Source organism: Pelmatolapia mariae, linkage group LG3_W, assembly GCF_036321145.2.
Source record: "Pelmatolapia mariae isolate MD_Pm_ZW linkage group LG3_W, Pm_UMD_F_2, whole genome shotgun sequence".
Lineage (NCBI taxonomy): Eukaryota > Metazoa > Chordata > Actinopteri > Cichliformes > Cichlidae > Pelmatolapia > Pelmatolapia mariae.
Genome location: NC_086229.1, coordinates 46,799,164 through 46,871,252, shown reverse-complemented (window position 1 = coordinate 46,871,252; position 72,089 = coordinate 46,799,164). Strand labels below are relative to the sequence as shown.

Here is a 72,089-nt window from a genome sequence, read left to right as displayed (position 1 = left end):
GTCGTCCCCATCAGTGATGAGGCCGACTATAGCAGAGTCATCAGAGAACTTCTGCAGGAAGCACTGGGTGGAGTTGTGGGAGAAGTCTGCAGTGTAGATGGTGAAGAGGAACGGAGCCAGAACCGTTCCCTGTGGGGCCCCCGTACTGCAGACGACCCTGTCCGACACACAGCCCTGAGTCCTCACATACTGTGGCCGGTCGGTGAGGTAGTCCAAAATCCAGGTAGTGAGGTGATGGTCCACTCCAGAGTTCTCCAGCTTGTCCTTCAGAACCGAGGGAAGAATAGTGTTGAAGGCACTGGAGAAATCAAAGAACATGATTCTCACAGTGCTCCCAGCGGTCTCCAGGTGAGCGAGGGAGCGATGTAGGAGGTGAATGACGGCATCATCCGCTCCAATGCCAGGCTGGTAGGCAAACTGAAGTGGGTCCAGTGATGAGCTCACAAGGCGCCGAAGCTGAGCCAGGACCAGCCGCTCCAGGGTCTTCATCAGGTGGGATGTCAGAGCCACCGGCCTGTAGCTGTTGAGGTCCTTGGGGTGTGAAGTCTTTGGCACTGGTACAACACAGGAGGTTTTCCAGAGCTGTGGGACTCTTCCCAGCCTCAGGCTCAGGTTGAAGAGGTGCTCCATCACACCACACAGTTGGTCCGCGCAGGACCTGACGACCCTCGAGCTGATGCCATCTGGACCCGCTGCCTTCTTGCCATTAATCCTCCTCAGTTCCCTCCTAACCTGGGTGGTTGAGAGAGACACTCTGGAGCCTTGTGTTGATTGTGTATTGGATGCTGTTGTTGGGGGTGGGGAGGAGTGAGCAGGGTGAATAGAGGAGGTGTGAAATGTCTGAGGTGTCAGAGGTGGAACAGCAGCAGTGGGGGTGGTTGAGTCTGCAGCCGATGTTGGAGACTGCCTCATGGCTGAATCAAATCTGTTGAAGAAATGATTCAGTTCATTTGCCCACCTCACATCCCTCCCAGGCAGAGAGTTCTGATGTTTGTGGCCCGAGATGGTTCTGAGGCCTCTCCAGACTTCACCAACGTTATTTTGCTGAAGCTGGTTCTCCATCTTCTGCCTGTAGCTATCCTTCCCATTCCTTATCAGTCCCCTCAACTCTCTCTGCACCCTTTTCAACTCCTCTTTGTCTTTGGATTTGAAGGCCCTCCTCTTCTGCTTGAGGACAGCTTTAATTTCCGGGGTAATCCAAGGTTTGTTGTTGGAGAAACACCGTACAGTCCTGGTAGGTACGGTGTTATCCACACAGAAATTAATATAGTCCGTAATGCATGTAGTAAGGCTGTCGATGTCCTCTCCGTGGTCGTCACAGATCACCTCCCACACAGTCAACTTAAAACAGTCCTTAAGAGCCTCCTCGCTCTCCTGCGACCATCTCTGTACTGTGCGGGTGGCTGGTGGCTCCCTGCGCACTAAGGGCTCATACACAGGGACAAGGTGCACCAGGTTGTGATCAGATCTGCCCAGGGGAGGGAGAGGTGATGAACTGTATGCCTCTTCAGCATTGGCATACAGTAAGTCCAGTGTTTTATTGTCTCTGGTTGGGCAGGTCACATACTGGGTGAAGGTGGGCAGTGTGGAGTCCAGTGAGGCATGATTAAAGTCCCCTGATATTATGAGGAGGGCTCTCGGAGATTGTGTTTGCAGTCTGCTGACCACTGAGTGGAGAGTGTCACAGGCTGCATCCGCGTTGGCCGAGGGGGGGACATACGCTGTTATCGCGATAACATGCGAGAATTCCCGGGGCAGGTAGTACGGACGCATGCTAACGGCTAACAGCTCAATGTCTCTGCTGCAGAGTTGTTCTTTTACAGTGATGTGCCCAGGGTTACACCATCTGTCATTCACAAACACTGCCAGTCCCCCTCCTTTCCTCTTACCGCTGTCTCTTGTCCTGTCCGCTCGAAGCAGCTGGAATCCCGGTAGTGTCACACTCGTGTCCGGAGTTAGCGGTGTTAGCCACGACTCCGTTAGCATCATGATGCTACATTGCCGGTACTCCCTCTGTGACCAGGTTAGCGACGTGAGCTCATCCAATTTATTGTGCAAAGACCGTACATTTCCAATAATTACAGAAGGAAGAGATAGTCGAACACGTCTCCTTCTCGGGCGACGGCGCTCCTTCCCAGCACGACACCCCCGTCTTTTCCTCCTCAGCTCGCTGGGAATGTCGGGTCTGTCCGCCGGCAGTAATATATATATATATATATATATATATATATATATATTAGGGGTGCAACGATACTCGTATCGATATTGAACCGTTCGATACAGTGCTTTCGGTTCGGTACGCATGTGTATCGAACAATACAAAATTTTTTATTTATTTTATCAACTTTTCTTCTGACGATGCTGTCTGTGTTGAGAGCTCAGTGGATCTGCGTTCGACTACTCCGCCTAGGCTGCACTGTCGAGCGCAGATCCACTGAGCGCAGCGCAAGCTAGCAAGACAGAAGCTTAGCTCGTTGCAACATGGCAAATTGAACCTCCCCCACCCTCATTCAGATCTGGCCTTTGGAACTGTTTTGGTCTTCATGTGAAGTATGACCCTGAAGGTAAGCGCATCATGGACAAAAGTAAAACAGTATGTCGGATGTGCCACGCAATGCTCAATTACATGGGTGGGAACTAGTGCTTAGCGCAGTTTGCTCGTTAACGTGTTGACGCTGTCCAGCCCCACGCACGGGGCGATCCGCGGTAGCTCGTTAACGGAGATTTGCCGTGTTGTGGCATTAATGTCATTTCAGATTAACGCTGGCAGCACTAGTGGGAACACAACGAATATGACTGCACATTTACTCCGACATCATCCTAGTGCAAAGACAAGTGGAAGCAGACAAAAACAACAAGCACGCATGCTACAAACTTTACCCGAGTCATTTAGACAGCCGTTAGCACATGATTCTCCTTATGGGGACCTGATATGTTTAATATGCTGCTGAGAATATAGCCCAGAAGAAGCGTATAGTATAGCTTTTATTTTGGAAAGAGCCATTTCTCTGTAATAAACTCTCTTTTCCAAAGATGAGGGATTTCTCCATGAGATATTTATGTTTTTATTACTTTGTCGTTTCAGCAACATTAAATTTAAAAACTGTACTTTTGAGTTAAAATATATATTTATAATTTTAATAAATGACAAATTAAAAAAGCATGAACATTTTTTGTATCGAAAAAATATCGAACCGTGACACCAAAGTATCGAACCGAACCGAACCGTGAATTTTGTGTATCGTTGCACCCCTAATATATATATATATATATATATATATATATATATATATATATATATATACATACAATGAATAGTCCAATGAATAGCTTGAAATTGTACAAAGGTAAGTGGGTAGGCAACTCCAGGCCTCGAGTGCCGGTGTCCTGGAGGTTTTAGATGTGTCAATGATCCATCACAGCTGATTTAAAGGGCTAAATGACTCCTCAGCATTTCTTGAAGTTCTCCAGAAGCCTGGTAATGAACTAATCATTTGAGTCAGGTGTGTTAACCCAGGGTGGGATCTAAAACCTGCAGGACACCGGCACTTGAGGCCTGGAGTTGCCTACCCCTGTGCTAGAGGTTTAAATTAACAATAGGGCTGGGTATCGTCACTGATTTCTATAACTGATTCAATTTTGATTTACAAGGTCCCTATTCAGCTTGTATTTATTTTCTCAATATCTATTATACTTTTTGTTCAACCCCAGTTTAAGTTTCATGTTTTTTTTCTCCCGTTTCAGAGTTTATAATGGGTGTGTATGGGACGGAATGTTGGAGGTTAGAATGAGACAGCTCAACTGCTAGAGTGGGAGGAGGGAAAAATTTATGTTAAAATCTTCTCTTTAAACTATTGCTGTGTCCACAGTGTCTGTAGAATAGTGGTGGTGATTTTATTTTTGTCACCTTTTATGAAGAACCGATGTTTCTCACTGCAGTGGCTGAGCTGCTCCTCCATCAGACTCTTCTCCCAGTCACCTGTGACAGCAAACAGATCTTTATTTTTCTATTCAGTGAGATTTATTATAGGGCCCTGCTGCAGAGCGTTGTATTGTATGGCATTATTGTGCCTCGTATGGTCAGTAACAACATTACTGGTTGGTGATTCTGTTATTAGTTGTGGATTATGTTGTATTCTATCCACCTCATAAAATCAAAATACTCAGTACAGCATCTTCATATGAAGGAAAACAAATAGCTGAACACAAATGATTAAAAAAACATAAGGTCCTGAACTGCTGGAAGGTCCAGGCAGACAACATGAACAGAACGTACAGACGAAAACAAAAATAGGTAAGAGAGAGAGAGAAACCCTGTAGACAGTTATAGAGTTAGGCAACCAATATAATTATAATTTACTCACCCTCGATCCCCTCTCAGAGTGATTCAAACTAAAGATCCACGAACGGAGAAGGAGGCAAGCAGGCCGGCTTTGTAGTTGGACTAGGATTAGTAGAGACAGTGGGCTCACTGACCTCCACTCCCCAGCATGTTACTCTCGTCAATCACCACCAGGGCAAGTTCTTTGTTTACAGATGATTTATTCCAAGCTGACCGACAGGATCACCCAGCGTTGTCACCGAGAGGCCAAGTAGAGATACCAAGCTGAGAGACCAAGCTGCGTGAGCTACGAGAGCGTATATCTTTCCAATCAAGCATCAGAAACAGAAACTTGATCTGCCGGAGACCAGAGGGCGAGCAGTAAGGAGGCTCAGCACAGCCACACGATCTTTGCTTTAGCCGACTTGAAAAAATATGAAGGTCCCGTGGAAGATAAAAGCACAATCCACTGTGTTCTAAGCCTACTTTCTGCTCTGTGGACGCGCATTACTTCTTCTTCTTGTTTGATGGCGGTTGGCGACCAACGTTTCTGGTGCATTACCGCCACCAACTGGAACAGAACAATAAAACATGTTCTACCGTCTCTTATTGAAAACAAAAGTCTCATTTCCCTGCACCATGTTTCCCCAATTTAAATAATGTATTGTTAACCCTTTTGACCAAAGCGTAATCCGGATGGTTATTTCATCCTCTCTTTCTTTGAATGTTATAAAGCCACCGGTCAATTCTTGTAACTTGTAACTCAAAAGGTAAATCAGGTTGTTAGACTTGTGTTCTCATAAGTAAGTATATTAATTTGACTGTAAGGTTTTGATCCCTGGCTCCACCTAGCCTGCATCCCAAATGTGTACTTCTCTTTTAAAGTCAGAGTGCTTTTACAACAATTCTTTTTATAATTCAAGTATTTATTAGATTTTGCATTTTATAACAACAAATATTCAATTCAATTTTATTTATATAGCGCCAAATCACAACAACAGTCACCTCAAGGCACTTTATATTGTGCAGTAGATCATACAATAATAGATACAGATAAAAACCCAACAATCATATGACCCCCTATGAGCAAGCACTTTGGCGAGGGGGGAAGGCAAAACTCCCTTTTAACTGGAAGAAACCTCTGGCAGAACCAGGCTCAGGGAGGGGCGGCCATCTGCTGCGACCGGTTGGGGTGAGAGAAGGATAACAGGATGAAAGACATGCTGTGGAAGAGAGAATGAGATTAATAACAGATATGATTAAATGCAGAGAGGTCTCTTAACACATAGTGAGTGAGAAAGGTGACTGGAAAGGAAAAATTCAATGCATCATGGGAATACCCGGCAGCCTACGTCTATTGCAGCATAACTAAGGGAGGATTCAGGGTCACCTGGTCCAGCCCTAACTATATGCTTGAGCAAAAATGAAAGTTTTAAGCTTAATCTTAAAAGTAGAGATAGTGTCTGTCTCCCGAATCCAAACTGGAAGCTGGTTCCACAGAAGAGGGGCCTGAAACCTGAAGGCTCTCCCTCCCAGTCTACTTTTAAATACTCTAGGAACAACAAGTAAGCCAGCAGTGCGAGAGCGAAGTGCTCTAATAGGGTGATATTGTACTACAAGGTCATTAAGATAAGATGAGGCCTGATTATTTAAGATCTTGTATGTGAGGAGCAGGATTTTGAATTCAAATCTGGATTTAACAGGAAGCCAATGAAGGGAAGCCAAAACAGGAGAAATATGCTCTCTCTTTCTAGTCCCTGTCAGTACTCTTGCTTCAGCATTTTGGATTAACTGAAGGCTTTTCAGGGAGTTTTTAGGACTTCCTGATAATACTGAATTACAGTAGTCCAACCTGGAAGTAATAAATGCGTGAACTAGTTTTTCAGCATTACTCTGAGACAAGATATTTCTAATTTTAGAGAGGTTGTGCAAATGGAAGAAAGCGGTCTTACATATTTGTTTAATATGTGCGTTGAAGGACATGTCCTGGTCAAAAATGACTCCAAGGTTCCTCACAGCATTACTGGAGGCCAAGGTAATGCCATCCAGAGTAAGAATTTGGTAAGATATCATATTTCTAAGATTTTCAGGGCCGAGTACAATAACCTCAGTTTTATCTGAATTAAGAAGCAGAAAGTTAGCGGCCATCCAGGTCTTTATGTCTTTAAGACATTCCTGCAGTTTAACTAAATGGTGTGTGTTATCTGGCTTCATGATAGATAGAGCTGGGTGTCATCTGCATAGCAGTGAAAATGTATGCTATGTCTTCTAATGATACTGCCTAGGGGAAGCATGTATAATGTAAACAGCATTGGTCCTAGCACTGAACCCTGTGGAACACCATAACTGACCTTAGTGTGTGAAGAGGACTCTCCATTTACATGCATAAATTGGAGTCTATTAGATAGATATGATACAAACCACTGCAGCGCAGTACCTGTAATACCTACAGCATGTTCTAATCGCTCTAATAGGATATTATGGTCGACAGTATCGAACGCTGCACTAAGGTCTAGCAGGACAAGCACAGAGATGAGTCCACTGTCAGAGGCCATAAGAAGATCATTTGTAACCTTCACTAAAGCTGTTTCTGTGCTGTGATGAGCTCTGAAACCTGACTGAAACTCTTCAAATAAGCCATCCCTCTGCAGATGATCTGTTAGCTGTTTGACAACTACTCTTTCAAGGATTTCTGATATGAAAGGAAGGTTGGAGATTGGCCTGTAATTAGCTAAGACAGCTGGGTCTAGAGATGGTTTTTTAAGTAAAGGTTTAACTACAGCCAGCTTGAAGGCCTGTGGTACATAGCCGATTATTAGAGATAGGTTGATCATATTTAAGATTGAAGCATTAATTAATGGCAGGACTTCTCTGAGCAGTTTTGTAGGAATGGGGTCTAAAAGACACGTTGATGGTTTGGAGGAAGTAATTATTGAAGTTAACTCAGAAAGATCAACTGGAGAAAAAGAGTCTAACTTAACATCAATGGTACTAAGAGTAGCTGTAGACGATATTACATCTGTGGGATGATTACTGGTAATTTTTTTCTCTAATGATAAACATTTTATTTGTGAAGAAGTTCATGAAGTCATTACCAGTTAACATTAAAGGGATGGTTGGCTCAACAGAGCTCTGACTTTTTGTCAGCCTGGCTACAGTGCTGAAGAGAAACCTGGGGTTGTTCTTATTTTCTTCAATAAGTGACGAATAGTAAGATGTTCTGGCTTTACGGAGGGCTTTCTTATAAATCAGCAAACTATTTCTCCAGGCTAAATGATGATCTTCTAAATTTATGACAAGCCATTTCCTCTCCAGCTTACGAGTTATCTGCTTTAGGTTACGTGTTTGAGAATTATACCATGGAGTCAGGTGCTTCTGATTTGAGGCCTTAGTTTTCACTGGAGCTACAGTATCCAGAGTCGTACGTAGTGAGGAGGTAAAATTATTAACAAGATAATCGACCTCTGATGGGGTAGCGTTCAGGTAGCTGCTCTGCTCTATGTTGGTACAGGGCATTGAAGATGATAAAAATGGGTGGATTATATTCTTAAACTTAGTTACAGCGCTTTCAGAAAGACATCTACTGTGAGGAAGTCTACTCTCCACTGCTGTGTAATCAATTATTGTAAACGTAAACTTTATCAGAAAATGATCAGACAGGAGAGGGTTTTCAGGAAACATTGTTAAATGTTCAGTTTCTACAGGGTGGGCCATTTATATGGATTCACCGTAATAACATGGGAATGGTTGGTGATATTGAAGTCCTGTTTGTGGCACATTAGTATATGTGAGGGGGCAAACTCCTCAAGATTGGTGGTGACCATGGTGGCCATCTTGGATACAACTTTTGTTTTTTCAATAGGAAGAGGGCCATGTGACACATCAAACTTATTGGTAATGTCACAAGAAAAACAATGGTGTGCTTGGTTTCAACGTAACTTTATTCCATATGTTAAAACAACATCTAGAGTGTGATTAAAGTGGTGGGTGGGTTCTTTTACATTTTGAGAGAAGCCAATTGAGTCTAATAACAGATTAAATGCCATGTTGAGGCTGTCATTTTTAGCATCTACATGGATGTTAAAATCACCCACAATAATTATTTTATCTGAGTTGAGCACTAAATCAGATAAAAAGTCTTAGAAATCAGACAGAACCCTTTGGTTCACTTAAACTAACATAATCATCCTGCTGCAACCAGGTTTCTTTGGGGGGGGGGGGGGGGGGGGGGGGGGGGGGGTAGCAGGAGGAGAGAAGCTGCAGAGAGGCGTGTAAGACTGCAACTCTGCTTCCTGGTCCCAACTCTGGATAGTCATATTTTGGGGGGTTTAATAACCTTGGAGAACCCATGGGGTCAGATCCGACCCCATTGGTTTTCTAAGGAAACCATGGGGTCAAATTTGACCCCATGGGTTCTCCAGGGATAAATTTGTCCATGTTTCTTGAAATGAGACCTGCTCCATCCAAAGTGGGATGGATGCCATCTCTCCTAACAAGACCAGGTTTCCTCCAGAAGGTCTACCAATTATCTATGAAGCCCACATTGTTTTATTTTACAAAAATGCAACTACCAAAAGCAAGAAGCAAATAAACAAAAAACAAAACAAAACAAAACACAAAATAAAAACAGTGAGGTTTTAACATCTGTTGCATTAGGTTCTTTTTTTTTTTTTTTTTTGCCTGTCCCGTTTGGTTCTTTTGCCATCAGAATTATTGTCTAAAGGCAAAGAAAGATGCCCAACGAATTTACTTTTCCAAATGGACCATCCCGGCCTTGCCGTATTGGTCCATTTGATTCACCTTTGTTTTTATTGTTTATTTTATTTTGTTTTCACTTACTACACATGGGACTGACATGACTGGGGGAAAGAAAAGGGAGAAAGAAAGAGAGGTAGGGAAAGAAAAAGAGCAGGGAAGAGGAACGGTGATAAAGGGCAAAAAACAAAAACCAATGAAACAAACAGACAAAAAATACATATATCAATCACCTGGATCACCTGTTGAGAAATAAAAAAGAGAAAACAAGCAAAAAAAGAGAGCAATATAATAAACAACATCATCGCTATAATCTATGTGAATATAACAGTAAATACTAAATACTGAATATTATTGTGCAGCACGTAGGATCGACAGCTCACAGTGTGCTTTGAGGTAGGAGCCAAAAAGGGTGTAGTTTGTGTCTGTGAGCACCCGTGTGTACACCTGTGAGCATGAGCGCGCTTGTATTTAAAAGGTTCCTTCATGTAATGATCTGCTAGAGGGTGTGGGGAGCCATAGCCCCGTCCTCCAGGGCATGAAGCAGGTATGGAGGAGATCCAGGCTCCAGACATCCAGAGGCCCTCAGAACACAAGAGACCAAGGAAGACCAACGGAGGGACAACCATGCCACTCTCCCGGAAAGAGCTGAGGAGAGCCCCAGATGAGGGATCATTCAGAAGCCGCGGAGCAGAAGCCAGGGGAGGGTTGCAGTGACGTGCCCGTGAGCTCCACCGGCAGCCAGCTGTGCCAGAGTGACCGAGCCCCAGGCCTCTGGGCCTGGGGCTCGGCCCAAGCAGCCACCAGGAGTGAGCCGGTGTGTACCCGGATGCCCATCCCCAGACACCAAGATCCACCAATGCACCGATGTCTGAGGGCGTCTGCAACTGGCAGGGGGAGTAGTGGGGGAAATAGACCTCCATAACTTGGAGGGCCTGAGATGACCCTAGAGAGCTGGCGTCTGATACCCGACCTGACATATAGACACAGACAAACAGGCACACACAGACACAAACATCCATTCCCACCCTCATGCTCTCATATGCAAATACTCAGCACTCACCCAACGTGGAGACAGACATAAACAGAGAACGGGGGTGTGTGAAGACTCCAAACCTCCCTCCACCCGCTCATATGTAGTGTTGATGCATGTGTGTTCTACGGTGCATTTAAAACCCAGGAGGGCATGGAGCTACCTGCCAGAGAGCAGCAGGTAAGCGCATAGCCCCTCCTGATAGCCGTCAATGTCTACATGTATTTAAAATTGAGAGGTGGGCAATGGCACCAGGGGTGAAGTTGTACACCCTGATGGACTTCTGGATGCCGTGTAGTGTGCCCACCCCCAAGGTCCTATACAGTGGCTTGCAAAAGTATTCAGCCCCCTTGAACTTTCCCACATTTTGTCACATTACAGCCACAAACATGAATCAATTTTATTGGAATTCCACTTTAAAGACCAATACAAAGTGGTGTACACGTGAGAAGTGGAACGAAAATCATACATGATTCCAAACACGTTTTACAAATAAATAACTGAAAAGTGGGGTGTGCGTAATTATTCAGCCTCCTTTGGTCTGAGTGCAGTCAGTTGCCCATAGACATTGCCTGATGAGTGCTAATGACTAAATAGAGTGCACCTGTGTGTAATCTAATGTCAGTACAAATACAGCTACTCTGTGACCGCCTCAGAGGTTGTCTAAGAGAATATTGGGAGCAACAACACCATGAAGTCCAAAGAACACACCAGACAGGTCAGGGATAAAGTTATTGAGAAATTTAAAGCAGGCTTAGGCTACAAAAAGATTTCCCAAGCCTTGAACATCCCACGGAGCACTGTTCAAGTGATCATTCAGAAATGGAAGGAGTATGGCACAACTATAAACCTACCAAGACCACCCAAACTCACAGGCCGAACAAGGAGAGCGCTGATCAGAAATGCAGCCAAGAGGCCCATGGTGACTCTGGACGAGCTGCAGAGATCTACAGCTCAGGTGGGGGAATCTGTCCATAGGACAACTATTAGTCGTGCACTGCACAAAGTTGGCCTTTATGGAAGAGTGGCAAGAAGAAAGCCATTGTTAACAGAAAACCATAAGAAGTCCTGTTTGCAGTTTGCCACAAGCCATGTGGGGGACACAGCAAACATGTGGAAGAAGGTGCTCTGGTCAGATGAGACCAAAATGGAACTTTTTGGCCAAAATGCAAAACGCTATGTGTGGCGGAAAACTAACACTGCACATCAGCTGCTGTTTCGTCCACACGTAAACGGCATTTCGAATCACCGAAAACGGAGATTTTTTAATACTCCTTTTTTGCGTTTACACGTGGACGAGGAATACGGAGTTCATCACGCAACGTCAAAGGTATGTGCCTTTTTTCACGTCACGCTGTGCGCCACGTTATTGTTTACATGAGATGAATTGCAGAATGGCAGATAGAGACAAAATACTGTTAATCTGACTATCTGCAGGTTTTACATGCTTACATACACACACGCAGTTACTGTCCCTCCATTTAGAAAGGCAGAGGCATCATGGTGTAATTATTTTACGTGTAGTTGTTTTTTTCCCTGTGTATTCAACATTGCTATCAATACATTTTTCAAAAAATGTCTCTCTGTGCAAAATGGGTTCAAAAACATAAACAGCTGTGGGATACTGTTTGTCCGTGAGATGGAGAGCCCAGCGCTGCTCCCGACACAGGGAAAACCAATTCTGCAGGGGAGACCTACCTCCGCACTTGTGCAGGTGAAACCAAAGGGCAGATCTGCTTCACCATATTTTCTAGTCTTTGGCTTAGAATGAAGTTGGTTTGGAAACATATTCAGCGATGCTTCATCTCCTGCTTTGCGTTTCTGTGGCCACCCCGTGCTAGCAGTGTCCAAGCGTTTTGTTTCCCCCCCTCTTTCATGCCGCGCCCCCCCCGCAATGGCTCTGAACCAGCAAGAGGTGGTTCTGCAAAGTATTGACTCAGGGGGCTGGATAATTACGCACACCCCACTTTTCAGTTATTTATTTGTAAAAAATGTTTGGAATCATGTATGATTTTCGTTCCACTTCTCACGTGTACACCACTTTGTATTGATCTTTCACGTGGAATTCCAATGAAATTGATTAATGTTTGGCTGTAATGTGACAAAATGTGGAAAAGTTCAAGGGGGCCGACTACTTTTGCAAGTCACTTTACATCACGTTTGTTTCATTCAGTAGTTTACTGGCCGAAATCACTATTCACAGTGTATCATCAGAATCCAGCATGTTAAATCAACCCCTTCACTTACATATGTTGATTACACAGGATTACTCCGACTGCTTGTGTTACTCCAGCTAATCAACTCAGTCACTTTTAACCATAACAGTAAGAGTTCACATCTCAACAGCAATACATTTTAATTAGGGCGATACAAATGTAACCCAGGGTTTCCATGGAAACAGACTCTCCTTTACGAACGCTTAACTTAATGCCGTGTGATGCGGTCACGTAGCATATTCCTCCCGTTTCTAACTTACTTACCCATAACTAACTCGGCCGAACCGTCTTAAATTCTCTCATCACATCAACATGCCTAACAGTGATAACATCAAACACATTTTTGGGTCAAACACTGTTTACCAACCTGTAAAAGCAGGTGAAAAGCGGAATAATGAAGACTGAAGATGAAACGTCTTTGTTTTCCTCCAGAATGTGCCTGAGGAAGCAGCAGCAGGTGCGCTCTGTTACCATTTCCCGAATCCCTGGAGCAGCCACAAACATTCTGTCCCACTGATTTTCACAGAATAACCCCCCGCCCTTCATGGATTTTCAATTCTCTTAAATACTGAAAATAACATCATATCTTTATGAAATAGTGTTCCATAACCCATATGTTTAACACAAAATAATATTATTGTGGCCATTCCCTCTCTGAGCTGTCACACCAGCCGCCGTGACACTGGGGACCCTTACTGGATATACACCCTGGTCAGGAGTCGAAGTCCCAACCTGAAATTCTAAAGGAATTGTTATGATCTGTGTGCAAGCAGGCAGGAAAGGACACAATTCCTTCCAAGTTCAAAGCTCAAAACAGAAAAAAAAAAGAAAGAAGCAAAGCAGAGAAGCACATAAAATAGTCCAAAACAGAATGTTCACAAAGGCACTGAAGCTCCAAAAACAGTTTACATATAGTTCAGGGGGTCAGCCCGGAAGTTGACAGCACAGGAGCTCAGGGTGAAACAGTTCGGGGGCCTTACTAGGAGGCTGAGAGCACAACAGTTCATGACGGAGCAGACCCAGGGGCTGACCTGGAAGCCCACAGCAACCGAACAGGTCCGGAGGTCAGCCACATGGAAGACAGCAGAACTGAGCAGGTCCGGAGGCCAGCCACATGGAAGGCAGTAATACAGTTCAGGAGGCCGAAGATGTCTAGCCAATGACCAGGAAGGTAGGAGGTGATGGTGCGAGCAGGTCACCCACATCATGGATAAATAGGCCCAGATGAGGCAGGACCAGATACAGATGCTGGAGTTTGCTCAGATGGCAGGGTGGTAGCTGCAGGACTGACCAGACGGCACTACGATGACCTGGATGACTGAGAACCTTCACAGACATATTGCCGTACATTTTGGGAGGAACACCCTTATGAAAGGGAATCAAGAAAACTAGCGGATTATAGGAACCATCTCCGTTTCAACCTGAGATGCAGACAAAGCAGAGTTGTTCCTAAGAGCCTGCGCCTTGGATCCACTGTCAGGGGACACAGAGCAGACTTGATTCTACAGAGAGCACAAAATCACCTTCTAAGTGAAAGGATAAGACAGGTCCATTTCACTATAGATGCCCTCCAGATCAAGATCAGCCAGACTCTGCAGGAACTGGAACCCCTTTTACCCTCTCCAATCCTAGAAGAGGTTTACAAGTTTGTGGACAAGGCTCAGCGGGCCCAACACTCTAAAGGAAAAGAAAGACAATGCAGGAAATTCCACACCTTGCTTTCAAAAACCCACACTCCTCAGTCTGAATCTACACAACTCAGAGAAGAACATACACCTGAGGACAGTCAGGAAAAATGGGTGAAGAACTTTTCAGACCGGAAGCTCACTGAACCTGAAAAGAACGTATTAGCCAAAGGACTCAATTTTGCCATTGTTCCGCAACAGTTGCCCATAGTGGACCTCATCACAGCCACAGAAACTGCCATACGGATCAACAAATTATCACAGACAGAAGCAGAGCAAATCAGGATGAAAGTCTCAGCCACCCTCTCCAGTGCGAAAGTCCCTCCGTCTAACCTCACATTACAAGAAAAGAAGGCCGTCGCTTCCCTGAGCAAAGACCACAACATCACTATATTACCAGCGGATAAGGGAAGGTGCACCGTGGTCCTAAACACAACGGATTATCACACAAAGATCACTACTCTCCTCAGTGACAACAACACCTACGAAGCCTTAAAGCGAGACCCCACAAGCAGCTACAAAAAGAAAGTTATAGCTTGCCTTCAAGACCTTGAAAGGGACAAAATCATCGACCGCCTCACATATCACCGCCTTTATCCAGGGGATGCCATACCCTGCATTTATGGACTTCCTCAGATCCACAAGGAAGGTGTCCCTCTCAGACCCATAGTCAGTAGCATAAACTCAGCCACTTATAACATTGCGAAACACCTTGCTACCATCCTTGCACCTCTTGTGGGGAACACCCCACACCACATCAAGAACTCCACCGACTTCACCAACAAGGTCCAGAAACTTACCCTGGATCCAGATGAAACCATGGTGTCCTTTGATGTAGTCTCCCTCTTCACTTGCATACCCACCACGGAAGCAGTGGAGACTGTCAGAAAACGACTACAAGAAGACAGCTCCTTGGAAGACAGGACCAACTTCACACCCGATCAGATCTGCACACTGTTAGACCTCTGCCTCACCACTACATATTTCAAGTACAACGAGGGTTTCTACAGACAAAAACATGGCTGTGCCATGGGCTCCCCCGTGTCACCTATTGTAGCCAACCTTTACATGGAGGAAGTGGAAAGAAAGGCTCTTGGCTCTTTTAAAGGGAGAGTACCCAGCCACTGGTACAGATATGTAGACGACACCTGGGTCAAAATCAAAACACAAGAAGTGGAATCCTTCACTGCGCACATTAACGCCGTGGATAAAAACATCAAGTTCACCAGGGAAGGCACAAAGGACAACTGCTTGCCCTTCCTGGACTGCGCTGTGCACATTGAAGAAAACGGCAACCTCAACATTGAAGTTTACCGGAAGCCCACACACACGGACCAGTACCTCCTCTTTGACTCCCATCACCCTCTGGAACACAAACTTGGAGTAATCAGGACCCTACACCACCGAGCAGAACATGTTCCCTCTAAGCCTGAGGGAAAAAAGAAGGAACACACACACATAAAGGAAGCACTCAAAACATGCGGTTATCCTAACTGGGCGTTCATGAAGTCAGCAAAGATGCACAGAAAAGAAGATCAGACACCAGCGAGGGAGGATAAGAAAGACAGACGCAACAACGTTGTCATCCCCTATGTAGCTGGTGTATCAGAGAAACTCAGGAGAGTTTTCTCCAAGCACGACATCCCAGTGTACTTCAGACCCAGCAACACACTCAGACAGAAACTGGTTCACTCGAAAGACAAAACTCCAAAACACAGACTTAACAACGTGGTGTATGCTGTACAGTGCAGCGAGGAATGCCCAGACCTCTACATTGGAGAGAGCCACTTCACAAGCGCATGGCACAACATAGAAGAGCCACCTCCACAGGACAAGACTCAGCAGTCCATCTGCATCTTAAGGATAAAGGTCACTCTTTCGAGGATGCCAATGTTCACATTTTGGACAGAGAGGACAGATGGTTTGAAAGAGGAGTGAAAGAGGCCATCTATGTCCACTGTGAGCGACCATCTTTGAACAGAGGCGGTGGTTTACGACACCAATTGTCTGCCATCTATAATCCAGTTTTGAGATCCCTTCCCAGACGCCTTAACGCCCACTCACATTCTGGGCCATCTGACCTCAGGAATTCACATGATAGGGTGGGGCCAGGTTTAACAATGAGCTCACCCGAAACCCTGGCTGATTAGGTCCCACACCCGCTTTCACACCTTGGCTCATGTGATTAGAGGATCACCAGGGGGTCCTTTGTCCCTCTTTGGGGGGATACTCCCACTGGGTTTAAATCTGGGACTCTCGGCCATTTGACCTTAGAACTGAAGAAGCTTCTCGGATGAGAGGTGAAACGTCTTCAAGCAACTTAAAGAAGTCCAGACGCTTTTCTTTCCAAGCTCCTTAGACTAAGACAGTTAGTGGCGCTGCAGGCAACGTAGTAGAAGCTGCTGATGGTGGCACTGCAGGCGACAGTGTGGAAGCTGCAGGTGGTGGCTCTGCAGTCGAGGGTGTGGAAGCCCCTGGTCATGGTGCTGCAGGCAATGGCTTGGAAACCGCAGATGGTGGCTAAAAGGACTCACCAGAGCCATCAGTGGACACGAGGAGGTGCTGGTTGGACTCACCAGAGTGATTCTCCAGAACCCCCAGTTGATATGACATGATGCTTGAGCAGTTCTCCTGAAACCCCAGATGTTGTGACATGAGGCTGGAGCTGTTCTCCTGAACCCCCAGCGGGAACAGACTGCTGGTGCAGTTCTGCAGAACCCCCAGTGGGAACAGACACTGGGCCAGCAGGTGTGGACATCACTGGCTGAGGCGACGCTAACTGTAGCTGCACAGGGCACAACTCGGGATACAGCGTCTGGAGCTGTGCAGTGCAAACAGACTGTCTGGGCTTTGTCAGCAAGATGCAGTCCTCAGCTGGCTAAATAAGCTCACCAGAGCTTCCTGCAGATGATGGAAGCTGCTGAACAGGTGGCTGAGCTACCGACTGAGCTGGTGACAGAACTAATAAGGGAACTGGAAACAGAGCTTAAGATGGAGCTGAAAACTTAACTGAAGACTCAGCAGGTAACAGAACCAGAGACTGAGCTGGTGACAGAACGGATGACTGAGCAGGTAATAGAAACAGGAACGGGTGCAGGCACCTGCTGGACACTAGTTCCTCCCACCTGAGGAGTAGGTACGGGTGCGAAGACAGGCTGGCAGGCCTCACCTCAGTGACTTGCGCGGGTACTGGAGCAGACCAGACACCAGCCACCCCATCCGCTATCTGGATACTATCCCCATTCGAGGAGCTGGTGCGGTCGCAGGGACTGGCAGATCCTCAGCTGGCCTGGAAACCAGAGCAACTGGGCCCGTAACTGGGCCCGCAACTGCCTCCAGCCAGGCCCCCACCTGAACCAACGTCGTCTTAGCCTCCTGCTCCTGTTTCAGCTGCTGCGTGGTCAACGGGAGCCATCCCCCTCCGCTGGCTGTGGCCTGAGCAGTAGCCATGCCCAGTGTCCCCTGGGCCCGCTCCTCCTGCTGTTTCGAGAGGGGCAGCCGGTGTGGGCGCAGGCGGGTGGGTTGAGCAGAGCCGGTGTCGATGGTGTGCTGAACCAGCCGCGTCTGCCTGCAGTCTTTGTCACTAGCAGCAAAGATGTCCACGATCTCGTCCAGGAGGCACCTCGACCGCTGGTGCTGGTCAACGGTGAGAACTACGCTGCTGCGCTGCCACAGATCATCAACAGCTTGGGCTGTCTCGGTCGAGGGAGGTTTGTCGGGTCTAGAGGCTGGGGCTGAGGTGAGTAGAGATGGTCTAGAGCCACCAGCGTCCGAAGTCTGTTGAGCGGCAGCTGCCTGAATCCCAGCTTGTCTGTCTCTGGTCCCCTCCGTTCCCTGCTTTTGACCTCACTGGAGGGCCAGAGTCTCTGTACCAAGAGTAATAGCCAGCTTCGCGGTGTCAACGCAGGCCCCCCAGTGGGTCAGCAGATCAAGGCCGATGATGCACTGGTCTTGGATTTCAGCAAGCCAGAAGTCATGCACCAGCTCCAGATCCTTCACTCGGCTCCACAATGGTTTCTTCCCCCGAATGTCAGTCCTCTCCTCCGTCACCGTCATCAGCTGGGTGTCGGTGGGTGACCAACCCATCAGAAGCAGCCCGGACGTTCCAGGGAGCACACCAGGTCGTATTAGGGAAATGGTAGACCCCGTATCCACCAGGGTCCAGCGGGGCTGGTCCTCAACATAGCAGCTCAGGTAGAGTCCCTTGATGTGCCCGACTCAGCCCCCCACCGTGCATCGTCCTTGGAGGGGGGCAGGAAGCTGGAGCGGTGGTCCACTCGCTATGCCGCTCCCCCCCTCATTTCCCTTAGGCTGCGTAGTTCTGGTCTTCGGGGCAGGTGCTGGGCAGGTGCAAGCCACGTGGCCAGGCTCATCGCACCGGTAGCAGTGGTCGGTCGGTGGACGGGGATGCCTCCGGTGCACCGAGGGCCGCAGCTAGCATATCTCCATGACCTCCCCCTCCCTGTCGCAGTCTGCGGCTCTGATTTGGGGGGGGGTCACCTGCTGGTTAGGTCGCGAGGCGAGCACCAGCTTAGCCCTTTCAGCCTCAAGGAGCGCCTCACGGCGAGTTCGAGGCATAGCCAGGTGGACGAGTTGGCGCAGTCGCTCCAGAAAAAGTCCTCGCAGAAAAGCATGCAGGCTAAGCTCCTCACGGGCTGCTGCTGGGAGCTCCGGTTAGACACAATGAGCATACAGCAACACATCAGCTGCAAAGGTCAAGGTCAAGGAGTTCCTGCAGTGCATTTCTTTCCAATGCTAGTGCTACGTGTGTAGCAGCCTCTTCGTCGCTCCAGCCACTATGCCTCACTGCTAGCTGGACTTGTGAGAGGCAGGGCTCTAGCGGGGTTAGCCTGTTGTATTTCAGTACCTTAGCTGGCGTTGTAGGCATCACTGCTCGCTGTCGGGGGCCCGGCGTGTTGGTCAACAGAGGCAGCCCACGAAGCATTTTCCTAGCATCTGTTGTGGGGGCCCGCTGCACCCCCGCCCTCCCGGCTGCCGTGAACTGACGTTGCCGCGGTGCGCTCGTGCCGTCGAGACCCGTCGGGGGACTTACATGGCCGGTCGCGTCCTCTTGCACCAATCACCAGCTCCCCAAGCAGCAAATGTTCTCTTCCACGGCTTGCTCCAGCCTCTGAACGTCTCTCTCCATTCCGGCGAGGGTGAGCTATCCCACTTCTGACACCAATGTGGGGAGCTCAGACAAGGAGAAGACAGAGGTGTCGTTTGGTCTTGCTTCCCTGAATTGCCAGGGAGCACCGCCGTTTATTTTTCAATAGGGAAAACACCGCCGCTAGCCCAAGTGCCCCTCTCTTCAGCACTTTGGCCGGCACTTGCTGTCTTTTAAATGTGGTATACAAATAAAGCTGACTTGACTCGACTGATTGTCAATTGTTCTTATTGCACCTGCACATAAATCTCAAAGCTTGATAGTTAATATTATCTAGTTTTTAATTAAGAAAACTGATGCTAACCCAAATCATATACTGCCATAATCAAATATGTTTTTAAATCTGTGTAGAGTAACTTCAATGCTTTCTGCTCAGCTCCCCATACACTCTCAACCAGACACCTCATAACATTTAACGCTATTTAATGTTTATCATTTATTTCCTGAATATGTACTTTCCAGCTAAGTTTTATCCAACCATAATACTGACAACTGACATAAATGGCTTCTTTTACTCCTCTTTCAAACCATCTGTCTTCTCTGTCCAAAATTGAACATTGGCATCCTCGAAAGAGTGACTTTTGTCCCTTAGCTGCAGATGGACTGCTGAGTCTTGTCCCATGGAGGTGGCTCTTCTATGTTGTGCCATGCGCTTGTGTAGTATCTTTTATACTTTTTAAATATTCTGCTTTTTATGCAACTTTTGGTAGCATCGAAATGGATGGAAAACATCCCATAAACTGCTTAAATTTCCTTTAAAACTTGCTTGTTTTTGAAGCTTCACCACTTCCTCATGCTTTCACCTAAAAACACCATTTGAACTTTAAAATGTTCTCCCGTTATTGGTCTATCACTTTATAATTCAGCTCTTTCATATCTCTTAATGTTTGGAGATGTGAAGCATAGTTTTGATCTTCTTTTACTGCTGGTTAGTTGAATTTTGGTCAAAGAGTGACAAAAATCTGCATCTGCAGCATCTGAGAGATGTTAGTTTTCAGCACGTGTAGGGTGAGAAAGTCAACATCTCACAGGTTCTGATGTGTCGGGCCCGCGCTTTGTGTTTACGTCTTTGTGTGGAATCCGTTTATCTGCTCTCATTTGCTGTTTTAGCTGTTTGGTGATTGTTGAAATAAAAGCTTTAACCTGAGATTCTGGCATTCTTGCTAAATACATTAATATTTAAAAATTGATTCAGGATTTAATTAATTGATATTGCTTTATTCAAGCTAAAATCGATTTTAATCAGAAATTAAATAATTGAAACCCACCCCTAGTGGAAACAGGAGTATTTTTCAAACAGAACATGGGTTGTTATGGAGCTTTCCTCATAGCATGCACTGATGCCTTTTATCGTTTTTCCATGGCGGCTGTGGAGACTCAGGTCTTTTGGATTGAAGGGCCCACTCCTGAAGACCTTCTATGACTCTTTGGTGGCCTCAGCTATCTATTACAGTGTGGTCTGCTGGGGCGGCAACATCTCTGTTGGGGACAGGAAGAGACTGAACAGGCTGATCCTGAGGGTCAGCTCTGTTCTAAGGCGCCCTCTGGACACAGTGGAGGTGGTGAGTGACAGGAGAATGGTGGCTTAGCTGTCATCCCTGTTGGACATGCAGGAGACTCTGACAGCACTGAGCAGCTCCTTCAATGACAGGCTGCGGCATCCATGATGTGGGACGGAGAGATATTGCAGGTTTTTCCCTCCAACTGCTGTCAGACTCTGCAAAATTGTCTCTGCAGACACACACACACACACACACACACACACACACACACACACACACACACACACACACACACACACACACACACACAAAATTGTCACCCTGATTTCCTACTATAAAATCAAACAAAACAGATTTTATTTAATAATTTTATTCCATTAATATTATTCTGTTAACATTTTTCAGTTTTATCTACATAGTGCTAAATTGCAACAACAGTCACCCAACTGGGTAGCATACAATGTTGGGGAGTAACAGAATACATGTATGGCCGTTACGTATTTAAAACACAAAATATGAGTAACTGTATTCCGTTACAGTTACAGTTTAAAAAAGGTGGTATTCAGAATAAAGTTACTTTGTTGAAATAAAGGGATTACACAGCGGTATTTTCCTGTTTCATATGTTAAGCTATGCTCTCTCTATTTTTTTGGTAATTCCACACCGGTGGAAACCCAAACAAAACACACATTAAGAGGCTCAAATGCCTGTATCTCAATCACGCGTCTCATAATGACGTGAAGAAATATTTTTTAAAATGAGTTAACATAAAGGCAATAGGCAGAGTGTTACAGGTATTGCCCTAAAGAATGTAGCCTCATGGGCAGTGTAGTTCGTGCTGCAGGGAGAATGGACTGCCATACCCGTTATGTGTCTGTGAGCACGAGGGAGGGAGAAAAAGGAGAGTGGAAAAGTACAAACTGTCACCGACCAGAAACGGGAGATGGAAGCATGCAAATATAATAATAACCACTGCAGCCAAAAAGAGTGCCTGATGAGCCCAGTTGTAAGTAAGCTTTTAAGACTCGACAGTACACTTTTTTTGTGTTTTCCTCCGAAACAATAAGTTCTGTTGGAGCAACCTTTCAACGCCTCTCTCGTAATCCAACATAGTGGACCTCATCACACCCACAGAAACCGCCATAATAATAAATAATAATAAGAAATTATCACAAACAGAAGCAGATTGTGTGTATTGTGTTTTTACCTTGTAAATCACTTTGTGACACACCTGTGAAAGGTGCTATATAAATAAACTTTACTTACTTACAGAGCAAATCACGATGAAAGTTTCAGCCATCCTCTCCAGTGCCAAAGTCCCTCTGTCTAACATGACAATACAAGAAAAGAAAGCAGTCACTTTCCTGAGCAAAGACCACAACATCACCAAATTACCAGTTGACAAAGGAAGGTGCACCATGGTTCTAAACACAATGGATTACTACGCAAAGATAACTATACTGCTCAGTGACAACAATACCTATGAAGCCTTAAAGCGAGACCCCACAAGCAGCTACAAAAAGAATGTTATAGCTTGCCTTCAAGACCTTAAAAAGGACAAAATCATTGACCACCCTACATATCATTAGCCATCGGAGCGTGAATGTGAGTGAATGTTAGACAGAAGCACTAAAAACTTTAGATAAAGTGCTTGTGTGAATGGGTATGATTGGGTGAATGCACGAGTTGTATAAAGCACTTTGAGTGCTCATTGTCAAGGCTGTGTGCAGGCAGGCAGGATAAAGGACCCAATATGCAGACTCATGGAGGCAGAATCCAAAGTCCTCGGCCTTATTGCAGGCCAAGTCAAAAAAACAGAACAAAACTTAAACTGAACCACGTACGCTGAGAACGGAAACACACATGCCAATCTGAAGGTATAATGCGACACTGACACACAGGAACACGGGGCTTAAATACACTGAGTGAGTCATCAAGGAATTACAGACAGGAGGGGAACACAGCTGGGAGGAATGAGACCTAACGAGACGGGGGGAGCGAAGCTAGCAACACTGACATAAGACATAACCCTTCAAAATAAAACAGGAAACAATTCACAAAGACACAGACTTAACACAGAACTAAACCTACAGTCGTGGCCAAATGTTTTGAGAATTACATAAATATTGGAAAAGTTGCTGCTTACGTTTTCATAATAGCAATTTGCATATACTCCAGAATGTTATGAAGAGTGATCAGATGAATTGCATAGTCCTTCTTTGCCATGAAAATGAACTTTCCACTGCATTTCATTGCTGTCATTAAAGGACCTGCTGAAACCATTTCAGTAATCGTCTTGTTAACTCAGGTAAGAATGTTGACGAGCACAAGGCTGGAGATCATTATGTCAGACTGATTGGGTTAGAATGGCAGACGTGACATGTTAAAAGGAGGGCGATGCTTGAAATCATTGTTCTACCATTGTTAACCATGGTGACCTGTAAAGAAACACGTGCAGCCATCATTGCATTGCATAAAAATGGCTTCACAGGCAAGGATATTGTGGCTACTAAGACTGCACTGCATCAACAATTTATAGGATCATCAAGAACTTCAAGGGAAGAGGTTCAATTCTTGTTAAGAAGGCTTTCAGGGTGTCCAAGAAAGGCCAGGATCGTCTCCTAAAGAGGATTCAGCTGCGGGATCGGCGTGCCACCAGTGCAGAGCTTGCTCAGGAATGGCAGCAGGCAGGTGTGAGCGCATCCGCACGCACAGTGAGGCGAAGACTTTTGGAAGATGGCCTGGTGTCAAGAAGGGCAGCAAAGAAGCCACTTCTCTCCAAAAAGAACATGAGGGACAGATCGATCTTCTGCAGAAAGTATGGTGAATGGACTGCTGAGGACTGGGGCCAGTGTTGGGTGTAACGCGTAACGTGTTACTGTAATTAAATTACTTTTCTACTTGTGGCAGGATGAATGTTATCCCTCGGTCCAACCCACTTTCGGCCTGGCCCATTAGGGGGCGCTAGTATAAATAGTGGCCATTTGAGTGTCCCTGGATCGCTTACCTGTGATCTCCTTCTTGGTCACCTGACTTCCTGTTGGTGTTGCTGAGATTAGTTACTCTTCTGAAGCCTCCATCGCAGCTGGTAGGTGTTTACTCATTGTAGTGTGTATATTACCTTGCTTGGTGGTAAACAGCTATTGTTTGTAGGTCGTAGCTGTAGAAGCCTCCTCTGAGCCATTCCGCTTACGTTTTATGACACGGCTTACTTGGTATGTAATCAACTTCTGTTACGCTCTCTGCCTTCTGTTGTTCTTTTATAGTAATTATTTATTATGCTTTGCAGGAAGTGTGGGCCTTAGTGTTGCACCAAGCTACGCAAACTGAAGGGCTGCTGCTTTGCTGTGATGCTTTGCTTTGTTTTACTTTATTTTTACTGTCTGTTCCGGCTGCGAAGTTTGCTTCCTACTGCTGCCAGCCTTTAAAGTGGACGTCGGCGTTGACAACGGCCATATGCATGCCACGCGGGTCGGCTGGCGCGCATACTGATTGACTGACTGGATAATTAACTTATAGCCGTGCAGACGGCAAGTTGGAGCAATACGGCGATTCCGTTTGCTCCATATTTTAGAGTTTTACCCAGATTGTATGTTTTTACTGTTTGATTTGTAGTTTGGATTTTTGTTACGCCACTGGTGGGAGGCCCTTTTTCTAGCTGCAGATCACCAGTGTGGTCCTGCAGTTGGGTTATCCCCCAGCACGGCATATTAGTTTTGTTGTAATATATTAAATTTTCTTTGTTTCTTTTATTCAGATGCAGAGTGCTGACGTGGAGGAGACCAGGGTGCCTTGGTGGTGGGATCCTCTGAGTGTACACACCTGCCTTGTTTAATTTATTAGTGTGAGTGTGTGATAGTGTGCTGCACTTGTGTCTTGGTGTATTTTCTTCTTTTTTTTGAGTTTGTGTGTGGCATCCCTGCCCTCCACTGGTAAGCCTCAGCTCTGGATACCTTTTTTTGCATACTTTTACACTGATATTTATCACTGTGCTTTTAAATGTTGTTTTAATTAATAAATTGTCAATTTATTTTATCATTGAACCTCGTCTCTGTATTGAGTATAACAAACCTAACTGCCTTCGTAGTGATTAGTGTTGCCTCCAGTATTCTCTGGGTGAAATTCCCAGGGTGGCGTTGTCTTTTTAAAACTGTGAAGAGTAATTACTTTATTTCCACCTCGTGGTGCCACAAACTTGGCGTTGGTCGACAGGATATACTCTTTAAAAACAGAGACGTGTGTTCCTTTTTATTTTCTGGTGTAACGTAAACTGTTTTTTAAAATTTATTTTGTACAGGATAAAAGCAAAGCAGCAGCTACTTTGGTGTGGGATTCCACAGCTGTGTTACAGAGATGGAGGAAGAGTTACAGGAACTAAGGGACTTGATCGCGCAGCTGAAAGCAGACAATGAGAGGCTGCGTCAGGAGAGGGCTGTTGGGTCAGGTACTAGTGATACACCTTCTACTTCAACTGCATCATCTGTTAACCCCCCAACTGCTAGTGTCTCTGTAGCAGAGAGACTAGTTTTTGTGCCCCGTGACAGAAAATGCCCTATGTTTAGAGGAAAATCAGGTATAGGGTTGAATGAATGGTTGGAGGAAATAGAAGGCTGCGCTAGAGCACGTCATTTGTCTTTGGCTGATAAAGCATTTTTCCTGTTTGACCACCTGGAAGGGGAAGCACATGAGGAGATCAAATATCGCTCTAGTGCAGAGAGGTCGGATCCCGCTAAGATAATCACTATATTGCAAGAACTTTATGGCTGTTCAGACTCCTATGTAGCATTGCAGGAAGCTTTCTTCTCTAGAAAACAGCAGGAAAATGAGACACTGCAAGAGTTTTCCCTCGCTCTCCTGGGTCTTATGGAGAAAGTTAAATCGAGTGCCCCCAATGGCATGCCCAATGCAGACGTTTTATTAAGAGATCAATTTGTTGAACAGGTCTTAGATAGTACCTTGCGGCGGGAGTTAAAGCAGCTAGTAAGGAGGCAGCCAACACTAACATTGCTGGAGATTAGAGGGGAAGCTATTAGGTGGGAACGTGAAGGGTTGCCTAGTGGTGTTAGACATAGAAGCAGTTCTGTCCCTTCTGTCTATGGCATTCAGTATGGGGTCCATAGTGGTCCTTCAGGAATAGCCCAGTCCACCCATTTGTCTGAGATGAGTGAGATGAAGGAATTGTTAAAGCGCCAGCAGGAGCAACTTAATCAGCTCACTCAGAGCATTGCTCGATTGCAGGGCCCCCATCGAATGTCTCGCTCAGGACGGAGCGATTCCATTATATGCCGACGTTGTCAGCAACCTGGACATTTTGCTCGGGAGTGTGATGGGGAACGTGTTCCTCGTTCCTGGCCTCCTTCGCAGGCCCCTCTGCATAATCGGAGGCACTCTCCTTTAAATACGGCTTCGGAAAACTAGCACCCTCCGTATTGCCGAGCCACAGTTCGGGTGGGGTGTCTATTGGCTCAAGGGTTGTTTCTAATGGTCCAGAGGCAGCCTCCAAATTAATTTCATCCTGTCCGCATATAGATGTGGACATGGGCGGTGTAAAAGTATCTTGTTTGGTTGATACGGGGTCTATGGTCTCCACCATTACTGAAAGCTTTTTCTGCCAGCATTTTGAGTCCTGGGGTCAAGAGCGCCTCCAAGCTTATCATTGGTTGCAGCTTAAAGCGGCTAATGGTTTGTCTATTCCCTACCTTGGTTATATCGAGCTAAGTGTAGAGCTCTGTGGTAAGTTTCTTCCACAGTGTGGCGTGTTGATCGTTAAAGATCTTCCAGGTGCAGGACCTTCCACGGTTCCGGGTGTATTGGGGATGAATGTAATTCGGAAGTGTTACCACGAGCTTTTTGGGCAACATGGTGAAGCATTGTTTAGTTTGGGCTCTGTCACAGAGGCCCCTAAACCCCTTGTGCATGCGCTGCAAAAGTGCCATGATGTTAGTATAAGAGCCCCACTGGATTTGTCTGGCCATGTGAGAGTGAGAGGTAAGCGAGCATGTTGCATTCCGGGTGGTGTAATGAAAATAGTGGCTGCCACCTGTTCTGAGCAATATTCAGGTGCCACCGTGTTATTTGAACCCAATGATGTTAACTTGCCTGCTGGACTTTTAGCGTCCCCTGCATTGGTTCGAGTGGTTAGAGGTACTGCATACATACCAGTTGTTAATGTAGGGACCATGGCGGTTTTGCTTCATCCCAGGACTGTTATAGGGACCCTGGAGGATGTTTACGTGGTCAGTTTGCCTGCTGGTGTGACAGAAATACCCCCGAATGTAGCAACAATGGCCTCTCACACCGCAACCCCTACTGTGCAGGATCAGATGGCAAGAATTGATTTGTCTAAACTGTCAGCAGAGGAACAGGGACAGGTGAGGTCTCTCCTTAAGAAATACAGCTCGGTCTTTTCTGCTCATGACACTGATTTGGGTTGCACTAACTTGATCTCCCATGACATTCCGCTCTTAGATGATATCCCCGTGCGGCAGCGTTATAGGCGCATCCCCCCTTCAGAGTATGAGGTTGTGAAAGAGCATATTAATCAGTTACTAGGGGCCAAGGTGATTAGAGAGAGTAGCAGCCCCTATGCTTCTCCCATCGTGCTCGTTAAGAAAAAGGATGGCAGCCCACGCATGTGTGTTGATTATCGGCAATTGAACAACAAGACAAGGAAAGATGCATTCCCCCTGCCGCGCATTGAAGAATCCCTAGATGCGCTGACTGGTGCCCGTTGGTTCTCCACCATGGATTTAGCAAGTGGCTACAATCAGGTCCCAGTTACGGAAGAGGATAGGCCCAAGACTGCCTTCTGTACTCCTTTCGGCCTATTTGAGTGGAACCGAATGCCATTTGGGCTCTGTAATGCCCCTAGCACCTTCCAGAGACTAATGCAACGCCTTTTCGGTGATCAACAGTGCCAGTCTCTGCTTCTCTATCTTGATGACATTGTAATCTTCTCATCGACAGTACAGCAACATCTTGAGCGGCTGGATGTGGTGCTAGGTCGGCTTCAGCAGGAGGGTTTGAAAGCAAAGCTTGCCAAATGTGCCTTTTTCCAGCGGGAGGTTCGCTACTTGGGCCACGTCATCTCCGATCAGGGCGTCTCCACGGACCCTAGCAAGGTGGAAGTGGTAGCTAACTGGCAGCCTCCTAAGACTGTTTCGGAACTACGCTCCTTTCTTGGGTTTGCCAGCTATTATCGCCGTTTTGTAGAGGGTTTTGCTAAGTTGGCGGCACCTCTGCATAGACTGGTGGCAGAGTGGGGAGGCACAAAATCAAAGAAGAGGTCAGAGCATGGTGTAGTGGAGAACTGGACTGCAGAGTGTGCTCAAAGTTTTGAGGCATTAAAGACTAAACTGACAACAGCACCAGTGCTTGCTTATGCAGATTTCTCTTTGCCTTTTATTTTAGAAGTGGATGCCAGCCATGGCGGCCTAGGGGCGGTGCTCTCCCAGGAGCAGGGAGGTAAGGTGAGGCCAATAGCCTATGCCAGTCGGGGTTTGAGGCCTACTGAGCGCAATATGCTAAATTATAGCTCAATGAAGCTGGAGTTTTTGGCACTTAAGTGGGCCATGACTGAGAAGTTTAGAGAGTACTTGTTGGGCCACAAGTGTATTGTTTACACCGACAACAATCCTCTTAGTCACTTGTCTTCTGCTAAACTTGGGGCTACTGAACAGCGCTGGGCAGCTCAGCTCGCTTCGTTTGACTTCGACTTAAAGTACAGGTCAGGAAGGAGTAATAAGAATGCAGACGCTTTATCTCGCCAGCATCCACCCGATCTTCAGGAAATTAAAGCCATGGTTCCTGGTACAGCCTTGCCTGAACCTCTTCAACAAGCCTTGCGGCTGGGACCAGTTGAGGTATCCCAAGCTGCCATTACAGTTTTGCCCCATCTCACTACTCCTGATCTTCATACCCTCCAACAGGTCGACCCAGTGGTAGAGGAGATCCTGGTGTTCTGGAGACGGAAGCAGCGACCCAGCTTTGAGGAGCGGCAGCAGCTTTCCCCACCTGCTCTGGTGCTGCTACGACAATGGGATCGTCTGATTGAAAGGGATGGAGTTCTGTATCGTCAGGTTCATCGCCCTGATGGTGCCGAGGTGGTACTTCAGCTTTTGCTGCCTAGTGCATTAATTGAGCAGGTGTTGACTCATGTTCATCAGGACCATGGCCATCAAGGTGTGGAAAGGACCCTAGCGCTTCTCCGCTCACGGTGCTACTGGCCAGGTATGTCTGCTGAGGTAGCTCGCTGGTGTCAGAGATGTGAACGTTGCCAAGTTGCAAAAGACACCCAACCTGCAGCTCAAAGTTTCATGGGACATTTGTTGGCCTCTCGACCAAATGAAATCTTGGCCATTGATTACACCCTGCTTGAACCCTCCCGGAATGGGCTGGAGAATGTCTTGGTAATGACTGATGTTTTCAGCAAGTATACATTGGCTGTCCCCACTCGTGACCAATGTGCTGCTACAGTGGCCCAGGTTCTTGTAACTGAGTGGTTTTCGAAGTTTGGTGTACCTGCCCGTATTCATTCCGATCAGGGTCGTAACTTTGAAAGCTCCCTGATCCAGCAGCTCTGCAAGTTTTATGGTATTGAGAAGTCCCATACTACTCCTTATCATCCGGCTGGAAATGGTCAGTGTGAACGTTTTAATAGGACTTTGCACAATTTGTTGCGGACCCTGCCAGTATCCAGAAAAAGAGACTGGAATGTATGTTTGCCCCAGTTACTCTACTGTTATAACACCACTCCCCATCAGGCTACTGGGGAAACTCCATTCTTATTGATGTTTGGGCAAGAACCCAGGTTGCCAGTGGACTTTCTGTTGGGCAGAGTACCAGACCCCATCAGTGGAGATGTGCACGAGTGGATTCAGGAGCATCAAGCCCGGCTACAGGTTGTACATGAAGGAGCCAAGGAACGACTGCAATTGGCTGCCGACCGCAGAAAGAGGCACCATGATCAAAAGGTGAAAGAGGCACCATTGAACGACGGGCAGTTGGTGTTCCTGCGCGATTTGAGTGGAAGAGGGAGATGTAAAATCAAAGATCGATGGAAACCAGCGGTATATAGAATCCTGAAGGCACCTAAAGGAGGTGGGGCAGTATATACCATTGCACCTGCAGATGATCCTAGCAGTGTGAAGCATGTTCATCGTACCTTGCTGAAGGCTGTGGTAATGGCACCTACACCACCAGAAGGGCCTGCTCCGTGCAGTAGCCCACATGGCCCAGAAATATCATCCGCAGAACCAGAACATGACTCATCAAGTGACAGTGACCTGTTATTCCTGAGCATAGGAGCTCCTCACGTAAATGTTTCACCATCTTACTGCCCAGTAGTGATTCCAAGTAGCTCTGAGTTGTTGCTCTCACCAGAAGACCGAACTTCCGATGTTCCAGCCACTTGTACAATTACTCAGAGTGCAGCACCAGTTCCATCTAGCTCTCTTCCTGTTTCCACTACGAGCTCTGATAAAAGAAATATTGTTGTGCGAAGAACTACACGGTCCACGGCCGGCCAGCATTCAAACATCCATCATCTCCCAAGACCAACAGGGGAGGTGGCACAAGGGGCTGCAAACTCTATTTCTGAGCCTAGAATACATGCTGTCTCTGCATTTTTTAGGCCTTGGGATTAACCTGAGTGTCTTTGTAATCCATCGTCGGGGCGACGATGCAAAAAGGAGGGGTAGATTGTGGCAGGATGAATGTTATCCCTCGGTCCAACCCACTTTCAGCCTGGCCCATTAGGGGGCGCTAGTATAAATAGTGGCCATTTGAGTGTCCCTGGATCGCTTACCTGTGATCTCCTTCTTGGTCACCTGACTTCCTGTTGGTGTTGCTGAGATTAGTTACTCTTCTGAAGCCTCCATCGCAGCTGGTAGGTGTTTACTCATTGTAGTGTGTATATTACCTTGCTTGGTGGTAAACAGCTATTGTTTGTAGGTCGTAGCTGTAGAAGCCTCCTCTGAGCCATTCCGCTTACGTTTTATGACACGGCTTACTTGGTATGTAATCAACTTCTGTTACGCTCTCTGCCTTCTGTTGTTCTTTTATAGTAATTATTTATTATGCTTTGCAGGAAGTGTGGGCCTTAGTGTTGCACCAAGCTACGCAAACTGAAGGGCTGCTGCTTTGCTGTGATGCTTTGCTTTGTTTTACTTTATTTTTACTGTCTGTTCCGGCTGCGAAGTTTGCTTCCTACTGCTGCCAGCCTTTAAAGTGGACGTCGGCGTTGACAACGGCCATATGCATGCCACGCGGGTCGGCTGGCGCGCATACTGATTGACTGACTGGATAATTAACTTATAGCCGTGCAGACGGCAAGTTGGAGCAATACGGCGATTCCGTTTGCTCCATATTTTAGAGTTTTACCCAGATTGTATGTTTTTACTGTTTGATTTGTAGTTTGGATTTTTGTTACGCCACTGGTGGGAGGCCCTTTTTCTAGCTGCAGATCACCAGTGTGGTCCTGCAGTTGGGTTATCCCCCAGCACGGCATATTAGTTTTGTTGTAATATATTAAATTTTCTTTGTTTCTTTTATTCAGATGCAGAGTGCTGACGTGGAGGAGACCAGGGTGCCTTGGTGGTGGGATCCTCTGAGTGTACACACCTGCCTTGTTTAATTTATTAGTGTGAGTGTGTGATAGTGTGCTGCACTTGTGTCTTGGTGTATTTTCTTCTTTTTTTTGAGTTTGTGTGTGGCATCCCTGCCCTCCACTGGTAAGCCTCAGCTCTGGATACCTTTTTTTGCATACTTTTACACTGATATTTATCACTGTGCTTTTAAATGTTGTTTTAATTAATAAATTGTCAATTTATTTTATCATTGAACCTCGTCTCTGTATTGAGTATAACAAACCTAACTGCCTTCGTAGTGATTAGTGTTGCCTCCAGTATTCTCTGGGTGAAATTCCCAGGGTGGCGTTGTCTTTTTAAAACTGTGAAGAGTAATTACTTTATTTCCACCTCGTGGTGCCACATACTGAAAAAGTAGAGTAACTAATTACTGTTCATTTTTAGGTATTTTAATTACAGTTACTTACAATGTACTTGCGTTACATTGTAAAATAATTAAACTCGCTGAATATCATTATTTAATTTCAATAATTTATCTTCTAAACGTAGAAGTAAACTCTGCCGCTTTAACATCGCTGTAGTGCAGTTGCACGTCATTTCGCGCCAGTTTGCTGCATAGTCGTATTCTAAAGCGGAAGATGTCGGACTCGGCTGAAGCGAGTCGCTGTTTTATGACACGGACATATTCCCATCTCTTCACTTTTCTGAAACAAGCAGACAAGAACATTACAGCAATATGTAAGCTATGTGCTGGGGAGAAAAAACTATTCGGCTGCTGTTAATAGCGCGAGTAATCTACTGAAGCGCCTGACACAGAGCATAGACGAACACTTCTGAGTGATCCTTGTTCATCATCCATGGATAACACCGCGGCAACTCCTGCTAAGCAGCAAAACGAGATTTTACTTCAGCAGCACAGAAAGCGTCTGAAGGTGAGCTTAAAAAATGACTGCAGGCTACATAGGTGGACTGGCCATCGGGCATACCGGGCATTTGCCCGGTGGGCCGATGGTGATTTTTCGTTTTTATGGGCCGATGGGGGTTTTTTTCTTCGTTTTTTTCCGTAACGGTATAAACATTGAAAGGTGGTGGATTGGCCAGATGAAGGGAGATGTGTAAAAATAACTCAATTGTTTGGTGGTGGCTATTGCGGAGCTTCTACAGATTCAGTAATATTAGCAAGTGGTGGAGGCCAGCAGATGCAACACGCTGGCAGGTGGATGACGGAAAGGCAGGAGGAGCAGAGACCCGAGGCGGTGAACTGAACTTCAGGTAAGAAGTTATGACCTGCGGTCTATCTGGGTCAGATATAAACCAAGTTTGGGTGGAGTTTATTTTTCATTATGCTGACTTTTTACAGTCAGTTACAATAACTTGTTTCTATACTGCTGGGCGGGTGCTATGATGTTATTGATGTTGAACTTGTTTTATCTTATTTATAAGGTTAGTTATTAGAGTTTCCAACCATCCCGTAAAAAACGGAATTGTCTCGTATACAGAGAAAATATTGCGCGTTTCGTATTGAGGTGAAAAGGAACACAGTTTGTCCTGTATTTCAGCTACAATGAAAAAGACACAAAGCTGGAGTTATTCTGTGTCTTTGCTGCACAGCTGCCTCTTCTCCTCTCATTCTCTCCCCCTCCCTCTCCTGTTTCTACTTCAGTCATTAAACTGATCAGTGATCAGCTGATCGGCTTTTCTCTCTTGTTTGTTTATCGCTCTGAATCTTACAACAAACGTTTTCATCTGATGTAAAATGTATGGAAATCCATTATTGACTACAGGCCAGTGGCTCTGACCTCACGTCATGAAGACGCTGGAGAGACTCATCCTGAAACATCTGCGTCTGCTGGTGGAGCCTTGGCTGGACCCCCTGCAGTTTGCTTATCAATCTCGTATCGGTGTGGAGGATGCCATCATCTACCTGCTGGACCAGGCTTATTCTCATCTGGACATTGTTGGGAGCACTGTGAGGGTCATGTTCTTTGACTTCTCTAGTGCTTTTAACACGATCAGACCATCACTGCTGGGGAATAAGCTCACGGAAATGCAGGTGGACGCCCCACTGGTAGGTTGGATTACGGACTATTTAACAAGTCGACCACAGCATGTGCAACTGAAGAGCTGCCGCTCAGATAACATCCTGAGCAGCACAGGGGCGCCGCAGGGGACTGTCCTATCACCCTTCCTCTTCACCCTCTACACCAAGGGCGTCGATTTGGCATGGACAGAAGGGACACGTCCCCACCAATATCCAGCGATTACTGAATTGTCCCCACCAATAATTTGATCTCTTCGAGTAAAGAAAAACAAACCCGATAGAAAGAAAGAAAAAACGATCTGTCAACGTCTCATTCACCCAGCGGTGCAGAAAGAGTTAAATTACGTTCTCTACCTCTTGTGACAAATATGGCCAATGTGATTGGCTGTGCCTTTCAGGGAGCTCTGTTTAGTTTTAGCAGCGGCAAGCCTGCGCTGGACCTGCAAGGAGGAGAGGAGGATGGCAGCAAAAGGAAGAACCTGGATATAAGAAAGTATTTTTCAAAGAAACCTGTAAGTCACTTAAAGTCAAGTTCACTCATAAAATGTGTCCGTCATAATAACGTTACAGGCTATGCTAGGCTTTGGCCCACATCAGTCTAAAATTGTATGTAACCATGAATAACGTGTTTTGGAAACTAACTGCACAACAGGCAGCACTATTAGTTATGTCAGTCTCAGAGTAGCATTTCTAATTTTGATTGAAACTGTCAGAGAAAACGGCAGCCTCGAGCAAGCCAGGATATTAGTTTACACAGGCTGTTAAAATTATATGTCTAACGTTAAAATGTTGGTGACACAATAATTTCATCCTAATGGTACTGACATATTCATAGGGTTCATTTTTGAGACAAAATATCATGAGGTAGTCATGATTTTGCAAATATTTCAACTTGTAGTGCAGTTTGCACAAATTGTTTTAAAAATGCACTCACCCTACAAACATTACTTATGCGTCAAGATCTGCACAAATTGACAGAAACACTGAAGCAGCTACACATTTTATTCTTATTGTCATGTATGTCCTATTTGTCAGATGACAGAAGAACCAACACAAAGCTCAGAGAGTAATGGTGACACAAGATCACAGGTGAAATTGGATGATGACCTGGTGGTTCATGACTGTATTTGAAGCACATGTGTGACTGATGTATGTGGAATGTCTCACTGTTATTTATCAGGTGACAGAGGCAGCTCTGCCATGTTGCAGCTCAGACAGAGGTGAAGAGGCGAGGTCACAGGTGACTGACTGATGTTTTGGTGCTATAGATTAACTAGTATTTATTATCATGACAGTTGTTAGGCTGCTGATGTAAATTGATTCATTAGTGTATATTTGACAAAGAATCTGAATTGACATGTCTCACTTTTTATATGGCACGAATCAATGTGTTATTTTATCAGGTGGCAATATGTCCTAGTGCAGTCAGAGGGGAGGAGCCAGGGCCAAAGGTGAGGCACATCAAGCACAGAATAATAATTTTAATCTGAGGATTAAATGCATGTACTGAGGCTGAAAGAAGCTTCAGTGCTCTCAGAAGACTAAAAACATGGCTAAGGTTAACAATGACTCAAATGAGATTAAACAATGCTGCTGTGTGCCATGTTCACCAGGAGAGACTGGACAGTATAGATGTAAAACAAATATGCCAGCAGTTTATCTCAGTTAGCGAGAGGAGAAGGCATGTGTTTGGCTCCTTCACATACTGGACATTGAGTTGTTGTGTGGGGCACCAGTAGTCCATGTCTGTTGCTGTATCAGTAGTTCATATTTAGAATAAAAAATCCCAGCTCACTGATTTGATCGGGGCAACAGTGTGCCTAAACTGTTGCATGATTTTGCTGAGAGATCTTTTACTTTGTGGTAATCTTAGATGAGTAGTTTTATGGACAAAAACCACGAGGTCATTCAGTGTTCCCTTAGTGCTAATGTATAAGAGATGTTGGTGTAATATAACTGAAGCAATGTTGTTCAGTCCTTAAAGTCATATTCTTTTATTGTCATGACTGTATTTGAAGCTATTTTTATTTTTGTATGATACCTGATTTATATGGAATATAGCTGAAGTAAACTAAAGCCTAAAATACTTAGTCATTTGTTTAATAGTAATTTAACATTATATAATTCACATATACAACTATGAATTGTGATTTTAAATGGTTTAAAAGCATGTAGAATAGCATATGTAGGCAAGTATATTTCTCCTTTTTTATTAAGAAGCAAAAACAAAAAGGAAAAAAAAAAAAAAGAAACAGGGCAGGGTTCCGTGGTTGAATCATTCGTCCCCACCAATGCCAGAACCAAATCTACGCCCATGCTCTACACATCTGACTTCAGGTACAAGTCTCAGTCATGTCATCTGCAGAAATTCTCAGATGACTCTGCCATTGTGGGCTGTATCAGGGATGGACAGGAGGAGGAGTACAGGAGTGTGGTGGACAGCTTTGTCGAGTGGTGTGAACTAAACCACCTACAACTTAACATCACAAAGACAAAGGAACTGATTATGGACTTTAGGAAGCAGGCTCCTCCTCCTACCCCTGTCACCATCAGAGGGGCTGATGTGGAGATCGTTGAGGACTACCGGTACCTGGGGGTACACTTGGACTGTAAACTGGACTGGACCAAGAACACCAATGCTATCTTCAAAAAAGGGCAGAGTCGGCTTTTCCTACTGAGGCGGCTCAGGTCCTTTAATGTTTGTAGGAAAATGCTGACCATGCTCTATCACTCGGTGTTGGAGAGCGTCGTGTTCTTTGCAGCTGTGTGCTGGGGAAGTGGGGTGAAGACAGCTGATGCCAACAGAGTGAACAAACTGATTAGACAGGCTGGTTCTGTCCTGGGTGTCAGACTGGAGAACCTGGAGGAGGTGTCTGAAAGGAGAATGCTAAAAAAGCTTCTTTCTATCATGGACAACCCCTCCCACCCCATGCACGCCCCCATGATGGACCATCGGAGCAAACGCAGCAAAAGACTCATTGCCTCGAAATGCAAAACTGACCGCCACAGGAAATCCTTTGTGCCGGTGGCAATAAGACTGTTTAACTCTTCCTCACTCTGTAGGTGATTCTCCTGAGACGATTACCTATATTATTCTGTTCCCTCCCAGACCGTGCAATATTACCCAAGAGTACTTATTGAATATTTGTTTTCTTCCCCCCATCATATGCTGCTACTCCCTTTATTCTATTTGACAATACTTTGTCACTTTCTAGAATCGCCTGCACTGATAGTTAAGTTATTTATTCACCAGGATATAGTTATATATATTACTTCGTTAGAGTTATCCGATACTATGTCTTGCACTATCCTACTGTATATTACTGTACACTATTCTTATTGTATATATTGTATATCTTATATCTTATTCATCTGTTCCTCTGTCTCTCCTGCTGCTTTGAGCATGTACATGACAAAAGAATTTCCCTCGGGATAAATAAAGTTGTTCTTATTCTTATTCTTAGTGTACATAGTATTTTTTCAGGGTCCCATCATAATTTCTTCAGAAGTAGCTAAGTACTGTTTATGATGCCAGCATTTTCTCACATTTTCTAGATACTGTACCAGTACTGTGTGTAAAATGCCATCAAAAAGTCAATTAAGTTTTTCTTTCTCATCTGTCTTTCTATGTCCTTTCACTTTTTAAAGGTTGCCATGTTAGAAAAAATATTTTGCCCTGCAATGGTGTTTATTGATGTGGCAATGAATGGTTTATGAAAATATATCTAAATCTGTCATCAGTAATCAGTAATGATCATGTCTCACCTCTAGTCTTCTCTGTCTTAATTTCAGGTTTTCATCATGTGTTGTAGATAGTTCAGGAGGTTAACTCGACCAAGCAGTCTACTTTCGGGTACTGTTTAGAATACCAGAATAGGGAGGATGGTGTAGGTTTAAGTTTATTAGATTGATACATATATACCAACAAGACAGTGTACATCACTGTGACAACAGCGTTTGTTTTCATTCAAAGGCTTTATGGTTTTTCCTATAATACCTGGTGGGCCGGTCTCTAGTCAAAATGCCCGGGTCGATTTTTTTTGTCCCAGTCCAGCCCTGGCAGGCTACATTGTGGAACAGATGCTACCGCTGCGTACTGTAGAGTGTCCGTCTTTAAAAAAATGTATTTATTATTTAAAGAGTTTAATTTCTATTGTTTGTCCACTCAAGGTTTATATGGATTTTAAGAAGTATTTAGTTAAATACTTATGTAGTAATTAAGTTACTTTTCTGACACAGTAATTAGATAAGTATTTTGAATACAATATTGACTAAGTAATTAGTAATTAATTACTTTTTTAAAGTAACTTACCCAACACTGACTGGGGCAAAGTCATATTCTCCGATAAAGCCTCTTTCCGATTGTTTGGGGCATCTGGAAAAAGGCTTGTCCGGAGAAGAAAAGGTGACCGCTACCATGAGTCCTGTGTCATGCCAACAGTAAAGCATCCTGAGACCATTCATGTGTGGGGTTGCTTCTCATCCAAGGGAGTGGGCTCACTCACAATTTTGCCCAAAACACAGCTATGAATAAAGAATGGTACCAAAACACCCTCCAACAGCAACTTCTTCCAACAATCCAACAACAATTTGGTGAAGAACAATGCATTTTCTAGCACGATGGAGCACCGTACTATAAGGCAAAAGTGATAACTAAGGGGCTCGGGGAACAAAACATTGAAATTTTGGGTCCATGGCCTGGAAACTCCCCAGATCTTAATCCCATTGTGAACTTGTGGTCTATCCTCAAGAGGTGGGTGGACAAACAAAAACCCACTAATTCTGACAAACTCCAAGAAGTGATTATGACAGAATGGGTTGCTATCAGTCGGGATTTGGCCCAGAAATAGATTGAGAGCATGCCCCATCGAATTGCAGAGGTCCTGAAAAAGAAGGGCCAACACTGCAACTACTGACTCTTTGCATAAATGTCATGTAATTGTCAATAAAAGCCTTTGAAACATATGAAGTGCTTGTCATAATATTTCAGTATATCACAGAAACAACTGAGACAAAGATCTAAAAGCAGTTTAGCAGCAAACTTTGTGAAAACTAATATTTGTGTCATTCTCAAAACTTTTGGCCATGACTGTACACTAAGGCACAAGACACACACACAAGACCCAAAACCTAAGAACAAAACCTGAATAAACTGGAACACAGAATTATACTAATAAACAACAAAGCATAACAAAAACATCAGATTACAAACCATAATACAAAGGAATATAAGAAACTGAAAATGCTGGGTTAAAATGACCCAGAACCGTGACACTCATTGAGAGTAGAAAAGCGCTATTTAAGAACCAGCCCATTAACCATTTCTACCCAGGGGATGCCATACCCTGCATTTACAGATCCACAAAGAAGGTGTTCCACTCATTGTTAGCAGCATAAACTCAGCCACTTACAACCTCTCGAAACACCTTGCTACCATCCTAGCACCTCTTGTGGGGAACACCCACAAGAACTCCACCAACTTCACCGACAAGGTCCAGAAACTTACCCTGGATCCAGATGAAACCATGGTGTCCTTTGATGTAGTCTCTCTCTTCACTTGCATAGCTACTACGGAGGCAGTGGAGACTGTCAGAAAACGACTACAAGAAGACAGCTCTTTGGAAGAGAGAACCAAATTCACCTTCCCAATTAGATTTGCACACTGTTAGACCTCCGCCTTACCACCACATATTTCAAATACAACAAGGGTTTCTACAGACAAAAACATGGATGTGCCATGTACTCCCCGGTGTCACCTATTGTAGCCAACCTTTACATGGAGGAGGTGGAAAGAAAGGCTCTTGGCTCGTTTAGAGGGAGAGTACCTTAATCAAAACCCAAGCAGTGGAATCCTTCACTGCGCACATTAATGCCATGGATAAAAACATCAAGTTCACCAGAGAACACACAAAGGATAACTGTTTGCCATTCCTGGACTGTGCATTGAAGAGAATGGAAACCTCAAAATTTAAGTTTACCGGAAGCCCACACACACAGACCAGTACCTCCTCTTTGACTGAAATCACCCTGTGGAACACAAACTCGGAGTAATCAGCACTACAATACCATGCAGAAAATGTTCCCTCTAAGCCTGAAGGGAAAAAGAAGGAACACATACAAGGAAGCTCTTAAAACATGTGGTTATCCTAATTGGGCTTTCATTAAGTCAGCAAAGATGCACAGAAAAGAAGATGAGACATTAGCGAGGGAGGATAAGAAAGACAAAGGCAACAACATTGTCATCCCCTATGTAGCTGGTGTATCAGACAAAACTCCTAAACATAAACTTAACAATGTAGTGCTGGTATTAAATAATTTGCATTGCCTCAATAAAGCTATGCTTTTTTATTAATAAGTGTTATAAAGTTATACAGTGTAGTATTAAGTGGACACAGCCCTGAAAATAAAGGCATTAGACCATGTGTCCTTGGGGAATAGAAAGCTGTAGACTCTCGCCCACGCTTGCCTGGGAAAATGTAGATAAGAGGGGACCATTTCTAGTGGAAAGTTACTTAGACACTGTTATTTAGACTACAGGGTGGGCCATTTATATGGATACACCATAATAACATGGTGCCCCCTCACAACAAGTATATGTGAGGGGGCAAACTCCTCAAGATGGGTGGTGACCATGGTGGCCATTTAGAAGTCGGCCATCTTGGATACAACTTTTGTTTTTTCAATAGGAAGAGGGCCATGTGACACATCAAACTTATTGGTAATGTCACAAGAAAAACAATGGTGTGCTTGGTTTCAATGTAACTTTATTCTTTCATGAGTTATTTACAAGTTTCTGACCACTTGTAAAATGTGTTCAATGTGCTGCCCATTGTGTTGGATTGTCAATGCAACCCTCTTCTCCCACTCTTCACACACTGATAGCAACACCGCAGGAGAAATGCCAGCACAGGCATCCAGTATCCGTAGTTTCAGGTGCTGCACATCTCGTATCGTCACACCATAGACAATTGCCTTCAGATGACCCCAAAGAGTCTAAGAGGGTCAGATCGGGAGACCTTGGGGGCCATTCAACTGGCCAACGATGACCAATCCACTTTCCAGGAAACTGTTCATCTAGGAATGCCCGGACCTGGCACCCATAATGTGGTGGTGCACCATGTTTCTGGAAAAACTCAGGGAACGTGCCAGCTTCAGTGCATAAAGAGGGAAACACATCATCATGTAGCAATTTCAAATATCCAGTGGCATTGAGGTTTCCATTGATGAAGAATGGACCCACTATCGTTGTACCCCATATACCACACCAAACCATCACTTTTGTTGTTCCAACAATCTCGGAGAGATCCATCCAATGTGGGTTAGTGTCAGACCAATAGCGGTGGTTGTGTTTGTTAACTTCACCATTCACATAAAAGTTTGCCTCATCACTGAACAAAATCTTCTGCGTGAACTGAGAGTCCTGTTCCAATTTTTGTTTTGCCCATTCTGCAAATTCTGTGTGCCGAACTGGGTCATCCTCGTTGAGATGCTGCAGTAGCTGGAGTTTGTAAGGGTGCCATTTGGGAGTAGCTAATATCCGCTGAAGGGATGTTCGACTAATGCCACTCTCCAGTGACATGCAGCGAGTGCTATGCTGTGGGCTCTTGCTGAATGAAGCTAGGACAGCCACTGATGTTTCTTCATTAGTGACAGTTTTCTTGCGTCCACATTTTGGCAAATCCAACACTGAACCAGTTTCACAAAACTTAGCACGCAGTTTGCTAACTGTAGCATGGGAGATGGGTGGTCTCGTACGGTGTCTTGCATTGAAATCTGCTGCAATGACCCGGTTACGGCGTTCACCAGATATCAACACAATTTCGATCCGCTCCTCACATGTTAACCTCTTCGACATGTCAATGGCTGTGAACAAAGAGAAACTTGTAGATAACTCATGAAAGAATAAAGTTACGTTGAAACCAAGCACACCATTGTTTTTCTTGTGACATTACCAATAAGTTTGATGTGTCACATGGCCCTCTTCCTATTGAAAAAACAAAAGTTGTATCCAAGATGGCTGACTTCTAAATGGCCACCATGGTCACCACCCATCTTGAGGAATTTGCCCCCTCACATATACTAATGTGCCACAAACAGGACTTTAATATCACCAACCATTCCCATTTTATTACGGTATATCCATATAAATGGCCCACTCTATAGAATGAGAAAGCTTCTGTAATAAAAGTGTTAGGGGCACGCCACCATTTTGAGATCCGTGGCAACATGTCATGCAGGACGCATATCCCTTATAGAAATAATAAAGCGTTAAATGGTCTACTGAGCAGTGTTTTGTCTTCCATCGGATGCCTCTGAGGAATCAAAAGAACTCAGCGAAGTGTTGATATTTACAATAGTGCATGCGGTAGTGTAGCGAGGAATGCCCAGACCTCTACATTGGATAGACCAAACAACCACTTCATAAATGCATGGCACAACATAGAAGAGTCACCTCCATGGGACAAGACTCGGCTGTCCATCTGTATCTAAAGGACAAAGGTCACTCTTTCGAAGATGCCAATGTTCACATTTTGGACAGAGAAGACAGATGGATTGAAAGAGGAGTGAAAGAAGCCACCTATGTCCACTGTGAATAATTATCTTTGAACAGAGGAGGTGGTTTACGACACCAACTGTCTGCCATTTCTAATCCAATTTTGAGATCCCTTGCCAGACGCCTTAACGACCACGGACAGAATACAGTCGTCTCAAGTTAGTATTGTCATGATGGCACAGACAGAAGGAAGGACTCACAGACAGGGAAATAAACGCAAAGAGGCAGATTTATTGTTGAAGCAAAAAATACTCTCAAACACCAAAATATACAAAAATACTAATAAATAAAACCCAACCATACACAACCCAAGAACTGGAGGTTTCATAAGGAACATAATAATGATGAAACAAGAATAGCTATGTCCAAATTGCTGAACACAAAAACTAAAAGTAAGAAACTAAGCTGGGAACAAGGCAAACTGGGAAGACAGAAGAGCAACACCAAACGCAGTTTGGACACAAGCATTTCACTGAATATCGTAGTTTGTATGACTTTATATGTGGCGAATAAAATTAAAATTTGAAAGTAAAACAAACTTGGAGTAAAGGCTGATAAAACACAGAATGTGGAAAAGAGGGAAGGTATGATAACAGAACCTAAAGACTAGAAATTACAAATATTACATAAAGCAGAAAAACAAATACAAGAACAGAAATAGAAATAAACACTAAATATTACAATATTCAATAAAACTGAAGCTGGAAACAGCTAATGTCCAAAAGCACAAAAAACTGGGTCAAGACCCAGTACCATGACAGCTATAGGAGTCTGCAATCTTAAACTTAAGATGATTGACCAGGATGTCCAAAAGAACTTTGTCAGAGTAATGTCACATTGGTCTGCTAGTTTTGTCATAGCAGGACATATAGTGTGGATTTTCTAATGACTCAATAATATTTGTTATAAATGAAAGAATTTCCACAAATTTCACAATTACCATAAATCAATACACACTATAATTGCAGTGTGAACGATCTGATTTTTTTTTTAAAACATGTACATAGAAGTAACAGCCTTTTAGCACTGACCACTTAAAAATTAATTAACTCCAGTGTGGATTAGTTGATGATTTCTTAAAGCATCCATGCGACCAAAACCCTTTCCACACTGACAACAGACAAATGGTTTAATGCCAGTGTGGATGGCCTGATGTTCTTTTAAGGTTCTACGCCGAGTAAAAGACTTTCCACACTGTTCACAGGTGAATGGTTTAACTCCAATGTGGAGGAGATGATGTTCTTTCAAGTTATTACACCGAGTAAAAGATTTTCCACACTGATCACAGCTGAATGGTTTAATTCCAGTGTGAATGAGCTGATGATCTTTTAAAGTTTTACTCTGAGTAAAAGCCTTTCCACACTGACCACAGACAAATGATTTAATTCCAGTGTGGATGGCCTGATGTTCTTTTAAGGTTCTACGCCGAGTAAAAGACTTTCCACACAGATCACAGCTAAATGGTTTTAATCCAGTGTGGATGAGCTGATGTTTTTTTAAACTGCTATTCTCAGTGAAAGTCTTTCCACACTGATCACAGCTGAATGGTTTAATGCCAGTGTGGATGAGCTGATTTTCTTTTAAGCCATTCTCAGTGAAAGTCTTTCCACACTGATTGTAGCTAAACTGTTTTAATTCAGTGTGGATGAGCTGATGTTTCTTTAAGTTGCCATTCTCAGTGAAAGTCTTTTTACACTGATCACAGCTAAATGCTTTCAATCCAGTGTGGATGAGCTGATGTTTTTTTAAGCTGCCACTCTGAGTGAAAGCCCTGCCACATTGATCACAGCTGAATGGTTTAAATCCAGTGTGGATGAGCTGATGTTGTTTTAAGTTGCCATTCTCAGTGAAAGTCTTTCCACACTGATCACAGCTAAATGCTTTAAATCCAGTGTGGATGAGCTTATGTTTTTTTAAGCTGCCACTCTGAGTGAAAGCCCTGCCACATTGATCACAGATGAATGGTTTAAATCCAGTGTGGATGAGCTGGTGTTTTTTTAAACTGCCACTCTGAGTGAAAGCCCTGCCACATTGATCACAGCTGAATGGTTTAAATCCAGTGTGAGCGAGCTGATGTTGTTTTAAATTGCCATTTTCAGTAAAAGACATTCCACACTGATCACAGCTGAATGCTTTTAATCCAGTGTGGATGAGCAGATGTTTTTTTAACTTGCTATTATGAGTAAAAGCCTGTCCACAATGATCACAACTGAATGGTTTAATGCCAGTGTGAACGAGTTGATGTCTTTTTAAGTTGCCATTGCAAGAAAAAGACATTCCACACTGATCACAGCTGAATGCTTTTAATCCAGTGTGGATGAGCTGATGTTTTTTTAAGCTGCTACTCTGAGTGAAAGCCCTTCCACACTGATCACAACTGAATGGTTTAATGCCAGTGTGGACAAGCTGATGTCTTTTTAACTTGCTATTCTCAGCAAAAGACATTCCACACTCATCACAGCTGAATGCTTTTAATCCAGTGTGGACGAGCTGATGTATTTTTAAGCTGGCATTGTGAGTGAAAGCCTTTCCACACTGATCACAGCTGAATGGTTTTAATCCAGTGTGGATGAGCTGATGTTGTGTTAAACTGCTATTACGAGTAAAAGCCTTTCCACACTGATCGCATGTAAAGCTTCTGTTCCCACTGTCAATGCGCTGTCGTCTTCTGGCCTGCTTCATAGTGGTAGAAGTCTTCTCCACAGGGATCACAACAGGTTCATCTTTACTTGCTGGAATTGGTTGGGTTATGTTGCAATCATCAATGGGCCGAGGTTTCGACACGCTTTCCATTGTTTCGCCTATGATGACAAAGAACCAAAACGGTCACATGCAGTTATGGAACGACCAAACCTACAAAGTGTACATATGACGCCACATTGCATTCTTAGAACCTTACTTCAAATGAAGAACATACTTCCAAGAAAGGAAATCCACATATGCATTTACGCATATACAGGTCCTTCTCAAAAAATTAGCATATTGTGATAAAGTTCATTATTTCCTGTAATGTACTGATAAAAATTAGACTTTCATATATTTTAGATTCATTACACACAACTGAAGTAGTTCAAGCCTTTCATTGTTTTAATATTGATGATTTTGGCATACATAACTCATGAAAACCCAAAATTCCTATCTCAAAAAATTAGCATATTTCATCCGACTAATAAAAGAAAAGTGTTTTTAATACAGAAAAAGTCAACCTTCATATAATTATGTTCAGTTATGCACTCAATACTTGGTCGGGAATCCTTTTGCAGAAATGACTGCTTCAATGCGGCGTGGTATGGAGGCAATCAGCCTGTGGCACTGCTGAGGTGTTATGGAGGCCCAGGATGCTTCGATAGCGGCCTTAAGCTCATCCAGAGTGTTGGGTCTTGCGTCTCTCAACTTTCTCTTCACAATATCCCACAGATTCTCTATGGGGTTCAGGTCAGGAGAGTTGGCAGGCCAATTGAGCACAGTAATACCATGGTCAGTAAACCATTTACCAGTGGCTTTGGCACTGTGAGCAGGTGCCAGGTCGTGCTGAAAAATGAAATCTTCATCTCCATAAAGCTTTTCAGCAGATGGAAGCATGAAGTGCTCCAAAATCTCCTGTTAGCTAGCTGCATTGACCCTGCCCTTGATAAAACACAGTGGACCAACACCGGCAGCTGACATGGCACCCCAGACCATCACTGACTGTGGGTACTTGACACTGGACTTAAGGCATTTTGGCATTTCCCTCTCCCCAGTCTTCCTCCAGACTCTGGCACCTTGATTTCCGAATGACATGCAAAAGTTGCTTTCATCCGAAAAAAGTACTTTGGACCACTGAGCAACAGTCCAGTGCTGCTTCTCTGTAGCCCAGGTCAGGCGCTTCTGCCGCTGTTTCTGGTTCAAAAGTGGCTTGACCTGGGGAATGCGGCACCTGTAGCCCATTTCCTGCACACACCTGTACACGGTGGCTCTGGATGTTTCTACTCCAGACTCAGTCCACTTCTTCCGCAGGTCCCCCAAGGTCTGGAATCAGTCCTTCTCCACAATCTTCCTCAGGGTCCGGTCACCTCTTCTCGTTGTGCAGCGTTTTCTGCCACACTTTTTCCTTCCCACAGATTTCCCACTGAGGTGCCTTGATACAGCACTCTGGGAACAGCCTATTCATTCAGAAATTTCTTTCTGTGTCTTACCCTCTTGCTTGAGGGTGTCAATGATGGCCTTCTGGACAGCAGTCAGGTCGGCAGTCTTACCCATGATTGCGGGTAAGACTGCCCCCCAGGAATCTTTTGCAGGTGTTTAGAGTTAATTCGTTGATTCAGATGGTTAGGTTAATAGCTCGTTTAGAGAACCTTTTCATGATATGCTAATTTTTTGAGATAGGAATTTTGGGTTTTCATGAGTTATGTATGCCAAAATCATCAATATTAAAACAATGAAAGGCTTGAACTACTTCAGTTGTGTGTAATGAATCTAAAATATATGAAAGTCTAATGTTTATCAGTACATCACAGGAAATAATGAACTTTATCACAATATGCTAATTTTTTGAGAAGGACCTGTATATACACATCTACATACTTATATACAGATGTGGACAAAATTGTTGGTACCCTTCGGTCAATGTAAGAAAAACTCACAATGGTCAAAAATAACTTTAATCTGACAAAAGTAATAATAATTTTTTTTTTTTTTATAAATCTTAACCAGTGAAATTCAGACATTGCTTTTCAACCATGCTTCAACTGAATTATTTTAAAAAATAAATGCATGAAACAGGCCTGGACAAAAATAATGGTACCCCTAGAAAAGAATGAAAATAATGTGACCAAAGGGACATGTTAATCCAAGGTGTGTCCAATCTTGTAATCAGTCAGTAGGCCTATATATAGGACTCTAGGTAGTCAGGCTGTGTCCCAATTTAGAGACCGCACGCTTGAAGTACGCATTTTGAGTGCGATTACGTCACCGCCACGCGACGTGTCATCTACATTTTGCCCCCCTCCCTCCCGCCATGACAGTAGGCCAAACAAAGCACACGGAGGAAGCATCAGCTATGGTTTGTACGTGCTGTGTTGTCGGTTGCAACGTTAGATCACATGATAGGGAAGGCAAGAAGCTGGAAAATGGGCTCTCTTCATCGTTTCCCCTCCTGGAGGCAACGGGAGGGATCTCATGTATCCGATATTACTAAACAAAGACGTCAGGCTTGGATTGCAGTGTCAAACGAGCGGATATCGAGTTCTCTGCCATCTGCAATTTTTTGTTGGTTTGCTCGAGGCATTTTCTTTCCGGTGAGTTCTAAATAAATTCATATCTCGCTTAATAGGCTTTTAGTGTTATTTTGAATGCGCTGAGGTCATAGATAATTAGATAAAACATCCTAATGTGTGATGCTGCAGAACCACGTCATATTGACGGACTAGCTTATTATTTAGCATTATTGCAGGCAAACCAGCATATGAAATATGAAACAGAAAAGAAAAGTATGTTCATTTTTTTTAAATTCAAGATCTGTTCACATGTACTTAGCAAGTACATACACATGAAATGCAAACTAGTTACATGGCAACGCACAGCTGGCAACCTCTGGCTGTATCTTGGTCATATGGTCAACGTACTCACAACGTGGAGGCTAAAAAACGGCCAAATCTTGTACCCAACCGTTTGTGAATTAGATGTCCGCCTCCAGGAATTTATAATTCCAAAAATGATTCACCGTGTATGCGCTGACTCCACAGACAAGGTACGCGAAGATTTCGGGATAGGACAACGGCAGTAGGCCGTCTGAGTTTCCACTCCACTGCCTTTTTTCATACGGGTCCACATTACCAATGCACGCTATTTTTTCCAAGTACCATCTCTTGGCATCTGGGCGCAATCGGTCGCGATACAGCCCTTTCTCTTTTGCGCTGATTTTAATCATGGTTCTGGCAGTCCTGCTTCCAACACAGTGTGTTTGTTTTGATTTGTGGCCTTCTGACATGGTGCCGCGATCCCACAATGCACTGCGGCGTGACGTCAACTCCAAAGCCCTATTCGAAGAGTACTTCAAATGCATACTCCAAATGCGCCGTCGATTTCCCCAAATATCAAGTGTGGTCCAGTGCACGCTTAGTGGTCCCATATATCCCACAATTCATAGCGCGGCGGTGGGTGTGGATAATTTTGCCGCAAAACACGCAGTCTATTTACACCTACAGGCCAGTGGACACTCTTTCAATGATGAGGATGTGCACATCCTGGACAGGGAAGAACGCTGGTTTGAGCGCGGAGTCAAGGAGGCCATTTACGTGAAAAGGGAAAGACCATCTCTGAATCGAGGAGGGGGCCTAAGGGTACATCTTTCGCCATCTTACAATGCTGTGATTGCAGCCATTCCCCAACTCTCTGTGAATGGTACTCATGGCCATTGATCAGTGGTCTTTGATCAGTGGGTTTTGGTCAGTGGTTGTTGATCAATGGTCATGAGAATTTGCACAATTATGATTAAGGAACTGACCTCCCAGCCCATTGTTCCTTCAGTGGGCTGGTTTCAGTCATTATGCAAATGTACTGTTTATAAGATTGAAACCTGCAGTCAGCTGAGACTGATGAAGTCACTTGGATGAGTGACGAAACGTTTCTCCCACAAAACGTTACGTCCAGATGAACAGAATCAACTTTTGGAGAGCTGACGGTTCACTCGTTAAGCTGAAAGAAAGATGCTTTAATCACAGGAGTCACACATGTGTCCACTGTACCATCTGGGAACTCTTCTTGTTTAGCACTCGTAATAACACAAACACTAAATCCTCCTTCTCTTGTGCTGTTTTGTAGCAGTGTATACACCTGAGACTGTCACCTGTCTGTCTGTCTGTCCTGCACTCTCTCTCTTTTTCTTTCTCTCGGATTGTGTAATAAAGTATGAACATGTATTTATAAGTTACACTTAGGGCTGCTTGATTATGGCAAAAATGATAATCACGATTATTTTCACTGAAATTGAGATCTCGATTATTTGACGATATTTATTTAACAATAACCATGTATTGAATAATGGCTTTAAAGATTGTCAAAATATAATATAAAATAGTGTGCAAACACTGATAACAGTGCAAATGTTTGCAATATAAAAAAATAAATGAAAAATGTAAACATTAATGTTTAGTGAACTTCAAAATACTGCATAATATTTATGCAGATAACCAAATATCAAGGCAAGCTGTGTAGCCACACAATGCACAATCGCATCAAACTGACATTGAGGTATGTCAACTAAAGTTGCTGCTACTTCATTGTTTGATTGTATGTCACTTTGTGAGCGGTCTTCAGATGACTGAATAAATTTGTAGTGTTGCTCTGTGGTGCAGCTACGACACCATAGCAAAGTTTACACACTATGTCTACTTGATCCACGTCTGACTCCGCGAACCCATAATGTTTCCACACCACTGAAGTCGTTTTAGCTCTTTTCAACCAACGGCATTCTTTCTTCAGCAGCCATTATCCTCTCCTCTCCAAATAACTTCTGCTTAGCTTTCCGAGCTTCCCTCGGGTCCTCTTAATTGTTGTGATGCGTGTTCAAAACGCAGAGAGGTGCGCTCGATTTGCCACACAGAGCAGCACGAGAGTAAAGCACGAGGGAGGTGCTAGTAATCGGCTCAGTCATTTTTAATGATCGTTGAAAGCCCAGGTCGTAATTTAGATTAAAATTCGATTAATTGAGCAGCCCTAGTTACACTTGTGTTTGAATCCTGCAGCTTATCACACATTTGATTTCCATGTGTGACAACTGCAAGTGTCCAGAGTGAGGACAGACTGAGGGACCCACTGCTGCACATCATCTGTGAGGCTTTGCACCCCTGATGATCCACCAGGACAAACGCAGCAGTGTGTGAGGAAGAGGAGGAGGAAGAGCCAGCAGCAGCTGACAGATGGAGAGAATAGACAGACTCTTCCCTGTTTGTGAAGGACTGCTAGAAAAGTTTAAAATCACTAATTGTCTGTCCTGAATCAGTCTTATTAGGTAATGTTTAAATTAGAGCAGGGTGATATTTATCACGATATATATTTGAAAATTTGCGATAACGATATAACTGACGATATAATTGATGCGAGACAAAATACAACTCCACAACATTACTAGCGCAAAAAGACAACCTTCCATTTATTTTCACTTAAACAAGAAGCTGGTTTTTATGTGCATTAAAGCTATATAAAAATTTAACAGTGCAAATGCAAACTCCTTGCTGAAAGTTTAACCAAAAGGCATTTCCAGTAGAAATGGGCTGACATATCCTGAGCATAACCATGTATAATATCCACTGAAGTTAAAAAGAGGTGCTTTGCAACATTAAACTGCAGTGTGCAGTACGTATTTTTCGGACCATAAGGTGCACGGGATTATAAGGCACATTAAGCGAAACAAAGCAGTCAGATAAATCAAACTTTATTAAACTCATTCTTCTTGCTTCCTCCACTTCTGTACCATTGATTCATTAATGCTGTATTCTATCACAGCTGCTCTATTCCCATGTTGTTGCAGTATATTAATGACTAACCTCATATTGTGGATGGATTATCTCAGTTGTTCTCCTGACTGAAGTTTGGTCCGTTTACAGCATCCTGCCATGCGATTGCATTTGTCACTAACTATCAGGAACCTTAACGTTAATTTTTATAAGTGGAAAAGTTAGTGTTCGTCCTCCAGCTTCACTGTTTATGTTATGCTAACATAGCTGTGTCGCTAGCGATCACGTAGCACATCATTACATACCAGCTAGCCCAACTTCAGTAACCCTACAAACGTCACTGCTGTTTAGTTTCCTGTCTTCATTTATGTTGGAAGTGATAGCAGAGCTGTACGTTTGAATTTTTTCAGAAATCTCTCAGTCAGAACATGCTGTATCATGTTTAGGTAACTAGCGAAACTAGCGAGCTAACTTCCGCTAGCTTCCTGCTAACTTCTAACTCCGTTAAATGTAATAAATTATGTTTTCATGGATGCCTGGAAGTTAAACTTCATAGTTACACCTGGTAAAGCAGTAATGCTGATCGTTTTATTAAAGATGAAAGAATTTAGACAGTTTTTAACTCTCAGTGATGCTGCAGTGTTCGTTTGACCTGAAGCATACGGAGTTTAGGACCCAGATTACTCCCAGATTCAAGAGCATCTTAGTCCGACTAATATGGCAATAACGACAGCCCGCTTGCATGTTCTGCAAAAAAATGTGCTTTGTCGTGTATCTGACGGACAAACACCAAACCAGTTCCACATCACTGAAGTTGCACCATTTTTACAAACCAATTCTGGTTCATCTGTTTCACTCAACAATCGGCCATGTGCGTATGAAAACAAAGGCACTGCGCATGCGCGTTTTACTCATATTCTATCGCGATATTTCATTTTCCTATTGTTGCCTAACATTATACCGGTATTACCGTGAACGGTATAATATGGCCCAGCCCTAGTTCAAATAATTGTATCATTCCAGTGTTTTCAGTGTGGGGAAAGTATTCAGGGCCTTCAAGTAAAACACTATGAAAGACAGAAACAAGTTTAATATTCAGAAACCTAAAGTATGTATCAGCAGCAGAATGGACCTAAAAATAAATGTTTGTTTCAGTTCTATGAAGCTTTGAGTATTTTGGATTAGTAGTACTGCTGTGTTTGTTGCATCATATTGCTGTAATTGTTTATATGCTTTATATATTCTGAGGTAAGTTGATCTATAGTGTTACATCATATTCTATAAGGATGTTATGTGTTTATATACTTTCTGCCCAGTTTGACCCATTTAGCAGAAGTCAGCCTGTGTAAGGCTCTGATATCTATTCTGTATGACTTAAAGCAGTTATGACATGGTCTGATTTTCTCACCCAATAAAGGAATATTTAATATATTAGTCTACTTTTCATTCTATCAGAAACAGTTATCACAGCTCGTACATTTGCTTTTTACACATATATGTAAGCATTAAGCCAGATGTAATGTAACACCAACATATTAAACGAACAATATTTGTCTCTTATATATAATACATCTACATATACACTGTCAAAGATACTTGTCTTTGAGTAAAGATTTAAGGTGATAGGAAATATAAATAACTGCAACTTGAATCTTTGACCCAGAGTTCAAGCTCACTGCTGTAATATATGCTGTAATATACACACGCACACACGTGTACACACACACACACACACACACAGGGTGAGCCATTTATATGGATACACCGTAATAACATGGGAATGGTTGGTGATATTGAAGTCCTGTTTGTGGCACATTAGTATATGTGAGGGGGCAAACTCCTCAAGATGGGTGGTGACCATGGTGGCCATTTAGAAGTCGGCCATCTTGGATACAACTTTTGTTTTTTCAATAGGAAGAGGGCCATGTGACACATCAAACTTATTGGTAATGTCACCAGAAAAACAATGGTGTGCTTGGTTTAAACGTAGCTTTTTTCTTTCATGAGTTATTTACAAGTTTCTCTTTGTTCACAGCCATTGACATGTCAAAGAGGTTAACATGTGAGGAGCGGATCGAAATTGTGTTGATATCTGGTGAACGCAGTAACCGGGTCATTGCAGCAGATTTCAATGCAAGACACCCTACGAGACCACCCATCTCCCATGCTACAGTTAGCAAACTGCGTGCTAAGTTTTGTGAAACTGGTTCAGTGTTGGATTTGCCAAAATGTGGACGCAAGAAAACTGTCACTAATGAAGAAACATCAGTGGCTGTCCTAGTTTCATTCAGCAAGAGCCCACAGCGTAACACTCGCGGCATGTCACTGGAGAGTGGCATTAGTCGAACATCCCTTCATCGGATATTAGCTACTCCCAAATGGCACCCTTACAAACTCCAGCTACTGCAGCATCTCAACGAGGATGACCCAGTTCGGCACACAGAATTTGCAGAATGGGCAAAACAAAAATTGGAACAGGACTCTCAGTTCACGCAGAAGATTTTGTTCAGTGATGAGGCAAACTTTTATGTGAATGGTGAAGTTAACAAACAAAACCACCGCTATTGGTCTGACACTAACCCACATTGGATGGATCCCTCCAAGACTGTTGGAACAACAAAAGTGATGGTTTGGTGTGGTATATGGGGTACAATGATAGTGGGTCCATTCTTCATCAATGGAAACCTCAAGGCCACTGGATATTTGAAATTGCTACATGATGATGTGTTTCCCTCTTTATGCACTGAAGCTGGCACGTTCCCTGAGTTTTTCCAGCAAGATGGTGCACCACCACATTATAGGTGCCAGGTCCGAGCATTCCTAGATAAACAGTTTCCTGGAAAGTGGATTGGTCATCGTTGGCCAGTTGAATGGCCCCCAAGGTCTCCCAATCTGACCCTACGGATACTGGATGCCTGTGCTGGCATTTCTCCTGCGGTTTTGCTATCAGTGTGTGAAGAGTGGGAGAAGAGGGTTGCATTGACAATCCAACACAATGGGCAGCACATTGAACACATTTTGTAAGTGGTCAGAAACTTGTAAATAACTCATGAAAGAATAAAGTTACGTTGAAACCAAGCACACCATTGTTTTTCTTGTGACATTACCAATAAGTTTGATGTGTCACATTGCCCTCTTCCTATTGAAAAAACAAAAGTTGTATCCAAAATGGCCGACTTCTAAATGGCCACCACCCATCTTGAGGAGTTTGCCCCCTCACATATACTAATGTGCCACAAACAGGACTTTAATATCACCAACCATTACCATGTTATTACGGTGTATCCATATAAATGGCCCACCCTCTGTGTGTGTGTGTGTGTACACATATACAATAATTTGACAATACATATAATATTGGCCATATTATATTTACATTACCAAAGTGAGATGATTTTAGTCTCATGAACAACATTACCTTATTGTTATTTACTAACTAATCTTGAAATGACTGTTCAGTACAGAAATGAAGCCCAACAATCATGTTTTTACAGTCCTGTGGTCTCAGCCTCAGATACTCAACCAATCAAATTGATGTCATAAAAAAATGAATGAACAAAAAAAACATTTTTTTCTCCTTCATTTCTGTCAAACAATGCTGTATGAAACGTTTCTTGCCGTTAGTATCATGGTTGCTAGGCAACCTGAGCAGCGTGACAAAGGTTGAACCGTCCCATTTCACAAGCCTCTCACTTCCGCATTTCTCGTACTTATAGTACGCACTGTATGTAGTACGCGAACTGCGCGTACTTCAAGCGTGCGGTCTCTTAATTGGGACACAGCCTCAGTGTGTTGATTGATGACATGGTGTGTACCACACTCAACATGGACCAGAGGAAGCAAAGGAAAGAGTTGTCTCAGGAGATTAACATGTAACAATCTATGACTTTCTTTCTAAAGTTAAAGGCAATAAAACAATCTCCAAGCAGCTAGATGTTCCTGTGACTACACTTGCAGATATTATTCAGAAATTTAAGATCCATGGTACCGTAGTAAACCTCCCTGGACATGGCCGCAGGAGGAAAATTGATGACAGATCAAAGAGACAGATAATCCGAATGGTAACAAAAGAGCCCAGAAAGACTTCTAAAGACATCCAAGCTGAACTTCATACTCAAGGAATATCAGTGTCAGGTCACACCATCTGTCGTTGTTTGAGCCAAAGTGGGCTACATGGGAGACGACCAAAGAGGACTCCATTGTTGAAAACAAATCATAAAAAAGCCACACTGGAATATGCCAAACTACATGTTGACAAGCCACAAAGCTTCTGGGAGAATGTCCTGTGGACAGATGAGACAAGAATTGAACTTTTTGTCAAGGCACATCAGCTCGATGTTCACAGAGAGAAAAATGAAGCATATCAAGAAAAGAACACTGTCCCAACTGTGAAACATGGGGGAGGCTCGATTATGTTCTGAGGCTGCTTTGCTGCATCTGGCACAGGGTGTCTTGAATCTGTGCAGGGTACAATGAAATCTCAAGACTATCAAGGGATTCTGGAGAGAAATGTGCTGGCCAGTGTCAGAAAGCTTGGTCTCAGTCGCAGGTCATTTGTCTTACAATAGGACAATGACCCAAAACACACAGCTAAAAACACCCAAGAATGGCTAAGAGGGAAACATAGGACTATTTTAAAGTGGACTTCTATGAGCCCTGACCTCAATCCTATTGAGCATCTTTGGAAGAGCTGAAACATGCAGTCTGGAAAAGGCGCCCTTCAAGTGGGCCAAAATACCTGCTGAGAGGTGCAGAAGTCTCATTGACAGTTACAGGAATCGTTTGATTGCAGTGATTGAGTCAAAAGGTTGTGCAGCAAAATATTAAGTTGTGGGTACCATCATTTTTGTCCTGGCCTGTTTCATGCATTTATTTTTTAAATAATTCAGTTGAAGCATAGTTGAAAAGCAATATCTCACTTTCATTGGTTAAGATTTATAGAATTTTTATTTATTATTACTTTTGTCAGATTAAAGTTATTTCTGTGACCATTGTGAGTTTTTCTTTCATTGACCAAAGGGTACCAACAATTTTTTCCATGTCTGTATACCAGTTGCTGCTGTTTACTTTCCTGTCGTCATTTATGTTGGAAGTGATAACAGAGCTGTATGTCTTAATTTGGTTCACAAATCCCTGTCAGAACATTTATTATATTTAGATGGAAGCAAGCGAGTTAACTCCCTGCTAACTTCTAACTTAGTTAAATGTTATAAATTCCGTGTTCATGGATGCCTGGATGTTAAACTTAATTGTTACACCTGGTAGAGCAGCCACACTGATCTTTTTATTGATGATGAACGAATTTAGGCTACATTCACACTGCAGGCGAAAGCGCATCAAATCCGATTTTTTTGACCCTATGCTATGGGCAGAAATCTGTGCCATCAGAAACTGAATTTGAATAATTTAAATTTGAATTTGAATTGCTCAGATTGAATCTGAATTGTAACTTGAATAAATGCTTTTGAAAACTGAATTTGAATTAGTCTAAATTGAAATTGAATTTTATATATTGAAAATGAATTCATTTGCTTTGAAACTGCATTTTATCCTTTAAAAATTCAGCTCTCAAATAATTTCAGTTTCACTCTCACCATTCAGTTTCAGTTCCAAAATTCAGTTTTTTGGGACTTACATCCGGTTCCGGTTCAAGCGCAGATTAATAGGACTACGTTTTGCTAGCGGACTGAAAGTGTTACTGACGGGAATCTACAGCGTCTTGAGCTGAATTAAGACTTCAGAAGTCATTCGTCATGTCGAATGACCAGCGGATAAACTCTCAGGTTGGTAATAAATGTATTACATGTATAAGAACAAGCGTCATGTTAACAAATGATAGCCGTACAGTAACTTTTATGCTTATTGTAGCTGTTAGCTAAAAACGCTAATTTAGCCTAGTTTGCCCTGGATTCAGCTTTGACAAACAAATATGATCGACTGTTTCTAGTAGAAATCCAAAGTTGTCATCTTGTACCCTCTCAGAGCCCTGTATGCTTGCAGAGACCCCTACAGTAGGGAAACATGCAAAACGGTGTCCAAACCTTTGTATTTGAGCTTTATTTATGTCTTACACAGCATCCCAACTCTTTAGCTAACTTAATAACTTTAGCTAAAGTGAATAGTGTAATTCATTAGTGCAGCATTACTGGATCACCTCTGTTTGAAGTGATATGATATACAACTATCACTGTGTTTAACTATCATAATAATTCTTAGGGTACTGAGTGCATGCTTAATTAGATTTTTTATTAAACATACTGCTCCATTGCTATGTTTGACAGGCTGAAGTTGTCGGGTCACCTCCTAAATCGACCATCTTTTACAGGTGTTTTGTGCCAGAAATGGAGTATCCACTGAAGACTGAAGATACTGAATCTCTACGCCGTGCCATTGATCCCTCTTGTGCCTTCATCTAGACAAGAGACATCAACTTAACCACTCTCACATGCTCTGTACCTACATCACCTTCCCTGACAGTCGTAGCTTGGCTCAGCTGAGGGTGAAATTATAAGATTGTGTTATTTTGCAAAGTGCTCTCTAGGGTTCCTAAATAAAATATGGCATTGAGGTCATTTCTTTTGAATTAATCCCTTCTTCTGAAATATAAGAACCTCTCCTGGTTTTAATGGCACTTTGGATTTCCTTACTTTCTGTTCCACTCCCAACCCCAAATAGATGCTGACACAGTAACATGGAAGAGGGAAAGAAGTTGGAAAGGACTACTACAAATAAACCTAATGCCTAACAATGAAAAATGTGAAATAAGAACAATAATAATAATAAAGATAAAAGATGAAGTAACAAGCTTTTAGTTTTTTGTTTATTCCAAATGATCATCCAGATGTCTGTGACATGTGATGACAAACACCATAATGGAAGGCCTTAGTCATCACATGCTTAAACTCATCATATATTTTTGAACAGGCAGTCAGACATGCTGTAACTGTGGGGTAGAAAACAGCATGAACACCATACGGCAGGGGTCTCAAACTCCAGTCCTCGAGGGCATGGAAAAGTTGCATGACACCGGCCCTTGAGGACTGGAGTTTGAGACCCCTGACATATTCCATATGACAGGTGTGGTTGAACTGCATGAAGACTCTGAAGTTTCTCTTCTCTTCTGGCAGGACAGGAATGTGGCCTTGTCCTGTGAGCCACCGTAAGGATGTACTTAGAGTAGAACTGGACTGTCACCGGCCTCAGGCTCTTAACCTTTTCAAAGACAAAGCAGTCATTTAGATAAAATATCAGATATTGTTTACCTGTAAATGCACAAAGAGAATTTAGAACTGTAATTATTGTCAAGAGTGAACAAGCACTGATAGTGTAATCTACAGCTGTGGCCATACGTTTAGAGAATGAGAAGTGTTGTTTGTTTATTTACAAAGTTTGCTGTTTCAGTGATAGTTGTATATCATATTATATCACTTCAAACAGAGGTGATCCAGTAATGCTGCACTAATGAATTACACTATTCACTTTAGCTAAAGTTATTAAGTTAGCTAAAGAGTTGGGATGCTGTGTAAGACATAAATAAAGCTCAAATACAAAGGTTTGGACACCGTTTTGCATGTTTCCCTACTGTAGGGGTCTCTGCAAGCATACAGGGCTCTGACAGGGTACAAGATGACAACTTTGGAATTCTACTAGAAACAGTCGATCATATTTGTTTGTCAAAGCTGAATTCAGGGCAAACCACGCTAAATTAGCATTTTTAGCTAACAGCTACAATAAGCATAAAAGTTACCTTACAGCTATCATTTGTTAACATGACGCTTGTTCTTATACATGTAATACATTTATTACCAACCTGAGAGTTTATCCGCTGGTCGTTCGACATGACGAATGACTTCTGAAGTCTTAATTCAGCTGAAGACGCTGTAGAATCCCGTCAGTAACACTTTCGGTCCGCTAGCAAAACGTAGTTCTTTTAATCTGCGCTTGACCCGGAACCGGATGTAAGTTCCAAAAAACTGAATTTTGGAACTGAAATTGAATTGTAGAACTGAAACTGAATGGTGAGAGTGAAACTGAAATTTTTCGAGAGCTGAATTTTTAAAGGATAAAATGCAGTTTCAAAGCAAATGAATTCATTTTCAATATATAAAATTCAATTTCAATTTAGACTAATTCAAATTCAGTTTTCAAAAGCATTTATTCAAGTTACAATTCAGATTCAATCTGAGCAATTCAAATTCAAATTTAAATTATTCAAATTCAGTTTCTGATGGCACAGATTTCTGCCCATACTATGCGACCCATATCCGATCACGGTATGACAGTGTGAACGGCACAAATCCGATATTTTCAAATCCGGATCTGGGTCACTTTTGTATGTGGTACTGAATCCGATACATATCTGATGTTTTAGAAAGCGACTGCTGTTTGAACGGCCATGTCGCATTAAATCCATCTTTTACGTCACTGACACAAGACAGATGCCAATTTTCAGCGCCCAAGAAGACATGGTGAACGCTTCCTGGCCATCCAGTGTAGCTGTCAGTGTAACTGCTGGGAAGACAACGTTGGAGAAACGTGAACATTTTATTTGTACTGTATAATCTGCAGATTCTGACAGAAATCTGCAACTATCCTTTGAAGCACCGCTCCTCTAAAACAGCAATAAGGATAATTATTAGGTTATCTACATTATAATGTAAATAACAACATAACCTAGAGCAAAAATTGGGAAACATAAAGTCCGAAGTCTTTATATTAAGGCCATCAGTCAAACAATATTGTTTGCTCTGGATCTAAACAGAGCGCGTTGTGAGTGACATCCTCTTTTGCGCATGCGGGCCGCTTTGAGCGTTCACACTAGAGAGCGTTTGCTGTCGCATTTTATTTGTAGTGTGAACAAGCAGACAAAAAAAATCGGATTTGATCAAAAAATCGGAATTGAGCATTAAGACCTGCAGTGTGAACGTAGCCTTAGACAGTTTTTCAACTCTCAGTAAGGCTGCAGTGGTCATTTGACTTTGGGACCTGCACCAGAGTTTGGGCCCAGACATGGCTAATGACATCAGACCTAAAGACTAGATAGTGCTGGTCTACAAAGTCATAACCAGGTCACTAATAGGCAAGTTAATTAATACCGTTGATACACTTAAAAAAAACAAACAAACAAAAAAAAAACCACAGGTTAGCTGAACGAAAGCACCTATACTGCCAACAACCAATACATGTCATCATCCCAGAATGCATTTTGTGCGAAAAAACATCGCCGCTCAAACGGCTCCAAAATAGTTTTAAACAACAAAGATTTAATGAATAACAAAAAAAAAATTGTAGTTATTCTCAAGTATGTTTTTATGTAGTGGAGATAATTTGTAACATATTTAGAGTAACTTGTCATAATAGTCGGGGTTCCTTTTAATGAAAGTGGGTTGAGAACCTGACCTGGTAAACTAACTGAATCATGACCTAATTGAATTGAGCCGTTTCTGTGGAATGACTCGTTCTGAAAACTGATGAGTACATACCATAAATATACATTTTTAAATATAAACAACGTTTTACAAGTATTTCACTGACAAATGAACAATTAGAAACATGTCATTAAGAAATACTAGTTGCTTTACAAAATTTTTCATCAGCAGTGATTTGTCTCTCATTTGGGATAAACAGGCAAAATGTCAGTGTGTACAGAATTAGATGTTATTATTATTAATAATAATAATCATAATAATTACAGATTAATGACTGTAGGATAATGTTGGCGATTTTTCTTTGTCACCTTTGATGAAGAACCGATGTTTTCTACTACAGCTGCTGAGCTGCTCCTCCACCAGACTCTTCGCCTCCTGCCAGTCGCCTGTGACAGCAAAAAGATTTTTATTTTTTAATCCAGTTAAAATTATTGTAGGGCACTACAATAATGTATTGTGTAACATTATTGTGCCTCGTAGGTTCAGCACCAACATCAGAAAAACCTTATTAATCCCAGAGGGAAACTAAGTTGTCATAGCAGGAAATATATAACAAACGACATGCATTAATCAAATCAAAGTTTAACTGAGTGCAGAAACAGAGTAATGATGGATAAATATTAGATAAAAAGAGAAATATAGAGATAAAGGTATCATAAACAAAATAATTCAAAACAGTAGGAACAAAAAGAAATTTGGGGGGGGGGGCTTACAAAGACAGGGAGCTGCTACAACAGGGCGCCGCCAGAACAGCGCCATCTTATTGGTTGGTGATTCTGTTATTAAATGTTGGGTCTGTTGTATTTTATCCACCTCATCAAATCATAATACTCAGTACAACATCTTCATATGAAGGAAAACAAATAGCCGAACACAAATGATTAAAACAAAATAAGGTCCTGAACTGCTGGATGCTCCAGGCAGACAAAATGACAGGGGCTGAACAGAACGTACAGACGAAAACAAAATTAGCTAAGAGAGAGAAACCCTGTAGACAGTTATCGAGTTAGGCAACCAATATGATTATAATGTACTCACCCTCGATCCCCTCTCAGAATAACCCGAACTAAAGATCCCCCAGCGGAGAAGGCCGGCTTTGTAGTTGGACTTGACTAGTAAAGACAGCTGGCTCACTCACCTCCCAGTATGTTAACGGCTACCTTGCAGAGAGACCAAGCTGTCCGAGCTACGAGAACGTATATCTTTCCAATCACGCATGAGAAACAGAAACGTGATCTGCCGGAGACCAGAGGGGCAGCAGTAAGGAAGCTCAGCACAGCCCACACGATATTTGCCTCAGCCGGCTTGAAAAAACAAACAAACCTAAAACTCCCCAATGACAAGTACGATGACTGTGGTTACACTCTTCCTTCTGAAAGCCTACTTTGTGCTCTGGGCACGCGCACTGCGTCTTCTTCGTCTTTGTGGTTTGTCGGCTGTTGGCAACAAACGTTGGCAAACAATGATGTGGTGCAATACCGCCACCAACTGGTTTGGAGTCTGGTCACGATTCGCTCATACCAAATGATAACACTAATAAAAAAAAAAACCAATAATAAAATAAATAGATGAATACTACCGGATATAAACATCCTCATATCCTTCCATACAAATTAGCCTGTTTTAGAAACTTTAAAAAAAAGCCCCCAAAAACTTTCACATCTGGATTTCCTTTTCAACAAATCCTTTATATCTCGCTTAATCTTGTTTTCCCCCTGGTTTTAAATTATATGGCTTCTTTCTTCCTGATAATTTTCACAGTGCATCAGAACATGTTTGTCATTTATTCCACAGCGACTACATTTCCCGCTTTGATGTATCCCTGTAATGAATAGTTTACTGTTTAACCCAATGTGTCCAAAAATGAATCTCCTCTCTCCTGGTGCTCTCTGTACTTCTTGTGTGTCCTGTTTTCGTTTGAATAGAATTAAACCATCTCCTTGTCCTCTCCTCCTCCCACCGCTACCATCTTTTCCTCATTTTCTGTCAATTATCATGCTCTCCATTTCTGCTTTGCTAATACTGATATTTAAATGTATCTGATCTCCTGTAACAGCATGTATTGCAATTTTATCTGCCAATTTTATCAGCTTTGTTATTATTTTCAATTATGTATTATACTGACAATTTCATTCACACAGCATTCTATATAAAACAGCAAGTATATGTAAACTATCAATTCCTTTCCACTTAGGCTATTTTGAGAGGCTGCATACATAGATAACCCTAAAAAGATTAAACATTCAGTGCAGTATACCCCATCTTTTGTTTTGCTCTGTGTATTTCATTTTCTTTGTAGATGATTCCCCAAGAGCAGCAACACTCACAAGATGCCTTGTAGAGATGATTGTGAAGGACCTCCAGCCTCTGTCCATTGTTGAGGACCAAGGTTTCCAGGGATTCCAGTGAGAGCTCTTGACTCAAAAGAGTCAGGAAGAAAAACACTGACAGAGACTCATCTTGTTAATTTGTTTGATGAAAGTAAGAGCATCTTTGCAAAATGCTTCTAGTGTTGTACTTACCACTGATATGTGGACCTCAATAAAATGAACTGCAATAGGTCTATCAGACAGGACAGTCTGCTCCCACTCTAACTGTAAGCTTAACACCTACTGTTGGCTCTGCCTCAGGGCCTTCTACTTCAGGGTCTATCCCGAATCCTCCACCCGAAGGTCCTGCTGCAACAAAAGGACAGATTTTGACATGCAGGTTGTGTCAAGCTAACATTACCTGTCAGCTTTCAGTGATGTACTAATTGAAATACGCCGGTACTCAGAGGAAAAACTGATTCCCTGAGATAAAGATCCATTGGTTTGGTGGCAAGAGCATAAACAAACATTCCCATCCCTAAGCAGACTTGCAGTGAGATACCTAGGAATTGTTGCTTCTTCTGTACCTGCAGAGAGAATCTTTTCAAAAGCAGGAGAGGTTGTGAGCAAAAAATGGAGCAGACTTAAAGGGAAAACTGTAAATATGCTGTTGTTCCTAAACAAAAACCCGTGAATAAGGGAAAGTATTACTGTCAAATGTTTTTGCTGAAATGTAAATCCGAGATAAACGTTAAATGACATGTTTAATTATTTTGAAGGGGGGAATCTTTGGTTGCCAGTCTTGAAGAACACCAGTGCATATCCACACATGAAAGATGGAGGGTCCAGATACTTATTTTACACTTAATGGAGCACTATGGGAGTATTTCTTGTATATAAACTATATTAGTTATAAGGGTTTTTGTTTGTGTGTACGCACACATATATACACACACACACACACCCTCTGTCAAAAATTCAGACACACCTTCTCATTTAATAATTTGTCTTCATTTTCATGACTTTTTACATTGTAAATTCTCACTAACTGAAAAAAAGCTATGAACGAACACATAGAAGAAGGCAGTAAAAATTACTGCCTACTTCTATGCAGCAGCTTACAATAGAACAGAACAGAAGAAGAGTTTTATGAATATATTAAATATTGCTTGGTAATGATGATATCAAGCATTAATGTAAATATATTATGGCCAATATTATATTTATTATTCGATTATTATGATAAATTACAGCAGTGAGCTTGAACTCCGTGTCACATACTGAGCTTCAGTAAAGATTTAAGTTGCAGTTATTTATATTTCATATCACCTTAAATCTTCACTCAAAGACAAGTATCTTTCACAGTGTATATATAGATGTACTGTAGATAAGAGACAAGTATTGTTCGTTTCATATGTTGGCATTACTAAATTTGGCTCAAAGCTTACATATACAATCCGAACTGCTCCCAACAAACACAGATGTTTACATCAGCTCTGTATCTTGCACTATTTTATCAACTGATTCATACTATAACCAGGGTTGCCTCTTATCTGTATTTAATTTTATTTAATTTAACAACAGTATGGTACTCAGTTTTTGGTAACCATTGTCCTTCATGTAAATATGTAAAAATTGTGTAAAGTCCAGTGTCAAGTACCCACAGTCAGTGACGGTCTGGGGTGCCATGTCAGCTGCCGGTGTTGGTCCACTGTGTTTTATCAAGGGCAGGGTCAATGCAGCTAGCTATCAGGAGATTTTGGAGCACTTCATGCTTCCATCTGCTGAAAAGCTTTATGGAGATGAAGATTTCATTTTTCAGCACGACCTGGCACCTGCTCACAGTGCCAAAGCCACTGGTAAATGGTTTACTGACCATGGTATTACTGTGCTCAATTGGCCTGCCAACTCTCCTGACCTGAACCCCATAGAGAATCTGTGGGATATTGTGAAGAGAAAGTTGAGAGACGCAAGACCCAACACTCTGGATGAGCTTAAGGCCGCTATCGAAGCATCCTGGGCCTCCATAACACCTCAGCAGTGCCACAGGCTGATTGCCTCCATGCCACGCCGCATTGAGGCAGTCATTTCTGCAAAAGGATTCCCGACCAAGTATTGAGTGCATAACTGAACATAATTATTTGAAGGTTGACTTTTTTTGTATTAAAAACACTTTTCTTTTATTGGTCGGATGAAATATGCTAATTTTTTGAGATAGGAATTTTGGGTTTTCATGAGTTATGTATGCCAAAATCATCAATATTAAAACAATGAAAGGCTTGAACTACTTCAGTTGTGTGTAATGAATCTAAAATATATGAAAGTCTAATGTTTATCAGTACATTACAGGAAATAATGAACTTTATCACAATAGCTCACAATTAGCGAGTCACAGAGTGGTCTGAATTCAAACCAAGAAAGTGTCAGAAACTAATTAAAGCCAGGAGTAGTGAATGTAACTCTGCGTGCTACGGCACCTGAGGGTCTAATGCCCAAACAATATTGTTCCAAGAATAAACTTTTCCTGTGAGTTTTTCTGTTGATTTTTCTTAGCAGTAGAGTGATGTTATCAGTGAGGTTTGGGTTGTTTTTTTTCTCTAAGAGACAAAGACGGTTTTATGCTTGGACATGTCTGGAACTGGCCCTAGTATTTGCTATTTTATTATTATTGTATTGTTTACTTTTATTTTGCTTTTGTACCAGTGCACTGATATAAGAAATCTGAGAGGTGTGATCAACATTTAAGACTCAACTCTGTTTTAACCAGGCCTGGAAGATTGAAATTTAAAGTGCTATGAAATATTCTTACTGGAAACAGTCGCAAAGTCTGCGTCTACATGATTATAATGGGCTTTCACTTATATGGGACACTGATCGCATGAGATGGTAAGTCCTGAGTCTAAAAGGATTGCAGCGAGTCAATCCAGTCCAAAATCATAAAGAATTGTTTTCCGTTTAAAATGATGGGGTCATCTTGCTGGTGATGGAGCCTGGAATATGTTGTAAATGAGACTCCACTATCAGCAATAGAGGGTTTTCACTAACAGGGCTCTAGACTAACTTTTTGCCATGGTTGCACTGGTGCGCCTAAATTTTATTTTTAGGCGCACCAGCACAAAAGTTAGGCGTACCAGCACAAAAGTTAGGCGTACCAGCACAAAAGTTAGGCGTACCCAAATTTTTTAACTGCATTGCTTAACACCGCAGTTTTACATGTTCACGTTTTTTTGATTTGTAAATATTGATTTGTAAATGATTAACTAACAACCTTTCAACACAAAGCTCTTTATTTGTAGCAAAGTTCTACAAGAAAGATTACTTAAACATGCTTGTGCTAAAAGTGCTTCACTGAGCTGAAATTTCAACATTAAAGAAATTTAAAACATCTCAAGATATATTAAATAAAAAAAACATCTAAATTAAAAAGTTACTCAAAGTGTCAAAGGCTTCAATCTGAACATTTCAATATCCGAACAACTTGTTATCTTATGGACTGTCCTCCATTGCAGTCACATGCCCCTCAGATGGCCAGCTCCTGTAATTTGGCCTTCTTGATCTTTCACCTTGGGTGAACCAGCTTGCCACACTCTCTCTAGCATCAAAATCTTCCAGACTGGGCCCCTCCACACTGATTCTTATCAGGTCATCCACTGTCTCTGAATGAAGGGATGCTCTTGTGTCTGATTTAATTCTCTTCTGTGCAGAGAACCCTCTTTCACATACCGCAGCTGAGACAGGTAGGACCAGCATAATGTGTACAAGATGCAGGATGTTCTGAGAGAAAAATACATTCAAGAGATTTATTGAACCAATGTGTGTTAGATAGCAAAACTCACACAATCTTAGGAAAGAACATCAACCAAAACTGACCTTGTACTCTGAGCAGTACGGCTCTCTGGTCAACATAAGCTCCCAAAGGCTGAGGTAGGTCTTGTCTTTGAACATCTTGGCAATTAACAGCTTCAAACTTACAAATTCTTCTTTTGCAAGCTCTGCATTTACACCATTTCTGAAAATGATGTGGTTTACACAGCTAATCAGTGTTCACATAAACAACATATCTACGAGCAGCACACATGATATCGTAGCAATCCACCAGCTACCTTCTCAGGACTGTGGAGAAGTGATCCAAGAGAAAAGCAAGGTCATCAGCACCATGGTCCACTAAATCCTCTTTGTTCTCTGGCCAGCTATCATGATTGAAAATGTTGAAGCATTTGACAGCTTTGGTTGTGGCTGACTCAGAAGCACTCTCCTCTGTTGTAAGAACAAATACATTTTAATAAATGAAAATAAAAATATAACAATGCTGTTAACAATAATAAAAATATTTCTTATCTACATGTATTTAATACACTTGCCTAGGAGACTACTGAATCTTGCTTTCAGATTTTTCACAGTGCATTTGATTGTTGCATCCATTACTTTTTTAAGTTTAGTGGCAGCAACACCATCTTCAGCCAGATTTGATGCCTCTCCTTTGAGTGTTATTGTCTGTGTATTGCATAAATGATAAATAGAGATTGTGATATTGATATTAGAAAGATTTGTGCAAATGTAAATAAGAAATAATCATAAAATAATAAATAGTGTTCTCTGTTTAAATACGAGACACAGCTATATGTAGGCCTACCTGGAATTTGTAGACTGCCATTTCACCCTCTTTATCCTGCTGCCTCCTCTGCAGCCTCATATCAGTCAGGAACTCTGACAGTCTTCCATGAGGCTTGGGTCTTGCAACCATTACCTCTGTGGTCACCAGCAGTTGTTCCAGGCTGCAAACGACCTGTTTGGGTATAACAGTGCTGTATTTTTAAAAAAGTTGAAGATGACCACAAACACAATTCAAATATACACATCCCACTTCATCTCACTTACCTGTGGTAGGATGACATCATTTCTTTGAAGTAGGAGGCTAAACTTACTAATGCCACTGAACACATCTGTAATAAAATGGCAAAAGGCCACAAAAGTGGCATCTTCCATTGATTTCTTAACCTGTATGATACAACAGTAAAAATTAGTCACCCTAGAACACTGATGAACTACATTCTTAAAAAATATAAAGTCAATAATAATTGCATAATTTGCTGAAATAAAAAGAATATTCAGAAATGATGCACTGACCTTTGTAGCTCGGCCTGCAATGTCTGCATTGGCAGAGGAACCTGCCAAATAGTCCATGTGGCGGTACACAGTAGTGAACTGGCCTGGTTTCAGAAAGGTCTCCAGGTCCCTTGAAACATGTGGGAACCACCTTGTTCCCTTCACCCCACTGGGCACCAGCACATTTACTCCCAAATCAGCCCCAATGACCCTGAGCTCTCTCATTGATTTTGGGCTGAAATGATACGTCTTCCAAATTAAATGGAGAAGGTCATACAACTGCCTGATCATTGGAATGTCCCTCTGAACTGACAACATTGCCAATTCCAATCTGAAAAGATAGTAAACTTTAAAATGTAGATATATCTTCTCTATAAAAGAAATTAACCCACAGTGACTTTAGAGTGTCAGGCATTTCTTGTCTTCTAGTCTTACCTGTGAGGCATACAGTGGAATGGCACAATGTGGTCACCTGCCTCCTGCTGCAGAAGGGCTATGACACCCCCTTTGCTGCCCAAGTTAACAGCAGCACCATCAGCCCCCATAGCAATGATTTTCTCCAACCAGTTACTGCACTGGTCCCCAAGAGCAGCAAATGCTTTCTTTGAGGCAGCATAAACACCTAAACGAATAAAAAAAATACCATTTACTTATCAGATCAAGAGTTTACAATGCAGTCTTTTTCAGTTTCAGTTTCTATATTCATGTATTATTGCTATGTTTGATTTTCAATGATAAGAATATGCTACATATGGTTAATGCAGTAAAAAGATGTAATATTATTAATTATATTATTTACATAGGCTACGTGACATGACATGACATGGCTTACCTTTGGCATGGGCATGCTCGACCTCAATATGTCCAATCAGTATATTCGCTGGTCTTCCTTTTTGCAAGATACGAGCGTACACAATGACGCATTCTTTTGTGGCGATGTCTGTGTCTCCATCGATCAGGAATGCCATGTATGCACTGTTCGCAATTTCCACTGACGTCTTTTTTTTCAGTGTGTCAGCGATGACGCCTATAAACTGGGCGCACGCAACATCATTGCTGTATGTGGGGTTTATGTCCAAGCCATTTTTCTTGTGAAGAGTTATTTCTGACTTGAACTTAGTAAACGGAACTTCTTCTTTTGCAATATTGTAGGCGATGTTAAACTTAATGATCATCTCGGCCTCCTCCGATGACCTGTTTACTGCTGCCTGCCGCTGAAAGGCAGTGGGAAGAGGGGACATTTGGGCAGTGCATATATCGCGGCATATAATGTGTCTTCTTGATGCTGTATGCTTTTTCAGCGTTTCAAGTCGAAACGTATTAGCACCAGTGACAAATGCAGTGTTGCCGGCCATGGTCTTTCCACACTTGCGACAATAAATGCAGTGCATCATATTGTCAGCTTGGCTGTATCTTAGCCAGGGAAACTGGTCAAGCCACTCGATTCGAAATTTATACATTTTTTCACTTTTACTTTCACTGGGCTCCGGCTGGGAGTCGATCGTATGTGGCTCATTTTTTGATGCCGTCTCCGGACCAGTGTTTGACAAAAACTGAGAGGTTGATGGCTCCGTGTCAGAGCGCTGGCTCAGAATTTTGGACTGATCAGGCCTTAACTTAACGAAAAAGTTATCAATTGTTCTTTTCATATTTTCTCAATACCAACATACACTTCTATCGGACCTAGCTACTCACCCTTCTCTATCTGCCCGCACTTTCAAACGTAAACATATGAGGCCTGCAGGAATATCTGGACCACGGCCAATCACAGAGGTCCCCGCCTTTGACTATCTCTGATTGGTTTAGAACACGACATGGGCACAATGTGTGTCTGCTGTTGAACACACGGAGACTTTCAGAGTTGCGGAAACTTTTTATTGTGATTTCTCACGAGAAAATACGGTGCGACCAAGTATTTTTTTACTTGGTCGCACCGGTGCGACCAAGTATTTTTTTTAGTCGCACTATTGAGAAATTTGGTCGCATTTGCGACCAAATTGGTCGCACTCTAGAGCCCTGACTAACGTCACGTTCTGGGCGGTAATCTGCATGCGCGGCCATATTGGACACACTCGGAGGTAAACACTGCAATGGATCAATGTCCAAAACGACAGAAAAGCTCCTTAAAATGTGTTATAGATGCAAAGGCATACAGGGAAGGACTTGGTCTGCAGGAGGGAGCACGATATTTGGAAAAGTTACAGTTTATTGGTGGTGCAGATTCATACGAGTTGGCTCCTTTGTCTTGGATCAATGATGACCCGGAGAGTCTTCCGTCTATTGCATATCCTGATATCGTCAACTACCTGGTTTTCTTGCCAAGCCCATACACAGTGGAAGTATGGGCCTTAAATCTTAAATCTTATAAAAGTTTGGAGGCCTATAACCAGATTGTGTGTGGATGGGTGAGGGAGATGCAGTATCAAGTCATCAGTGACAGATGTGTTGTGAATGCTAAAGTAAGTAATGCAGTAACATCTTTAATCAACAAAACCTTAACTGTATGATATCATCCCTTACCAAGAAGTAGCAAACTTCAAGTATATTTTATTAAGTATGCTTAAATATAGAAAACTATATTTCCCCAAGTATACTTCTATTCTCCAAGTACACCAGACCTTCCCAAAGTGTGGGGTGCAGAGCCATTGCAGAGAGGGTGCGGTATGAAAAGGGGGGGGGACAAAACGCTTGGACACTGCTAGCACGGGGCGCCTCCACAAACGCAAATCAGGAGATGAAGCATTGCTGAATATGTTTCCAAACCGACTTCATTCTAAGCCCAGGACTAGAAAATATGGTGAAGCATATCTTCCCTTTGGTTTCACCTGCACAAGTGCCAAGGTAGGTCTCCCCTGCAGAATTGGTTTTCCCTTCATCAGGAGCACGCGCTGGGTTCTTCAAATCACGGACAAACAGTATCCCACATTCTTGATTTTTAGTTCACAAACACTTGTTGTAACGACTAACTACTCCTGACATTTTGGAGATGATAGCTCTTTATACAGTGTGTATAAAGAGTGTGTGTATGTTACAGCGGGATACAAATAATATCAGGCTGATCCTGCTACAATTTGTTCCCCCTGTTCAAATCACGGACAAACAGCATCCAACAGTTGTTTATGTTTTTGAACCTATTTGGCAGAGGGATTGAAAAATGTATTGATAGCAATGTTGAATATTATTACACAGGGAAAAAAAACAACTACATGTAAAATAATCACACCGTGACACCTCTGCCTTTCTAAATGGAGGGACAGTAGTTGCGTGTGTATATGTAAGCATGTAAAACCTGCAGATAGTCAGATTAACAGAAACAGTATTTTGTCTCTACCTGCTATTCTGCAATTCATCTCATGTAAACAATAACATGGCGCACAGCGTGACGTGAAAAAAGGCACATACCTTTGACGTTGCGTGACGAACTCTGTATTCCTCGTCCACACTTAAACGCAAAAAAGGAGTTTTAAAAAATCTCTGTTTTCGCTGATTCGAAGCGTCGTTTACGTGTGGACGGAACAGCTCCGTTTTCAAAAATACCCGTGTAGGTGTGGATGTAGCGTGAAAGAGTTAGTAGTTTATTATGGAGGACCACAAGAGCCACGCGCATCGAAATAAAAATTTCTGTGCTTAAATAATGAATTGTAGAATAAATTCTGCAATTGTAAATTCATTTTTGAATTCCAATTTAATAAACTGCATGTCAAAATCATTTTTTCAGTTGCACTTTAATAAACTGCATCTCAAAATCCTTTTTCCATTTTCACTTTAATAAACTGCATTTCAAAATCCTTTTTCCAATTGCAATTTAATAAACTACATTTCAAAATCCTTTTTCCAATTGCAATTTAATAAACTGCAGTTCAAAATCCATTTCCCTTTCTCCTGTTTGCTCCGGGATTAGGTGCTGGATTAGCTGCTGGATTAGCTCTTCGATTAACAACTTGCTGGAGGCTATTCAAATTAGCCACACCGTGGGATGTAAGGAGCTCTCTGATTGGTTGGTCAGACACAGGCTGTCTGCCAGCCTGGATTTTTCTAGCTCATAGCTTCGCCCTGCTACGAAGCGTGTGTGCTTGTACAAAGGCCGCTCAGCCTCGGGATTTACACTCGGCTCGACACGGATATGTGAAGAATGAAGGGACCCTGCAGCGAAACGGAGAGCGCAACCTCTGACTGAGTACTTGTTTACTCAGTCTGACCACCTGTTGAAGGTAAGGTGCTAACGTGGCTAATGCTAGCATCACCGCACGTGGCCCCGTTATTTTAAGGACATCTTAGCTTATGAAAGTTTTACGTCGCAGCTGTACGAGCTAGCTACGTGTTTTGTAAGCTGCTGTGCTCTTCACAAATAAAGCTGGAAGCAGCTCAGACTGTTAGAACCAGCACTGAGCCCTGTTACATTTATACAGTGTTAGAGCAATGGCTGTAACCTACAGCCTTTAAACTAGCGATTCAAATGCTGACAGTAAACTCCTCAGTCCAGATGTTACCACATTACTCTATGGTACTTAGAGTTAAAACAACTGAGACAGGCTGATTAAAATAACAGCTGTCAGTTCTGTCATTCAGTATATCAAGACTGGAGATCACACTACTGATTTCAGTTCATTTAATATGTGAGTGCACAGATTCATTCTCAACTGGACATAAATGATGATCAAAGGTTGTATATATGATGAAGTCATCAAATCCCAGCCTCTAACACAGTACGCTGAATCTTAGCTTTGAATGTCCAGTATATTCTAATCAGTGCAATGTAAGCATTCACTGAACCTACAGTATCTACACCCCCTTGTGGCAAATGTGTGGTAAAGATACAGATAATGAAATTTAATTATTAATACAATATACATCATGAAAAATGAAAGCTGAAATTGATTCAGTTTAGTACTTTTCTCTGTATGCTCTGTGATTATAAAGGCCTTAAATTCTGTGATATATATACTGTAAA

At 42.8% G+C, this 72,089-nt stretch overlaps 1 protein-coding gene, 1 long non-coding RNA gene and 1 pseudogene across 2 annotated transcripts in view; 1 reads left to right on the top strand and 2 right to left on the bottom strand.

Moving 5' to 3' along the window:
- The window catches only part of LOC134624510 (gastrula zinc finger protein XlCGF46.1-like), a 10,443-nt gene extending 5,614 nt beyond the window's left edge, over positions 1 to 4,829 (bottom strand). Inside the window, exons 1-2 of the mRNA XM_063469501.2 lie at positions 4,365 to 4,829; positions 3,908 to 3,979 (exon numbers count right to left, since the gene is read on the bottom strand). Coding sequence (XP_063325571.1) covers positions 3,908 to 3,959 — 52 coding nt within the window. The 5' untranslated portion in view covers positions 3,960 to 3,979; positions 4,365 to 4,829. The remainder of the gene's footprint in view (positions 1 to 3,907; positions 3,980 to 4,364) is intronic.
- An 8,801-nt stretch (positions 4,830 to 13,630) lies between these two features.
- Positions 13,631 to 16,070, top strand: LOC135932540 (uncharacterized; annotated as a pseudogene).
- Positions 16,071 to 42,071: 26,001 nt separating this feature from the next.
- On the bottom strand, positions 42,072 to 61,106 carry LOC134624511 (uncharacterized). The gene is made up of 3 exons (XR_010573600.1): positions 60,762 to 61,106; positions 60,032 to 60,109; positions 42,072 to 44,661 (listed from the first exon to the last, which is right to left on the bottom strand). It is a non-coding gene; the product is annotated as an uncharacterized LOC134624511 (long non-coding RNA).
- Positions 61,107 to 72,089: the final 10,983 nt, after the last annotated feature.